Below are 72,089 nucleotides of genomic sequence, written 5' to 3'. Positions count from 1 at the left end.
CCACAACAAGTTATGATTCAGCCCTATTTTGCACAATTACCCCTCCTTCACTAGAGTCTGCAAGACGAACTCCTAAACTAGCCAATAGGTGAACTTCCTTGGCCACTGACCTTTGATATGCCTCTAAGTGAGACAAACTACCCATAGATTTTCGGCTAAGAGCATCTACCACAACATTGGCCTTTCCCGGGTGATACAGGATATCGATGTCTTAATCTTTGAGTAACTCAAGCCATCTCCTCTGCCTCAGATTCAATTCCTTCTTCTTGAAAATATATTGAAGGCTCTTATGGTCCGTGAATATTGATACATGGACCCCATATAAATAATGACGCCAAATTTACAATGCAAATACCGCCGCCGCAAGTTCTAAGTCATTTGTTGGATAGTTCTTTTCATGATTCTTGAGTTGCCTAGAAGCATAAGCTATCACATTGCCATGTTGAATTAATACACACCCAAGCCCGATTATTGAAGCATCATAATATACCACAAATCCATCTGCACCCTCTGGTAAGGTCAACACCTGTGTCGTAGTCAATCTTTCTTTCAATTCCTGGAAACTCTTTTCATATGCATCTGACCATTGGAACTTAATTGCCTTCTGCATCAATTTAGTCAACTGAGAGGCAAGGGTTGGGAACCCTTCCACAAATTTCTATAATACCCCGCTAAGCCTAAGAAATTACGAATCTCTATTGGAGTTGTAGGCCTAGGCCAATTCCTCACAGCCGCAATCTTTTGAGGATCAACAATAAATTCACTGGAGACTATATGACCCAATAATGTAACAAATTCAAACCAAAATTCACATTTCGAAAATTTTGCATATAACTCGTGAGGGTTTGTAGAACTACCCTAAGATGATCAGCATGGTCCTCCCGACTCCGCGAATAAACAAGAATATCATCAATAAACACTATCACAAAAGAGTCGAGGAAAGTTTTGAAAACCCGATTCATAATATCCATGAAAGCTGCTGGGGCATTTGTTAGCCCAAAAGACATTACCAAAAATTCAAAGTGCCCATATCGGGTTCTAAAATTTGTTTTTGGAACATCCTGCTCCCTGATCTTCAATTGGTGATATCCGAATCTTAAATCAATCTTGGAGAAGTACCTAGCACCTTGCAATTGGTCAAACAAGTCATCTATCCCTGGCAGTGGGTACTTATTCTTGGTTGTGACCTTGTTAAGCTGCCGATAGTCAATACGCATTCTCAGTGACCCATCTTTCTTTCTTACAAAAGTACCGGTGCGCCCTAAGGCGACACACTCGGCCGGATAAAACCCTTTTCGAACAAATCTCTCAATTGTTCCTTCAGCTACTTCAATTCTTCCGGTGGCATTCTGAAGGGTGGAATAGATATAGGATGCATGTCTGTCATCACATCAATCCCAAAATCAATCTCCATGTCTGGTGGGATCCTAGGCAGTTCATCCGTAAAGACTCCTGGAAATTCATTCACAACAGGCACAGACTGAAGTCTAGGTGCCTCGGCATCGGTGTTCGTAACCTGGACAAAATGGTAAATACACCCCATGTTGATCATTTTCACGGACTTAAGGTAAGAAATAAGCCTACCCTTCGGCACTACATCATGAACCTTCCGCTCAATAACTGGCTCCTTTGGAAATTCGAACCTAACAGTCCTGGTTCGATAATCAAACTTGGCAAAACAAGAATAAAGCCAATACATCCCCATTATCACAAGAAATCAATCTTTACCAATTCACTAAGATCGGCCACGGTGTCCCGACCACACAATGTGACAACACAATCCCTATAAACCCACGGGGCCAAAATAGACTCATCAACCGGAGTGGATACAGAGAACAGCTCATGAAGTTGTTTCGGTTCTATCCCAAATTCCATGGCAACATAAGGAGTGACATATTACAAAGTGGAATCGGGATCAATAAGAGCATATACATCATGGGATTGGACAGACAATATACCCGTGACAACATCTAGAGAAGCCTCTGAATCTCGATGCCTCCGCATAGCATAAAATCTGTTGGGTCCTCCCTGATTTTGTGCACCTCCCCTAGTTGTACCACGCCCTGCGGGTGCTACGGTGCCTTGAGCTAGAGGTGTTGTGGATGTAGTTGCTATAGAATTAGCTGGTTGTGCCGCACCTCTGCCTATATTTCGGCGGGACGAGCGGCAATCCCTCTGAATGTGACCCCTCACACCGTGCCCATAGCATACAAGTAGGTCCATGAAGCAGGACCCAAAATGAAACCTCCCACACTTAGGTGATGGGAGCCTCCGCTGCAGAAACCTTATGTCGGGCCGACCATGCTGGTGGGGTCCCCTGTTGCCCTGAGTGGGTCTAGATGACAGTGCACTCATTGAAGACTGAGCGAATGATTGAGATGGTCCTGAAAACCCTCCACTGAATGTCAACCTACCACCACCACCACCGGAAGAACCAGCAAAGTTGCCGGCGGACCGGGCCTTGCTGCTACTCTAACGCTCCATTCTATTCTTCAATTTATGGGTCTCTATGGCTTGAGCAAATGCCACCATCTAACCATAGTTCATATGGGAATTTAAGGCAGCAGTAGAGGCCTCATTGATAACCAAGGGGCTTAGGCCCTGTACAAACTGGCGCACTCTAGGCTCCACAGTGGGCAACATGTGAATAGCATACCTGGACAGGCGCGCAAACTCCATATGATACTCCCACACATTCATACTACCCTGCTCCAGGCTTTCAAACTTAGCGGCACGAGCTGCCTTAGTTTCGGCAGGCAAGAAATAATCCATAAAAGGCATTGGTGACCTCACCCCACCTTGCTGGAGGGCTACCCTCCTCGCGGGATTCCTCCCACAACTCAAACTAAGAATAGGCCACCCTTTTCAGGCGGTAGGAGGCCATCTCCACTCCCTCCATCTCTATAGAATGCATAAACTGGAGAGTTTTGTGTATCTCATCAATAAAGTCCCGGGGGTCCTCCTCGGGATCAGTACCCGTAAACATTGGAGAATCTAACTGAAGAAACTTGTTCACCCTGGAACTAGCAGATTCCCCTAGATGACTGGAAGAAGTAGGCCCCACACTCGATCTCTGGGACTGAGAAGCCACTATCTGTGTCAACATCTGTATGGCTCCCCTAAGATCAACATCAGACATACCAAAATCAGAAGCTGGAGCAGGAGGTGGAACTGGAATATTAGTTGGAGGAACCATTGCACCTTCAGTAGGTGTAGGGACAGGTCCGGTCTGATCAGCTATGGTAGAATCAGGTAGTGTAGTAACTGGTGGAATATATTCACTCCTCGGGTGCTCACCCTATCACGCCTCATCCTCGAGAAGCGCGAGCAGCGCTCAACTGAGTGAACCCGGCCGAGCAAGCCTGTTAGATACTTTCTACCCAATTAACCCATGATCAAGAGAAGACGTAATTTCATTAATTATACAGTAGGAGTCTCATTCAGACAATCCTAAATCATTTCATTAGTCATTGCTCCTTTAAGCCTCAGAATACACATTTCTTATAGTTCAAGTGGAACGAAAGATCAAACACAACATAATTTGTTTAACATTCCCAACACCCTTATACAACCCACATAGTGTCTACGGAGCCTCTAAAGATACAAAGGAGAGTAAAGATGGTGCCGGAAACAAGGCCCCGGCTATACCTCAAAAATGACCATAAGATAAACAAAAGGTACAATACATGACCACCGAATGAAATGGGGCTCACCGAGTCCGCTGAGAAGAGGATGCAACACTATCTGTGATCCGCACTGTCTACTATATAACCACCTGCATCCATTTAAAGATGCAGCGCCCCCGACAAAAGGGACTTTAGTACAGTCGAATAACACTAGTATATATAGCTAAACACCAACTCAATAGAATGAATAATAATACAAGCAAAACAGTCAAGAATTCAAATAATAGTAAAACAACAAGTTAAGGAGCATATACATTTTCAAGACAATTTCCATATTACTAGGTTGGGTGACATTTAGCACCACTATCCCACAATCCACAATACCCCCGTATTCTTACGCGGAGTCAGATCTCGGCCCGATCGGCTAGGCCGCCTACTCCGAAGCATTACCATAATTTCACTATAACCTTCCAACACAGTACCACCATATACGCGGCATGGCATCCGATCACAGCCCGATCATCTAGGCTATCTCATTGTACACATTACCATAATATTATTCACAATACCACTGTGTTCTCACACGGAGTCCGATCTCGGCCCGATCGGCTAGGCCGTCTCATTTGAGACATTACCTTTTTCAGTTAATCATCTAACATTGTACTCATTTCATGTACTTTCGATTCATTGACACTAGTGATTATGATAACAAATTCATTCTTGGCACTTGGCAGTATTTTCATAGTTCCAGACCCCTTTTCCACATTCAAAGTCATTATCAAAATCACGTGTGAGCAATTTGGGAATCATAGGCACATAGAGGCTTTTCATACAACTTGGAATAACAACCTTTATTCCGATCTTGACATGAAGTCTTAACATTTCCAATACATATTTCACATTTTTAAACACATCCTCAATGACAAGATAACATGATGAAGAATTGCCAATTCTATAATGAACTTACATCCTTCAACACAAATACGTTAGGAATTGCCAATTCTATAATGATCAAGGGCTTACTTTACTCCAATTACATGAACACCATGGGATTCGATTCTAAGAAGAAGGGGGTTTAGCCAACATACCTCAATTGAGCTTCTTATAACTCTAAGATGTTTCGAAATATTGGCAATTTCAGTCTATTTAAGCAATATACAAAATTGAGCCAAAAATTAGGAAGATGAACATGGTTTAAGATTATTTGAGCATACTATCAAAAACTAGGTGTGCATCAATGTTGTAAGGCTCTTTTGTGGAAGTTCCATCATTTCCCAACCCACTCTCTACCATTATTAGCTCACAATCTTCCCACGTACTACAAGGATACATGCATGCAAGGTAAGCACTCCCATCCCCATGAATTACCTCGCTAATGGGCCATTCTAGTTACATTTTGAAATTAAAAGTTTGGGTGATAGAATCTTACCTCTTAGGAAGAAGACCTAGGTGCCTCTCTTGATAATCTTCATGGTTTAAGTGAGAATTGAAGAACAATTTGATGAAGATCACTTCTCCCTCTAGGACCCTCTCTCTCACTCTAGAAATATAAGAAAATATGCTCAAAATGGTCCATGGGGTGTGTTGTCATGGAATAGGGTCGGGTTTAAAAACCCCAAAAATGAAGCTCCGGAACAAGGTCTGCGATCGCATAACCGATATGCAGACCGCATATCGGTCGAATAATCGGAGACCAAAATAGCCAAAATAACTGTCCGAGTCTACCTTCACTATGCGGTCGGATAATACACCGTAGAACAATCATGCGGTCGCATAGTCGATTGCATAAATGCAACCAGAATAACCTAATAACTGCCTCACTCTGCGGCTATTATGCGCTCCATAGAGTTATTTTGCGATCGCATAATGGACCTGCCAAACATTTTCCTTTACTTTCCGATGCATTGTTCAACCCAAAAAGTCCAAACCCAACAGTCCGAATTCTATAATACACATCACAAAAAATCAATTCGGCGCCACAAAACATTATTAACATTATTTTGCAAAATTTTACGGGGCCTTACACACCCGCATCATCAAATATTGGATCAATTGTCACTCCTGGGGTGACATTGGCTCTTTGGCCAGTTCTTGCCTTCTTCTTAGGTTCCATGTACTGAAATTTAAAGCAAAGCACGAGTTAAAGGAGGAACAATCTTTCAACCAGCTTTATCGCACGATCAAGAACATGAAAGAAGGGTATTATTCCTAGATGCCCAAGTAGCATCCTAATTATAGATGTGGTCAACAACACACCGATAAGAAGGACCCTGCTAGACACGGCTCCGAGACATCCTAGGACACTTTAAAACCTTAGGCTCTGATACCAACTTTGTCACGCCCCAAAACCGGGGAGCGCGACCGGCTCTCGAACGAGTGAACCCGGCCTAGCAAGCCTATTAGATTTCCTTCTACCTAAACTCATCCACGAACAAATAAGATACACATTTTGTTAATTAGACAATAGGATGTTCATGTCTACAATACCAATTCATTACCAGTAGTTCCATCATTTTAAGGTCTTAAATAGAACAAGTAATACAATATAGTTTGACTTTCCCAGCACCAATACACAACCCACACTTACGTCTACGGAGCCTCTAAAATACCAAAGAGTACAATGATAGTGCCAGCAACAAGGCTCCGGCTATACCTCATAATACGATTACACATACGAAACAAAAGATGTACAACCTCAGAATGAGATAGGGCTCACCAAGTCAGCTGGGAAGAATGAGCACTACTTTCACTAGTCGATAACCTTTGTTGTGGAACCACCTGCATCCATTAAAGATGCAGCGCCTGCGGCAAAAGGGACGTTAGTAGATGTCGAATAAAATACAAGGAGAACTATCAAGAATTAATGAAAGGCTTCAAATAATAGTAAAACCACAAGTCAAGGATCATATACATTTTCAAGACAATTTCCATATTACTAGGTTGGGGGACCTTTAGCACCACTATCCCACAATCCACAATACCCCTGTATTCTTACACGGAGTCCGATCTCGGCCCGATCGGCTAGGCTGCCTCCTCCGAGGCATTACCACAATTTCATCATAACCTTTCATGACAGTACCACCATATGTGCGGCATGGCGTCCGATCACGGCCCGATCGGCTAGGCCATCTCATTGGAGACATTACCAGAATTTCATTCACATTACCACCATGTTCTTACACGGAGTTCGATCTCGGCCGGATTGGCTAGGCCATCTTATTTGAGACATTACCTTTTTTAGTCAATCATCTAACATCATACTTTTTTATGTACTTTCGATTCATTGACACTAGTGATTATGATAACAAATTCATTCTTGGCACTTGGCCGTATTTCATACTTTCATACCCCTTTTCCACATTCAAAGTCATTATCAAAATCACGTGTGAGCAATTTGGGAATCATAGGCACATAGAGGCTTTTCATACAATTTGGCATAACAACCTTTATTCCGATCTTGACATGAAGTCTTAATATTTCCAACACATATTCCACATTTTAAACACATCCTCCATGACAAGATAACATGATGAAGAATTTAGAATAAACATTGAACTTACATCCTTCAACACAAATACGTTAGGAATCACCATTTCTATAATGATCAAGGGCCTACTTTACTTCAATTACATGAACACCATGGGATTCGATTGTAAGAAGAAGGGGGTTTAACCAACATACCTCGATTGAGCTTCTTAAAACTCTAAGATGTTCTGGAATATTAGCAACTTCAATCTATTTAATCAATATATAAATTTGAGCAAAAAATTAGGAAGATGAACATGGTTTTAGCTCATTTGAGCATACTATCAAACACTAGGTGTGCGTCAATGTTGTAAGGCTCTTTTGTGGAAGATTCCATCATTTCCCAACCCACTTCCTACCATTATTAGCTCACAATCTTCCCACATACTACAAGGATACATGCATGCAAGGTAAGCACTCCCATCACCATGAATTACCTCGCTAATGGGCCATTCTAGTTACATTTTGAAATTAAGAGTTTGGGTGACTCTCTTGTAATCTTCATGATTTAAGTGAGAATTGAAGAACAATTTGATGAAGATCACTTCTCCCTCTAGGACCCTCTCTCTCACTCTAGAAATATAAGAAAATATGCTCAAAATGGTCCATGGGATGTGTTTTAACGGAATATGGTCGGGTTTAAAAACCCCAAAAATGAAGCTCCGGAACAAGGTCTGCGATCGCATAACCGAAATGCGGACCGCATATCGGTCGCATAATCGAAGACCAAAAGTGCCAAAAAATTGTCTGAGTCTTCGGTCACTATGCAGCCCGCATAACTGTTATGCAGTCGCATAATGCACCACAGAACAGTTATGCGGTCGCATAGTCGACTGCATAATTGCTCCCATACTGACCCAATAAATGCCTGACTCTGCGGCAATTATGCGCTTCATAGAGTGATTATGCGATCGCATAATGGACCGCAGAAACGCGTAATTCTGCCAAACATTTTCCTTTACTTTCGGATACATTGTTCAACCCAAAAATTCCAAACACAAAAGTCCGAATTCTATAATACACATCACGTAAAACCAATTCGGCACCACGAAACATTATTAACATTATTTTACAAAATTTTACGGTGCCTAACACACCCGCATCATCAAATGTAGGATCAACTGTCACTCTTGCAGTGACATTGGCTCTTTTGCTAGTTCTTGCCTTCTTCTAAGGTGCCATGTACTGAAATCTAAAGCAAAGCACGAGTTAAAGGGGGAACAATCTTTCAACTAGCTTTATCGTACGATCAAGAACATGAAAGAAGGGTATTATTCCTAAATGCTTAAGTAGCATCCTAATTATAGATGTGGTCGACAACAAACCGATAAGAAGGAACCTGCTAGACACGTCTCTGAGACATCCTAGGACACTTTAAAACCTTAGGCTCTGATACCAAGTTTGTCATGCCCCAAAACCGAGGAGCGCGACCGGCTCTCGACCGAGTGAACCTGGCCGAGAAATCCTATTAGATTTCCTTCTACCTAAACTCATCCATGAACAAATAGGATACGCATCTTTGTTAATTAGACAATAGGATGTTCATGTCTACAATACCAATTCATTACCAATAGTTCCATCATTTTAAGGTCTTAAATAGAACAAGTAATACAACATAGTTTGACTTTCCCAGCACCAATACACAACCCACACTTATGTCTACGGAGCCTCTAAAATACCAAAGAGTACAACGATAGTGCCAGCAACAAGGCTCCAGCTATACCTCATAATATGATTACACATACGAAACAAAAGATGCACAACCTCGGAATGAGATAGGGCTCACCAAGTAAGCTGGGAAGAATGAGTACCACTTTCACTAGAAGATAACCTCCACTGTGGAACCACCTGCACCCATTAAAGATGCAGCGCCCCCGGCAGAAGGACATTAGTACATGTCAAATAATAATACAAGGAGAATAGTTAATAATTCAATAAGGGCTTTAAATAATAGTAAAACCACAAGTTAAGGATCATACACATTTTCAAGACAATTTCCAAATTACTAGGTTGGGTGACCTTTAGCACCACTATCCCACAATCCACAATACCCCCGTATTCTTACACGGAGTCCGATCTTGGTCCGATTGGCTAGGCCGCCTCCTCCGAGACATTACCACTATTTCATCATAACCTTCCATCACCGTACGACCACATGTGTGCCATGGCGTCCGATCACGACCTGATCGGCTAGGCCATATCATTGGAGATATTACCACAATTTCATTCACAATACCACTGTATTTTTACACGGAGTCCGATCTCGGCCGGATTGGCTAGGCCATCTTATTTGAGACATTACCTTTTTAAGTCAATCATCTAACATCGTACTTCTTTCATGTACTTTCGATTCATTGACACTAGTGATTATGATAACAAATTCATTCTTGGCACTTGGCCGTATTTCATAGTTCCAGACCCCTTTTACACATTCAAAGTTATTATCAAAATCACGCGTGAGCAATTTGGGAATCATAGGCATATAAAGGCTTTTCATACAATTTGGCATAACAACCTTTTTTCCGATCTTGACATGACGTCGTAACATTTCCAACACATATTCCACATATTCAAACACATCCTCCATGACAAGATAACATGATGAAGAATTTAGAATAAACATTGAACTTACATCCATCAACAGAAATACGTTAGGATTCGCCATTTCTATAATGATCTGGTGCCTACTTTACTCCAATTACATGAACACCATGGGATTCGATTGTGAGAAGAAGGGGGTTTAGCCAACATACATCAATTGAGCTTCCTAAAACTCTAAGATATCCAGAATATTAGAAACTTCAATCTATTTAAGCAATATACAAAATTGATCCAAAAATTAGGAAGATGAACATGGTTTTAGCTCATTTGAGCATACTATCAAACACTAGGTGTGCATCAATGTTCTAAGGCTCTTTTGTGGAAGATTCCATCATTTCCCAACCCACTCTCTACCATTATTAGCTCACAATCTTCCCACATACTATAAGGATACATGCATGCAAGGTAAGCACTCCCATCCACATGAATTACCTCCCTAATGGCCCATTCTAGTTACATTTTTAAATTAAGAGTTTGGTTGTTATAAACTTACCTCTTAGGAAGAAGACCTAGGTGCCTCTATTGATAATGTTCATGATTTTAAGTGACAATTGAAGAGCAATGTGATGAAGAACACTTCTCCCTCTAGGACCCTCTCTCTCACTCTAGAAATATCAGAAAATATGCTCAAAATGGTCCATGGGGTGTGTTTTAACAGAATAGGGTCGGTTTTAAAAACCCCAAAAATGAAGCTCCGGAACAAGGTCTACGATAGCATAACCGAAATGCGGACCGCATATCGGTCGCATAATCGGAGACCAAAAAAGCCAAAAAACTGTCCGAGTCTGCGGTCACTATGCAGCCTGCATAACTGTTATGCAGTCGCATAATGCACCACAGAACAGTTATGCGGCCGCATAGTCGACTGCATAATGGCTCCCAGACTGACCCAATAACCGCCTCACTCTGCAGCTATCATGCGCTCCGTAGAGTGATTCTGCGATCGCATAATGGACCGCAAAAATGCGTAATTCTACCAAACATTTTCCTTTACTTTCTGATACATTGTTCAACCCAAAATGTCCAAACAAAAAAGTCCGAATTCTATAATACACATCACGTAAAACCAATTCGGTACCACGAAACATTATTAACATTATTTTGCAAAATTTTACGGTGCCTAACACACCCGCATCATCAAATGTAGGATCAACTGTCACTCCTGCGGTGACATTGGCTCTTTTGCCAGTTCATGCCTTCTTCTAAGGTGCCATGTACTGAAATTTAAAGCAAAGCACGAGTTAAAGGGGGAACAATCTTTCAACTAGCTTTATCATACGATCAAGAACATGAAAGAAGTGTATTATTCCTAAATGCCCAAGTAGCATCCTAATTATAGATGTGGTCGACAACACACCGAAAAGAAGGACCCTGCTAGACACGGCTCCGAGACATCCTAGGACACTTTAAAACCTTAGGCTCTGATACCAAGTTTGTCACGCCCCAAAATCGAGGAGCGCGACCGGCTCTCGACCGAGTGAACCTGGCCTAGAAAGCCTATTTGATTTCCTTCTACCTAAACTCATCCATGAACAATTATGATACGCATCTTCGTTAATTAGTCAATAGGATGTTCATGTCTACAATACGAATTCATTACCAATAGTTCCATCATTTTAAGGTCTTAAATAGAACAAGTAATACAACATAGTTTGACTTTCCCAGCACCAATACACAACCCACACTTATGTCTACGGAGCCTCTAAAATACCAAAGAGTACAATGATAGTGCCAGCAACAAGGCTCCAGCTATACCTCATAATACGATATCACATACGAAACAAAAGATGCACAACCCCAGAAAGAGATATGGCTCACCACGTCGGCCGAGATGAATGAGCACCGTTTTCACTGGTCGATAACCTCCGCTGTGGAACCACCTGCATCCATTAAAGATGCAGCGCCCACGGAAAAAGGGACGTTAGTACATGTCGAATACTAATACAAGGAGAATAGTCAAGTATTCAATAATGGCTTCAAATAATAGTAGAACCACAAATTAAGGATCATATACAATTTCAAGAAAATTTCCATATTACTAGGTTGGGTGACCTTTAGCACCACTATCCCACAATTCCATCATCCCACAACCCATTCTTTACCAATTTAGCAACAATCTTCCTACACCCTTTGATAACACATGCATGCAAGATAAACCACTCTCATGCCCAAAAATGTATCTTAATAATTACCCATTTCTTGACAAAATTCGAAATTGAGGGTTAGGGTGTAGAATCTTACCTCTAGGATGAAGACCTAGTGAGTTTCCCTTCTTAATCTTCCAAAAATTGAGAAATAATTGAAGAACAGTTATTTAGGAACACCTTCCCACTCTAGGGCACTCTCTCTCACTCTAAAATGACAGATTTTATCTTAAACATGGTCCAGAGCGTGTATTTAACGAAGTAGGGTCGAGTGTTAAAAACCCAAAAATGATGCTCCGGAACAAGGTCTGCGATTGCATATGCGATCGCATTATCGATATACGGGCCGCATATCGGCCGCATAATTGGTGTCCAAAGGTGGCAAAAATATTCCTCGGTCTGCGGTCACTATGTGGCCCGCAGGCCTGTTCTGCGGTCGCATAATAAATGGCAAAACAGTTCTGCGGTCGCATAAGCGACCACAAAATGGCATTTAAACTGCCCCTCTCCTACCTCTCTCTGCGGCCATTATGCAGTCCTGCAGAGTGCTTCTGCGGTCGCATAATGGACCGCAAAAATGCATTTCTCTGCCAATTTGTTTTTTCCTTTATCCCTCAGTGCATTGTTCAATCCAAAAAGTCCGAGCCACGGCTTGCAAGATTCCCGCGAAGAATTTATACAATCCTCTAACACGTAAGCCCAATCCGGCACCACGAAACATTATATTTCTTTTTGCAAAATTTTACGAGGCCTTACATGTAAGCATAGAGATAACATAAGGGAAGAAATTGAAAAGAACCACAATGTTCATATATGGAAAATAACTGATAAACCAAGGAAGAACAAAACAACAAGAAGTGTTCCCACCAAATAGTTATTTGCAACATGAGATAAACAGCAAGAATCACAATGAGGTACCGCCTCGTATAAAATAAGAGTCACAACCGAGGCACCGCCTCGTATATAATAAGAATCGCAACCAAGGTGCCGCCTCGTATTCAGATTTCTCCATTTCAATCACAATCTTTCCTTGTACCACCCTGCGAGCCTTACATATAAATACATTTGAAAATATATTTTTCCCGAAATAGCTACACGCACTTTAGCCCACCTTATGATGCCATGTGGCTTCACGTAATTTCTTTACAAGCAACACGCAAATAAGTCCCACCTTATTTCGCCGCATGCACATTAACCCTTATCCTTATACCGCTGCATGTGCGTCAATATCACATCACAATAACAACTCGCACCACAAATGCCCCTATGTCACAACTTGCCAATAATCAACAATATCAATGTTTTCACAGCAATAACCCATGGCCCCACCACAACGTGTATAGGAATATCAACAATAACAATGAATGTAAATTCTCAACAATAAAGATGTCTCGATAACTAACACTTCTCCTCAACGTGATAACGGCTTTCAAAACTTCAACACCAATAACTCAACAATGATAAAGATAATGTGTAACCACATACTAAATAAGAACAACTCACCATAAAAGAGATAACATATATCGATGACTTCAAATAAGGATAATAAACCATGAAAGATATAACATGTAACAATGACTTCAAGCAATGATAATCAACAATGAAAGAGATAACACATAACAATAACTTTATATAAAGATAAATCGACAATGAAAGTGATAAAATGTAACGGTTAAAGAGGCAACAAGTGCCAAATATCAAGTAAGATGTGAACAAGTGTTAACAAAATCATTTAAAGTATGTACGGGTAGACTAATACAAGTAAGAATAGGTTGACTATGAGAATTTAGAACATGACATGACAGTTCAATTAAAGCATGGAAAGAGTCTAAGTAGCCTAAGCTGGTCAAATACCACATATAACACGTGTACTCACTCGTCAGCTTGCATACACTGCTTTCACAATGCACAATTACACAATCAATCCAAAATCCTACAGGGTAGTTCTCCCATACAAAATTAGGCAAGATACGTACCTCAACTAGGCCAATTCAACCCTCGGAAATAGCTTTTCCCCTAAAACTCGTCTCCACACGGCTCAAATCTAACCAAAATCAACTTAATATCACCAAACAATGCAATGGAAATCAATTACAATAGATAAATCTATGATATTTGTATTTTTCCCAAAATGTAAACAAAAGTCAACGCGGGGTTCTTTCGGTCAAAACCCGGGTCCAATAGTAGATTCCGACTACCCATGACCCCAAGAGTTCGTATATGTGGCTATTTTCAAAATTCGAATCCAAATCGACTCTCAAAACTCAAATTCTTATTTTCAAAAACTTGAGCGAGTTTCATAAATTTTCACTTTGAGTCACATGATTTTGATGTTAAAATATAAGATATATTGATGGAATATAGTTGGAAATAGATTAGAATCAATTACACAAAGTTTGTACATCAAAATGCCCTCTCCAAATCGCCTCCTACCGAGTCTAGGGTTCTAAAATGAGAGAATATGAAATGAAATCCCGACTTCCAGCCCTTTTAATCATCTGCTGATATAGCAATTGCGAAGTATTCCTCGCAAATACGGCCACTCTCTATCCCATGAGGAGGTCGCAATTGCGACTCTCGCTTGGCACTTGCGAAGCCTGTATCCATCGCAAGTGCGACTATTTTATCACAAATGCGAACTACCCCTCTACCAGAGCAACTTCGCAATTGTGAGCCAGGTTATACAATTGCGATACATGAGGCTCCCCTTCTAAGCTCGTAATTGCGAACCTGGTATTTGTAAATGAGACACTAGAGGCACCAAACACCAGATATTTCATTTTCAATTAAAACCCTTCTGAAACATGTCCAAAACTCATCCGAGCCCTCGGGGCTCCAAACCAAAGATCGACACAAGTCTAAGGACATCATAAGAATTTGCTCGCGTGAGCAAAACACAAAAATAACATCTAAAAGTTTGGCCAAACAAAAATCAACCTACGGATTTCCAAAACAAATTCTGGACATACGCCCAAGTCTTAAATCACGCTATGAAGCTATCACGACCATCAAAACACCGTTTCGGCGTCGTTTTCACAAAAGTCAATATTTGATCGAAATTTTTAACATAGGCTTCTAAGTCATAAATCAAAGGGTCTAAATCAACCCGAAATCTTCCCGGAACGAAACTAACCAACCTCGTAAGTCATAAAATTATAAACATACAAATGTGTTGCATAAAAAGGGGAAAATGAGAACAATTACACAAAATGACCTGTCAGGTCATTATAGCACCATGCATTTACTTTACTCTTACGACATGTGATTCAGGTGTTTGGGATACTAAAAGTAATATGATAATGCTCTTGTCTCTGTGTGTGCTTGTAGCTAACTTCTTTTGAGCATACCTATCATGTCACATTACTCACAGTGAATCATATAATTATGTTTGGATTGTGGTTATAATAGTGTGATAGGCAGTCTTACGATCCTTTGGTATTCTGTATTAGCTGTTATTAGAAAATGTATATACTCTTATGATGTGGTATCACTGTGGTATGAGGATCTACATTGAGTGCCTAATTAGTACCTAAACTTGTAGAGAAGAATTAGTGTGAGTAGTTAGGGGTATTTGGGAGTAGAGTTTAGTTTTTGTTTGAGCTACTCTCCTTGAAACAAGCACTGCCTTGAGCCTCGAGACCCTTGGGAACTTTGATGTGCCAGGGATCCAAAGTGTACCTTAGTCATGAATGGAACTCTACCCTTATCCTCTAATCTATTGATATTTACTAATCCTTTTAGGTTTAGTGTTTAATGAAAACAAAGGCTTTCATTTTGAATTACTTTACCATATGTGACTCCACTAGTTTTCATATTTTAGATTGCTATTGATTTTTATAATTAGTCTTAAGCCCATACTAGTTTATATCGTTTGTAATTATGTGCATAGAGTAATTTATCTAATGACCTTCTTCTTCTTTCTTGAACATGTATTACAATTAGGCCTGCCAAGGTCTCAAAGAACTCAGGCCCAAGTCCTGTACCTGCGCACATTAGAGACTGAAGTTACTGCTGCATGTTCTCACTACTTGCTGGGCGTGCTTCTTTTCAGGCCCAAAGCAGAGACCATTCTCTTCCATTACTGCTTTTTTAAAGTTTACTGTCCTTATTACCCACATGTATATAACACATATCATATTTTGATTGAATGTTGTTTTATATCTTTGAATTGTGTTTAATCTAGGCAATCCCTTAAAACATAGGATTAAAAGAAGTGTTAGACTTAGTAGTAGATAGTTATAATTTATTAATCGTATAAACGATTAATTTCTTAATCTTTACTAATAATGTTTTATGATGTATTTTGAAACAAAAAAAACTTTAGCACAAATGCTGGCACAACAGTCTTCTCTTTCAGAAACATAATCTAAAAAACCAATGTTTTTTTCAGACAGTTTTCTTCGAAATGAATATGAGGTTTGAGAACTAATTTCTAAGGTATGCCTAAAGACTATTTCCTTAAACAAGCTTCACTTTACAAAGATTATATTAATGGTCACATCTTTTTTAAAGACAAAGTATTTTATAACTTAGCCATATCTCACAAAGTTTTATAAATACAAACATTATATACATACTTTGAACTCTTTTAATCATACATATGCAAACATTTTCTTGAAAGTATTTTTATAAACCTATATCCGTTTTAAAACTACATATCCTCTTTTCAAGTAATGAGTTCTAAATTAGATATACAATATGCCGTATTTTAGCACTAGTTAAGCAGAGTATAGACAACTAATCTTTTAAACCTAGTTTAAGTCCTATGGAGCTACCTTAGGTAGATTTTAAGGGGTGCCTAACACCTTCCACTTAGAAGAATAAGAGCCTTTACCCAAAATCTCACCGGTTAGCAGACTAATAGAGAAATGATCTTAATAATTAAATAGGTACCCTAGTATACCTTTAATTATTAGGCGGCAACTCTCATCAATAGGGAAACCACTAGTTGAATATTGTTTTGACTGGTGCAAAATTAGGTGCATCAACATGGCGACTCTGCTGGGGAATTCACACTTAGGTTCTAATCTTAGAAGACTTATACTAGACTTGGAATTTAGGATTGTTTGTACACTGCTTTAACTGTGTTTAATTAGCAATTATATGCTTACCTGCCTTACTTACTTCTTATGTACTTATCTACTTATTTTTAAATGTTATTGCTAACATCACTATCTGTTACAACTTTATATATATTGTCATCACACTCTTTTCTATCGAGTCTTGGTCGTACACTATTACACACAATGGCACGCGAGGGTTGTCTTTTACACCCCTTCGAACCTTCTCTCAAAATTCTTTAGTTTCAGAGAATGGCTTTGTCAGGTCAACTGACATAACTTCTCACAGTATTCAATCCAATTCAAAAGTAAGAAACAATCTACTCTAGCAAGCATAGGTCATATTGCATAAACATTAGGTGAGTCGGTCCTTGGTATAAACACACAATTAGGAAAGCTTCCCTAATGTCAATGGGTCATGCACCCAACGACATCACTTTTGTGGAAAGATTAACCGATCATGACGAGACACTTAAGATCCGAAGGAAACACTTATCAAACCCTTTTCCCTACCTTACATAGAAATGGAATTAACCAAAACATCCCTGTGATCAATATGGTGATGGGAGCACCACACAAGTTGAAGCAATGGTGGAAGAATATACGATGGGAACATGGAGATGGAATCAGGACACACCTAGGAGCACTGACTGCCTCGCTAAGCATTCGAGCTGACAAAGTGCTTACCCGCTTCCTAATAGAGTTCTAGGACCCGGCCAAAGTAGTTTCCAAGTTTGCTGATTGTGAGTTGGTGAATACGTTGGAAGAAGTTACCAGTATCACAGAACTGCCTTTTACAGGGAGGAGGCCGATACTACCAGTCATCATGCCCGGCTATAGTTTTCTTGATGCTTCGGATCTAGCAAACAGTTGGGGTTTAAGATACATTAAAGATGGATGGGTAAGCCTGGACCAATTTTTCGACAGGTTCGGACATCGTGAAAGCTGTGAATAGTACTTGGGAGAATTGTAGTGTGATCAGGTAATATGGGAAAGTCTACTACCCATAACCTTCTCTTTGGAGCTGTTAGGACTACTGGTTTTCCCTCAAGGAAGAGGACAGATCAATATCAACTTGTTGCCTGTGGTTTTGGTAACATTCTGAGGCAACCTCCAAGACACTTTGGTACCCATGGTGTTAGCACGGATTCTCATAACATTGTCTGCATGTTCCCGGGGGTATGATTTCTTATAGGTTTGCAACCTACTACTTCAAATCTGGGCCACGGAGCACTTCGTTATGGGAGAGGCCATTGTTGACTACTTTGTGGGCATTAACAACATTATTCGAAGTCACAATGAGAGAATGAGGCATTGGGTCTCTCCGCACGGACAGGAATAATAGAGAGAGATGTTGACCAACTTATGTGGAGAATGGATCAATTGGAAGCTATCATGGCTGGGCAGAAGAGCCCTTCTAAGGACTCCCCAGAACCATTTTATCGAGTTGATAGGACTTGAGGGCAACCGGCCATACTAACCCCTACGATTTCTCATGTATTTTGAATTGATTCAGGATGTACCTCTCTATACGAGGATGAAACGGTATGAAGATGAATACAATTGGTAGATCCTAATTCCAAGGATAAGGAGGCTCCGGGAGGAGTGGAATGATCTTGTCACAATGCCAATGGGTCAGAATTTGTGGTGCACTCTAGAATCTTATTTTTGTATCAATTAAGAAGATGAGCTAGACCGACCAAGTAGGGAAGGAATAGCCTGGCTGGAGGATGCAGTGGCGGCTTTGCAAATCTATCATGAGATATTGCCACACCACCTTGTCACTACCTCAATGCACCGCCAAGTGGTCCCGGGGTAAATTGATCACATGCTTCCACCAATCGAGGATGATGACTGAGTAGTTGAATGTATACAGATTGAGTCTAAGATAGAACCAAAGGAAGATCCAGAGGAAGAACTCGAGTTCAATGATTATGAAGAAGAATTTGAAGAAGACCCGGAGGAAGAACCAGAAGAAGAAGAAGAAATGGGGAATGATTCCGGGGATGGTTACTAGAAGTTGGTTGATTTAACCCCTTTCCCGCTTTGCATCTTTATCCCGAACATTCTCATTTCCCCGAGGGAAAGTTTGTTTGAGCACATGTAATTATATGAATGTTGGAAGTAATGATGTAACTTCTGCTCTAACCTATTACAATCCAAATGCTATCAATGAAACCCAAAATTTGCTTCGGATCTGAATGTGTCAAATCTAATTGTTTGTCAAATATTCGTGACGTAGACCTACCTCCTGCAAAGAGAGGTCCCTCAAATTCTAGGAAAACATGCTTGCCTGAATATGTGAACTAACTACTCTGTGTACCTATGACTTGTGCAAATACTGAAATTGACTTCTGTTCTTTTTCTTTTCTTTTTCTCTTTTTGTATTACTTTACTTTATTCGCCAAAATAAAAGATCGTTTGTGTCTTCCCAAATCTGGAGGAACCATCGTACAACTAAGACACAAAGGAAAGATGTTTGCGACAGATAACCCGATCGAACACGCTCTAGTAATAGTTGATAGCCTAGGGCGATCGGGAGAGAAGGATGATACGAGGAATGAGGAACATGTGCACAGGATGGCCTAAGAGATGGAATCATTGAGGAAGGAAGTACAACACATTCGAGAATTGGAACATCCGGTCGTGACGACACTCCCACAACTACCCCATTTTCCATCTCTAGATTCAATCCTCGACCACTTTCTTTCCACTACTCCCCAAGTTAGCAATACCCCGACTTCAGCCCCGACCACCAAGATTATACCTCTAGCAATCCGTGCAAACCCACCAAAACCTCCCATACACACTCATTACATACCAAATTATGTTTAAACACTACAATACCCACTGGTTGCTACCAACGTAGTTCCTGCCCCTCCTCGTGATGGTGTCTCCCTCCCACTAACCAAAACTAGCACATACCCGTGGCCCATACCGCTACACATGAGCGATATGTTCCTCCCGTATATTCCATTTCAGAATGCACCTTTGCAGCGCCCATCACGGTAAGGATGCCTTATGAAGCCAATCAATATGCTGAAATAGAAAGAGAAACTAAGTATAAGGAGGAGGAATCGGTGTCCGAGCAATTACTACTATTGAGAAAATAAATGAACAACCTTCAGGTAGCTCGAGGGAGAGAAAGTCTAGACTCTAAGGATCTGTGTATCCACCTTGATATGGACATGCTGATAGGGTACAAGCCTCCGAAGTCTGATATCTTTGATGGGACAGGTGATTACCGTGCACACTTAAGAGCCTACTACAATAAGCTAGTTTGAGTAGGAAGTAAAAAACATTAAGGATGAAACTGTTCATAAGGAGTTTGACAGGGGAAGCACTTGCTTGGTACACTCACCAAGATCCCTCAAATTGGAGGGAGTGGAAGGATATGGAAGAAGATTTCATGAATCGCTTCCGCTTCAACATGGAAATTACCCCTGATAGGTTTGTACTGGTAAACTTGTAGAAGAAACCGTTTGAATCATTCCAAGAGTATGCACGTCGATGGAGGTCAGAGGTACCATCCCGTTAGACGATAAAGTTATGTAAGGTACAATATATGGCTGCATTGCAATCAGCTAGCAAGGAAATCCAACAAAAATCAATAGGCAACGGAAAGAAAAAAAGGAAGAGGTATCAACAATCATTCAATATTACCAGTCCAATCCACACCATGGAAACACCTCTTACTCTCGAAACACCCATTCCCTGCACCCATATACTTATCCCCCAGTAGACAACACACAACCATAATACAATCCCCAACCTCAATATAACACACCCCGGGCCCATAAAAATCCAAATCTACCACGACTATATGCTCAAGTTCAAACCACCACTCATCAAAACCGACCCACCTATGCACCCCGACCTCGCCCAAATTCTGAAGAAAGAGGTCCTAGAAACTACACCCAGATTGCTGAACCTTTGTCGAAACTGTTTGGAAGACTGAGGAGAGCCAATTTGATACAGAAGGAAGGGTTTCTGAGTATCCCTCAAAGTACTTTGATGCAATGACACGATGAGTCTACCACTCAAACGTACCGGGGCATGATACTTAGGATTGCTTCAAATTGAAAAAGAAAATTTTATCACTGATAAAAAATGGAGCTATTTAGTGCACCCCAGCTCTTCCCAATGTGAACCTCAACCCGCTGCCAAATCACAAAAATCAAAGAGCTAATATGATCACTCTGGATGAAGAATATGACTTAAAAGGAGCCATCGTCACAATAGGAAACACTGAGCTTCTTAGGGTACCACCTCGAAGGACCCCAATGATCAAAGTACAGTTAAAACCTGTAGTGATGGTACAGACTTACCAGCAATAGTCCACTCCTGCTATCAAGGAAGAAGAGGATCGGGAATACAAGACTGTCCCATGGACATATCAATAGAAAGGGAAAGCCAAGATGTCAGATTCTGCAGTTGCTCATAGAATGACCAGGTCATGGTGGTGTTATGCTCCTCGGGATATAAACCAAGGGAATTATGGAAGGGAACAAATTTAGAGAAGGAATATAATAGATCCGGACGCTGCAGAATCCTAGAAGAGGATGTCAACCAAAGAATACACCATGGAGGAATAATTAAAGAAAACCCCAGCATAAATATCAATCATGGATTTGGTGATGAGTTCTGACAGTCACAAAGATGCCCTGATGAAAGTGTTAAGTGGGGTAAGCGTGCCGAGCAACACCACCAGCGAGGAACTGGCAGCAACCATTTGGAAGATGGTCGAAGCAAATATGATCACTTTCCAAAGAGATAAACTTCCTATAAAGGGCGTGGGTCACAACAAAGCTTTACACATCACCGTCAAATGTGGAGATAAGGTGGTGTCCCGAGTACCCGTTGATGGATGGTCAAGAGTCAATATCTACCCACTCTCTACCTGACGAGAGTTGGGTATTCATCTGACGGAGGTAAAAGAAGTTCATGTGAGGGTAAGAGATTTCGACGGGTCACAGAAGGACGTCATTGGAAAATTTATTTGGCTCCGCAAAATGGACCAATTGAGTTTCCCATACTATTCCAAGTGATGGATATTTCATCTTCATACAACTTGTTGCTAGGAAGGGGCAGTCCCAACTATCCTACACTAGTGCATGAAGTTCTAGTGGGGTTTCCAAGAGATTGTAATCCGTAGCGAATGGAGCCAATCAACTTATCTGGAACATGTAGTTCCGTTCATAGAGGGATTAGACTGTGCCGCTTTCCATGCAGCTAAGATCATGTTGACCATGGAAATAGAAGAGACCGAGAGAAATTTGGGAATGCAATCACCATACAGATCAAATATGGCCATGAGAGAAATGATGAACTACGAATACAGACCACGGACTGGGCTATGAGATCGATCAGACGGGATAACAGAACCGATTGAGCCAAGTGGGTAGAAATGTAGAGCCGACATAGGGTATCAACCTCCTACTGGGAAGAGTTGTACTTGTAGCTTCGGGAAGAAGGCTTTTATGCCAGAGCGTGTTTCGGGTACGGGTCAGAGCTCAACACCAGAGGACGCTATTGTCGATGGAATGGGAAGGATGTTGGTCACCATGATCGAGGAATGTTGTGACAAGGTTGATATCAAGACATCAATCATTTGGAATGCCAAACTAGGAGAGAACTTGTAGAATTGGACCGCAAGCCCGTCTTTGGTTCGCCGAGAGTCTTGATAGTGTGGAATTGTAAAACCTTTGAGAAAAGTGCACAGTCAACTGAGGCTTGAACCGTGCATGTACCTTTTTGTCATTTGCCTCTTTGAATGCTTAAACATTCTTCTTTTGATGAAATAAAAAGAAATGATTTCATAAAATTATTTGCAAATTTATTTATCGCTTCATTTATACTTAGTTTTTATTTTCAGTAATCAAAATGATAAAAACCTGCATTCCACGATTATTACATGTAACAAAACCTTTGGGAAAAGCGATCTAGATTACAAAGAATACGATGAAAGCATGATGCTAGATAACCACCTGCAAGAGATCAAATAGCAGGAAAGCCAGAAAATGCCTAACCTTGAAGAGACTGAAGTTCTCAACCTGGGAAACGAAGACGACGTGAAGGAAACCAATATCAGCATCCATATGGAAATAGATCAGAAAGAAGAATTGGTCGAGAACCTCTGATAGTATATCGTTTTAATCACATGGTCGTATGATGACATGCTTGGGTTAGTATGATGACATGCCTAGGTTAGGCACTAACATCGTTTTTCATCGATTGCCTACCAATCCCACTAGACCGCCAGTCAAACAAAACCTATAAATTTTAAGCCAGACATCAGTTTGAGGATAAAAGAAGATGTAACTAAAAAGATAGAGGCGAACATATTGAGGGTCACCAATTAACCCGCATGGTTGGCAAATATCGTCCCGGTACCAAATAAGGACGGGAAGATCATAGTTTGTGTGGATTGAGATCTTAACAAGGCAAGCCAAAAGGACGATTTTCCTTTACCGAACATTCACATCCTCATTAACATTGCGCAAATCATGAGCTGCAGTCATTCATGAATTCTTTCGCGGGGTACTATCAGATCACGATGCATGAAGAAGATGTAGAAAAGACTGCATTCACTATGCCTTGGGGAGTTTACTACTATAGAGTCATGCCATTAGGCCTAAAAAATGCTTGCACTACTTACATGAAGGCCGTGAAAACCCTTTTTCTCAATATGATTCAAAAATAGATCGAGGTGTATGTGGATGGCATCATCATCAAGTCTCGAAAGAGTTCAGAACATTTGGAAGACCTGAAGAAGTTTTTCGAACGCTTGCGGAGGTATAGTTTAAAATTAAATACTGCAAAATGCGCATTCGAATTTCCAGCTGAAAAACTGTTTGGTTTCATCGTAAGCAGGAAAGGGATAAAGTTGGATCCTTCAAAGATCAAAGCCATTCAAGAGTTTCCACCGCCCAAGAGCAAAAAGGGTGTGATGAGTTTCCTTGGTAGGCTGAATTACATCAGCCGTTTCATAGCCCAGTCAATAGTAATTTGTGAACCTATCTTCATGCATCTGAAGAAGGATGCTGCTACAAAATGGATAGAAGAGTGTCAGAAAGCCTTCAACAAAATTACTTGTCAAATTCATCGGTGTTGGTTCCTCCCGAGCCCGGGAAGCAAGTGTTGTTATACCTATCGGTCTTGGATAATGCATTTGGATGTGTGTTGGGTCAATACGATGAGACCGGAAGAAAGGAGCAGGTCATCTATTACTTAAGCAAGATGTTCACGCCATGCGAGGCCAGAAATTGAGTGATTACTTGTTAGCATACACCACACATTTAATATCCCGTTTTGACCCGCTCAAGTATATCTTTCAAAAGCCGATGTCTACAGGAAAACTAGCCAAATGGTAGATTCTTCTCAGTTAATTTGACATTGTGTACATAACCCAGTAGGCTATCAAAGGACAAGCCTTAGCCGACCACCTTGCAGAGAATCCAGTGGACAAGGATTATAAGCGCTCACTACGTACTTCCCAAATGAGAAGGTGTTGTTCGTAGGAGATGATATTGTAGAGTCATACCCAGGGTGGAGAATGTTCTTCAATGCAACGGCAAATTTCAAGGAAGTGGGAATTGGGGCAGTCCTAATTTCAGAATCAGGACAGCATTACCCGGCATCAGCAAAGATAAGGTTCCCTTGCACTAATAATATGGCAGAGTAGGAAGCATGCATCCTCAGGATCATGATGGCAGTCGACATGAATATCAAAGAGCTTTTGATCAGAGGGGACTCTCATCTATTGATACATTTAGTTCAAGCAGAATGGACTACCAAGAACGTCAAGATCATTCCATACCTGAAATGTGTAAAGGATCCATGCAAGAAGTTCACAAAGATCGAGTTCGGGCACATTCCCAGGATCCATAACAAGTTTGCCGATGCTCTTGCAACCTTATCATCCATGATTTAGCATCTAGATAAGAATTATATCGAACCTATTGAGATAGAGATCGGGGATAAATACACGTAGTGTTTCATGTAGACAATGAGCCAATGGTAGGCCATGGTACCAGGATATCAAAAGATTCCTTGGGTCTATTATGATGTGTAGATGCTGCCGAAGCAACCAGATTGCTAGAAGAAATACATGTAGGAACATGCGGACCCCACATGAATGGCTTCACCTTAGCCAAGAATATTTTAAGAGCTTGATAATTTTGGATGACCATGGAAAGCGATAGTATCCGCTATGTGCAGATGTGTCACCAGTGCTAGATCCATAGGGATTTCATCTGGGTTCCGCCTAATGAGTTAAATATAATTGGTTCTCCTTCGCCGTTTGATGCTTGGGGCACGAACATGATTGGACCTATAGAGACCGTTGTACCAAATAGGCACCATTTCATCTTGGCAGCAATTTATTACTTCATCAAATGGGTCGAAACTTCTACGTACAAGGCCGTAACAAAGAAAGTTGTGGCAGATATCATCCGTAAAAATATAGTTTGCCTATTTGGGATACCTGAGTCAATCATCACTGAAAATGCGGCTAACCTCAATGCGGCTAACTAGATCAGGAGGCTGCAGAATTGTTCACCATAACTCTATAGCCTACAGACCGCAAATGAATGGAAGAGTTGAAGCGGCCAAGAAAAACATCAAAAGGATTATGCGAATGAATGTGGACAATCATAGGTGTATAGGGTAAAATCAGTCCATATTAAATAATCGAATGACAGAGTGGCACATGGAACGGGGGCATACGGAAGACGAAGCGAGTGGAAACCAAGACCAAGGACAACAACTTTGGTTGGCAACAGGAAGGCCCCGAAGGGAACATTATCAACGGGATCAAACAATTATTTGTCACCAGATGACATTCAATGAAAAATATTCCTCAGTATTAAATACACATCCATTACAGAGAATATTGGCATTCATGACTGACACGACCCAAACCGCAGGGTCGCGACGGGCACCCGGAGCCTTACCCAACCGAGTACCAACGTAAAATATCTTTCTTATCACACCATCATGGGTAAGTGGGCCAGAAGGGTCGTCATGAGATAACTAGAATAAAACATAAGGGAATACTAGATAGAGGATGACCCAAGATGGTATACAAACTCATAAATATGACATACGGGCCTCTATGACAGAAATGATCATTTGTACACTCAAAAAATAGGTCGACAAGGACATATAATCATCCATATACATGACATATATCTACAAGCCTCTAAGAGTACATAAACATCATAAAGGCCAGGACAGGGTCCTGTCATACCAATCTATATATGTACAAAGCTTACTGATCAAATAGGCAACTCTGAAGCAAGTGAAGTGCACCAACACCTTCCGCTGAGCAGATAGCCAACTAGGAGGACCGGAACCTATCTAACGGGACCTACAGGCATGAAACGTAGCGTCCCCATGCAAAAGGAACAATAGTACAAATAAACTACTGAGTATGTAAGGCATGAAAGAAGTATATAAAAGACATGAAAGAAACATGGAGTAAGGAACTTAACAATTATAATGTCATGCATATGCATATAAATGTCATATCATGCACAGGTATATGCGTACATAGCGTCATCAAGCCTCGGAGGGCATCCCATCATATCATCTCGGCCTCTATGGGCGAAATTATCAACATACACCAACTGATCAGGTGGTGGTGCGTATATAAAGTCGTAACCTTTCTCCATACCCCATGTACATATAATATACACATATATAATACCATCTGGTCATGGGTCATGTATAAGTGAATGCAATGCATAATAAAGTAAGTCAATAAGATATCTCGAAATGTCATGATATCATTATGCCTTCAAATAAACTTTATCAACTTACGTATTTTTTGAGACCCATGAGCAGACGATATAATAATAGGACACATGGGGAATCAAGAACACAGGCTACCCTAGTACTTCTAAGAATAAAGTCACTTGTGAAAGTTGTGTGTTTGCTCGTTTCGTTGTATCATATGGATCATGCCTAAATGAAAGAAAGGATAGCCTTAGCATACCTTAACTCTGTTGAGTCCTTAATAACTTCCAAGCAATTCTTCAAAGAACTCAACTCAATCTACCATAGCATAAGGATATTCAAAATCAGTGCCAAGTAAAGGCTAAGTCCGCAACTAAAACTAGTAGCTCGTTTATGTAAATTTTCGAAGCATCTCCCCTCTAACCTTACATGATCAAGTCCATCAACCAACACAAACCCATACAACCTTCACCTATACACGTTTAGCACATGTACACTAATCAAGCTACACAACAACAAGTGCATAAACATCACCAACGAAACTACTATGTAACACGACAAAGGGCAAGCTTTTATTGAATTCCTTTTGAACCCTTTTACCCCAAAGTCATTCATTCATTAACTTAACAGCATAGCCCACATGATATAAAGTTCAATGGGAGGACTTCTAATCTCCTATTCATCTCCTAATTCACCCTCAAACATCCCAACAATCTAACAACAATAACAAGTACAACTTTCTATAATAACTACATCACAAGAGAGTCATTATGAAGGGTTTCCAACCATTTATAGTTTATGGAAACAACCTTTCCAAAACAGTCAATTAAAAGCAATAATATCTCAAACTATTTCAAGTCTCCTCTTGTAATATTTTGCTCAAATAATGCAACCAACACACAAACAACTTCAATCACATGTAGTAGGATATTATACTCACCTTAGATAGTAGAAACAACATGAAATTTCAGCCAATCAAAGCCCACAACTCTCCTCAATGACACCACAACACTATAGGTGTTGTATTCTCTTTATGAATTAACTTTTGGTGTTCAAGTTGATGTGTAAACAAAGTTCTTCTTGAAAATCTAATATATATGAAGGAGGTAATTATTATTAACTTAATCAACTAGAACAACACAAAACATAAGGTTACTTCACTTGAAGAATCCTCCAAAATAGCCACAAGATGAGGACTACGATCTAGCAAGCACCACAGGATCTCTAGCGTTGGATTCATGTTTTTCTCTTTGGTATTCACTCTAGAATCATGGAGATTAATTTGAGAGTGTTTTGGGAGAGTATAGGGTCTTTTTGGGTCGAAAAAACACCCCAAATGAGCCTTGACCTGATCATTAAAGGCTGGAGAAAAACTATACTATACCGATCCACCTAAGGATAGTACTATACATCAGTAACAATATTTCATAGCATCCCATTGTGACTCATCTTATGGGGGTATTCTAATCCCGTGTAATTCATGAAATTCCTTTTCTTTAAATCATTACTCAGTCAAAGGCCTAAGCTTCATCCTCTTATCTATCACAATTACACCCTTATTCCACTATGAGGGAAGCATTCCATCTCTTCTAAATGCATCTAGTCTTAGACTCCTCCAAGTTCATTCAGGCTATAATGAGGTTTCTAAAACATAAGAAAACCATCAACTCTCTTGATTTGATGGGCTTAATCTCAAGGCCTTACCTATTTTTGTCACCTTCTCACTCACACTTTCTTATCCTTACTCCTATCTACCTAAAACCTTGTCGCTATACCATATTTTGGCTTGTGACCTGCACCTATCTATTTATAATACTCGCAACTTTCCTTTAACTTGCTAGAACTATAGATTTCCTTTCGTGTCTTCTCATTTGTCTTTATACCTAAGCACTTACTCTGAAACTCATATGATCTCGAATATCACCTTTGATTTTTTTTTCCCGTTCATTAGCCACGATAGGTGCCACTTTCTTATGGAGTGCATACAATGTTGTAGTGAGACTGTTGTTACAAGACCATTTCTTCTTCATGTCACTATGCTTAGGTCGAAGCCTTCTTCCTTGTTTCTTCAGCAAGTTTTTCTTTGTACTACTTAAGGGAGACTCTCTGACTCGTGTAAAGCTGCAAGCTTATTGCATCGAATACCCGAAGGAAGTTTTGATGTTCTTACTCGCCTAAAATTATCCTTACTTACTTACCTCCACGCTATTGTGCTCGTATAATTGCTTCTGAACTGAAATTTTGAATCTCTCCCTAATGGCACTCTTTTTTATTTTCGTAACACGTATACGACACCTTTAACTACCCCAACACCTATCTGAATATTTCTCATGTATGACGATGTCATATATGTGAGACTAAATTCCCTATATTGGGGTTCAGTACATGTATCTTGCACTATCTATTGATTTATCTATATCCTCTTGTCTAGCTATAACTAGACTCTTCTTGAATCAACTACTAACTATTGTTGGTCCATCCTCATATCTATATTCCGTGTAATCTGTCTTGGGTTATTTCCTTTATCTTAACTTACCTCTCGCATTGGCGCCTTATGTATCCAGTGTTCATTCGCACTTATTTATCAATAACATCATGGGCGAGAATCCTTACTGCCTCTCCCGGGCATCGCGCTTGCATAATGTTCTGGAGTCGTAACGTATCTGCATAATCTAAATAAGTGCAATCTCATTCCTTTCGCTTTTTACCACATTCTTCCGTTACTATTTCGTAGTTACCTAAACCATATAGCTCCTACTTAATACCATATCACACCATCTTCCCCCTTCATCATCTTTTGCTTCTTTTCACATCTTCACTGGCTTTTACTCCCCTTGCTGTAACCCTTCTGTACCAAGGATAATGAAATTTCTTACTCACAAGGGTGACACCTAGTGTAACTGGCACACTTAGTCTCTTAAGCTTAACTCTATCCATAGTGTTCGCTTTAGTGAAGTGTCTTCCTGAATTCCCTTTAAAGGTTATTCTTATGTTGTCCATTCTATTATCGCTGCAACGTGATCTCTGAAATTCTCACGATGTCGACTATTATTAAATCATTTGGTCCCTAATTCATGTTGAGTTTATCTAATTCACCAGACCATAATGATTTCAATTACTCCGGGGTCTAACTTTTCCTTTTGGTAATCATGTTGGAGTCACCAACTTATTTCTCGAAATGAAGTTATGACTTCATGGCTTATACCCTTTTATTAATTCAAGGAATTTATCCTCTTGTCTTTCCCTTCACTTGACTATAGACTCTGTCATTACTGTTATCACCCATTTATCACATCTTACTCATAATGCTTCATTTACTCTCTTCTTATTCTCCGACTAATATTGTTATCTATCACTTTATTATGAAAACTTCAAGAAAACATGCTTTCACTTTTAGCTCCCCTTGCTTCATCTCACTGGCTCTTCAGGATGCCTAACATTTTCTCTTTTTTTTTACTAGGGACGGGAGTCATACTAAGGTAAATATTTATCCCTTCTAGGATTCCACTGCCTATCTTCTAAATTTTTTGAATATTCTAGTATTCATATCTGACTGTACTATTCTAGAGTTCACAATCTTTTTGTCTCACAAGGAGATTTATTATAGCATTTGCACTATCCTTCGGAAATGTTAGCTAATGATAACAATCCATCCAGCATTTTGGGTTACTCTAACCCAAAATGGATCCTTATATCCCATTCTTCTCTTAAACAATATTTTTTAGCTCCCATAGGGCATAACTAAGATGGGTGTGGCCAGTTGTATATATCTCTATTACTGTTGAAAGTAACTCAAAATGCATATATTTATTTGTCTTAATTGTGAATATGGATAATCTTCAATAACTGGGTACCTCGTACCCTTCTTCACCTTGCTTCTTTTGCTTGTTGAAACTTGTATTTACCTTCTGATTTTCTTATGGGTGGATAGATATTCATACCTTAGGGTTCCTTATCAAGAAGCTTACACATCTTAGTATACACATGAGCTGCTAAAGACCTCACATTTTCTAATCATAAGCACGATACAAAATCGAGTTCCTCTGACTCAACTCTTCCACAACCACATTCATCTCTCACCAACAATCTTTCTGGATGTAGGTATCGTTGTATTACAAATAAAATAAAATTTAGGTGTGTGAATTCTTACCGTTGAGCTATACCAAACGATCTAGAGTAACAAGAAAGAGTGATAGTAATAAATGCCCCATAAACAAGACTATACTAGACACGGCTTGTAGACTCCGTAGAACAGAACATCTCTGATACCACTTTTGTCAGGACCCAAATCACAGGGCCGCGACGTTAACCCGGTGCCTTACTAAACCGAGTACCAATGTAACATATCTTTATTATCATACCATTATGGGTAGGTGGGCCAGAAGGATTGTCATGAGATAACTAGAATAAAACATTAGGGAATACTAGACATAGGATGACCTAACTTAGTATACAATCTCATACATGTGACATACGGGCTTATACGATCGAAATGTTAATTTGTACACTCAAAGCATAGGCCGGCAAGGCTATACAACCATCCATATACATGACATATGTCTACAAGAATCTAAGAGTACATAAACATCATAAAGGCCGGGATAGGGCCCCGCCATACCAATCTATACATGTCCAAAACTTACTGACCAAATAGGCAACACCGGAGCAAGTGTAGTGCACCAACACCTTCTGTTGAGTTGATAGCCTTCTAGGATGACTGTCAACTTGTCTATTGAGTTCTGCGGGCATGAAACACAGCATCCCCAGGAAAAAGAGACGTCAGTACAAATAAAGTACCGAGTATGTAAGGTATGAAAGGTTGTATATAAAAGACATAAAAGAAACACGGAGTAAAGAACTCAAGCCGTAAGTCTAAATAGCTACGTGAATCATGAAATATTTAAAATGTAATGCATATGAGTATAAATACCATATCAAGCATAGGTATATGCATACATAACGTTATCATGCCTCTGTGGGCATCCCATCATATGATCTCGGCGTCTGTGGGCGAAATCATCAACATATACCAGCTGATCAGGTGGTGGTGCATATATAATGCCGTAACCTTTCTCCATAGCCCATGTACATATAATATACATATATATAATGCCATCTGGTCATGGGTCATGTATAAGTGAATGCAATGCATAATGAAGTAAGTCAATAAGATCTCTCGAAATGTCATAATATCATTATGCCTTCAAATAAACTTTATCAACTTACGTATTTTTTGGGACCCATGAGCAGACGATATAATAATAGGACACATGGGGAATCAAGAACACCGGCTACCCTAGTACTTCTAAGAATAGAGTCACTTGTGAAAGTTGTGTGTTTGCTCGTTTCGTTGTATCATATGGATCATGCCTAAATGAAAGAAAGGATAGCCTTAACATACCTTAACTATGTTGAGTCCTTAATAACTTCCAGGCAATTCTTCAAAGAACTCAACTCAATGTACCATAGCATAAGGAGATTCAAAATCAGTGCCAAGTAAAGGCTAAGTCCGCAACTAAAACTCGTAGCTCGTTTATGTAAATTTGGGCAGCATCTCCCCTATAACCTTACTTAATCAAGTCCATCAACCAACACAAACCCGTACAACCTTTACCTATACACGTTTAGCATAAGTACAGTAATCAAGCTACACAACGACAAGTGCATAAACATCACCAACGAAACTACTATTTAACACGACAAACGGCAAGCTTTTATTGAATTCCTTTTGAACCCTTTAACCCCAAAGTCATTCATTCATTAACTTAACAACATAGCCAACATGATATAAAGTTCAATTGAAGGACTTCTAATCTCCTATTCATCTCCTAATTCACCCTCAAACATCCCAACAATCTAACAACAACAACAAGTACAACTTTCTATAATAACTACATCACAAGAGAGTCATTATGAAGGGTTTCCAACCATTTATAGTTTATGGAAACAACCTTTCCAAAACAGTCAATTAAAAGCAATAATATCTCAAACTATTTCAAGTCTCCTCTTGTAATATTTTGCTCAAATAATGCAACCAACACACAAACAACTTCAAGCACATGTAGTAGGATATTATACTCACCTTAGATAGTAGAAACAACATGAAATTTCAGCCAATCAAAGCCCACAACTCTCCTCAATGACACCACAACACTATAGGTGTTGTATTCTCTTTATGAATTAACTTTTGGTGTTCAAGTTGATGTGTAAACAAAGTTCTTCTTGAAAATCTAATATATATGAAGGAGGTAATTATTATTAACTTAATCAACTAGAACAACACAAAACATAAGGTTACTTCACTTGAAGAATCCTCCAAAATAGCCACAAGATGAAGGACTACGATCTAGCAAGCACCATATGATCTCTAGCGTTGGATTCATGTTTTTCTCTTTGGTATTCACTCTAGAATCATCGAGACTAATTTGAGAGTGTTTTGGGAGAGTATAGGGTCTGTTTGGGTCAAAACAACACCCCAAATGAGCCTTGACCCAATCATTAAAGGCTGGAGAATAACTATACTATACTGATCCACCTAGGGACAATACTATACTTCAATAACCATATTTTATAGCATCCCATTATGACTCATCTTATGGGGGTATTCTAATCCCGTGTAATTCATGAAATACCTTTTCTTTAAATACTTACTCAATCAAAGGCCTAAGCGTCATCATCTTATCTATCACAATTACACCCTTATTCTACTACCAGGGAAGCATTCCATCTCTTCTAAATGCATCTGGTCTTAGACTCCTCCAAGTTCATTCAGGCTATAATGAGGTTTCTAAAACTTAAGGAAACCATCAACTCTCTTGATTTGATGGGCTTAATCTCAAGGCCTTACCTATTTTTGTCACCTTCTCACTCACACTTTCTTATCCTTACTCCTATCTACCTAAAACCTTGTCGCTATACAATATTTTGGCATGTGACCTGCACATAACTATTTATACTACTCGCAACCTTCCTTTAACTTGCTAGCACTATAGATTTCCTTTCGTGTCTTCTCACCTGTCTTTAAACCTAAGCACTTACTTTTCCTGGTCGTTCTGCCACTTGCTGCATGGATACTTGGCTTATCTTAGTGCCCACGGATACTGAAATTCTCAACAAGTCATATGATCTCGAATATCACGTTTGATATTTTTTTTCCCGTTCATTAGCCACGATAGGTGCCACTTTCTTATGGAGTGCATACAATATTGTAGTGAGACTGTTGTTACAAGACCATTTCTTCTTCATGTCACTATGCTTAGGTCGAAGCCTTCTTCCTTATTTCTTCGGCAAGTTTTTCTTTGTAGTACTTAGGGGAGACTCTCTGACTCGTGTAATGTTGCAAGCTTATTACATCGAATACCCGAAAGAATTTTTGATGTTCTTACTCGCCTAAAATTATCCTTACTTACTTACCTTCACGCTATTATGCTCGTATAATTGCTTCTGAACTGAAATGTTGAATCTCTCCCTAGTGGCACTCTCTTTTATTTCTGTAACACGTATACGACACCTTTAACTACCCCCACGCCTATCTGAATATTTCTCAAGTATGACGATGTCATATCTGTGAGACTGAACTCCCTATATTGGGGTTCACTACATGTATCTTGCACAGTCTGTTGATTTATCTATATCCTCTTGTCTAGCCATAACTAGACTCTTCTTGAATCAACTACTAACTACTCGTTGTTTCCATTCTCATATCTATATTCCATGTAATCTGTCTTGGGTTATTTCCTTTGTCTTAACTTACCTCTCGCACTGGCGCCTTATGTATCCAGTGTTCATTCGCACTTATTTATCAATTACATCATGGGCGGGGACCCTTACTGCCTCTCCCGGGCATCGCGCTTGCGTAATGTTCTGGAGTCATAACATATCTGCATAATCTAAATAAATGCAATCTCATTCCTTTCGCTTTTTTACCACATTCTTCCGTTACTATTTCGTAGTTACCACATTCACTTGAAGAATACTCCGAAACAGCCACAAGATGAAGGACTGCGATCTAGCAAGCACCACAGGATCTCTAGCGTTGGATTCATATTTTTCTCTTTCGTATTCAAAACAGGGTCTGGTTGAGTAAAAAAAATAACCCCAAATGATCCTTTACCCGATCGTTAAAGGTTGGAGAATCACCCACCGCCTAAGTGGGTCCCATGGGAGCTGCTTACGCAGTCTCGTAAAAATACAAATATCTCTCTACTCTGATGTCGTATCGACGAATGGTTTAATGCGTTGGAAACCAGACTCATAGTGCTTCAATTTTGTATTTATATAATCCCTTAAATCCAACCGCATTGGGAGAATAGAGCAGCTACATTTGACCTAATTTTCAGTATATTATGAATGTAACTTGTGATGACCTTTGCCAACTTTTGTTCCACGACTTGCTTGACTCCAAAAAGTAATACAAGACTATCATAAGACTAAAATAACTCATAACATAGACTTATTATCATGTTAAGCCCCCTTGTCTCTCCCCAAAAGTATATGTTATACCTTTCCCCGCTTGTCGACTTTCAACGAAACTTATTTTCTTCAATTCGTTTAGCTCCTAAGCCTTCCAACACTCTCGGTTCTTAAAGATTTGTAACTTCCAAGTTAACTTGATTAACTTACCTTATGAACTTTAAAATATTATATCATTTCTGAGCTCACATCAATTGACTTACGATGTACTCTCACGTACGAAAACTTGGGGTGTAACAATGACCAGCTGTTACACATTCTTAAATGGCCCCATTGTAAGGCCCCGTAAAATTGTTTTTCCTAAAAACCCGGTTTTCATGATGCCAAAGTAGGCGTAAAGGTTATAATAGTATAAATTCTTCGCGACAAGCTTGCGAGCCATGGTTCGGACTTTTTGGATTGAAAAGTGAAATAGAAGTTGAAGGAAAATGTTAGGCAGAAGTATGCATTTTTGTGGTCCATTCTACAGCCGCAAAACCACTCTACGGACCGCTTAACCATTTTGCGGGCCGCATTCTTGTCGCATATCCCGCCTTGGGATTTTTCAAAGAGAGGTTTTGCGGTGCACTGTGTGACCATAGAACCATTCTGCGGTGCATTGTGCGACCGCAGAACATGACTGCGGGCCGCATAGTGACCGCAGACCATGTCAGTTTCTTTCCAACTCCGGCATCCATTTTCACGGTCATTTCACGGACCGCATAACCACTATGTGGTCGTATATGCGACCGCAAAACCTATTCTGGAGCTTTAATTTTAGGGTTTTTAAACCCGAAACTATTCTGTTAAAACACATCCCATAGACCATTTTGATCATATTTTCTGATATTTTTAGAGTGAGAGAGAGGGTCCTAGAGGGAGAAGTGATCTTCATCACATTGCTCTTCAATTTTCACTTAAAATCTTGAAGATTATCAAGAGAGGCACCTAGGTCTTCTTCCTAAGAGGTAAGTTTATAACAACCAAACTCTTAATTTAAAAATGTAACTAGAATGGGCCATTAGTAAGGTAATTCATGGGGATGGGAGTGCTTACCTTGCATGCATGTATCCTTGTAGTATGTGGGAAGCTTGTGAGCTAAAAATGATAGAGAATGGGTTGGGGAATGGTGGAATCTTCCACAAAAAGGGCCTTAAAATATTGATGCACACCTAGTGTTTGATAATATGCTCAAATGAGATAGAATCATGACCATCTTCCTAATTTTTGTCCAACTTGTTATATTTCTAAAATAGATTGAAGTTGCTAAGAATTCCGAATCATTTTAGAGTTTGAGAAGCTCAATTGAGGTATGTTGGCTAAACCCCCTCCTTCTTAGAATCGAAACCCACGGTGTTCATGTAATTGGAGTAAGTCCCTGATTATTATTGAATTGGTTATTCCTAATGTGGTTGTGTTGAAGGGTGTTTGTTCAATGTTTATTCTAAATGCTTCATCATGTCATCTTTCCATTTGAGAATATGTTCAAAATGTGGAATATGTGTTAGGAATGTTAAAATTTCATGTCAAGACCGCAATAAATGTTGTTATGCCAAATTGTATGAAAAGCCTCTATGTGCCTAAGATTTCACCAATTGCTCATATGTGAATTAATGGCTTGCATGGGAAATCCTATTGAGGTTGATAATGATAATGATATTTGAATGTGGAAAAAGGGACCGGAACTATAAAATACGGCCAAGTGCCAAGAATGACTTTGTAATTGTGATCACTAGTACCAATGAACTTAAAGTATATGAAAGGAGTGTGATGTGAGATGATTGACTGAAAAATGTAATGTCTCAAATGAGATGGCCTAGCCGATCGGGCCGGGATCGCACTCCGTATAAGAACACGGTGGTATTGTGGATGGAATTGTGAAAATGGTTGATGTCTCAAATGAGATGGCCTAGCCGATCGGGCAGTGATCGGACACCATGCCGCACACTTGGTGGTACTGTACTGGAAATTGTAATTAAATTGTGGTAATGTCTCAAATGAGATGGCCTAGACGATCGGGCCGAGATCGGACTCCGTGTAAGAATACGGAGGTATTGTGAATTGTGGAATATCGGTACTAAAGATTACCCAACCTAATAATATGGAAATTGTCTTGAAAATGTATATTATCCTTAACTTGTTGTTTTACTATTATATGAAGCCCTTATTGAATTCCTGACTGCTCCTCTTGTATTATTATTCATTCTATTGGGTTGGTGTTTAGCTTTACATACTAGTGCTATTCGACCGTATTGACGTCCCTTTTGCCGGGGGCGCAACATCTTTAAATGGATGGAGGTGGTTACACAGCAGACAGTGTTTCATCCTCTTCTCAGCGAACTCTGTGATCCCTATTTCATTTCGGGTTCATTGACAAGTCGGTATTTTACCCACTTATCTACTCTTGATACTTAGGCTTTTGTATGACTTTGTTGAGAAATCAAGGCATTTATTGAGGCTTATTGGCATATTTTAGGTATCAAGTGATTTAGGAGTGGTGGTGAAGAAACCATGTGGAAACAAGTCAAAAAGAAGCTAAAATGCAAACAAAATACTGCCCAGTGAATTACCCTTCGCGAACGCGAAGGGTTAGACACGAACACGGAACATCATGACAACAAACCTTTGCAAACGCGAATTTCTGTACACGAACGCAAAGAAGGAGGAAGGCAACCTTCGCGAACGCGATTCCGTAGGAAACAATACATCGCGAACGCATGGCAAGTTTTGCTAATGTGATGAAGAAGCTGGTCGACTGTTCTAAAATGCTCTACGCGAACGCATGATGTAGTCTGTGATCGCAATACTTTACAGATTTACTCTTCGCGATCGCGATTCACAAATCTTGGCAGAACTCTGGGCAGTTTGGCAGTTTTGGAATTTCACGATTTTTGACCCGAAACCACAAATACACGACCTAGCTCATTTTGGGTGATATCATCGAACAATCATATCTTGGAACATCTCTGGCTTATTTTCAGTCCATACACTAGAGAGAACAAGTGTTGGAAGCTAGGGTTCTTGCACACACACTTGGGTCTTAAAGATTTGAAGCTTTTGGTTGAGAATTTCTTACTCCTTTATGCTCATTTCGTCATTTCCGTGCTTTGTATTGTATATCTAAGTGTGTAGTATTTATTTCCAACACTTTAATCTTGTTTATGGAAATATTCATATTTAAAGTGTGGATTAAATACTTTGTTGTGCTTATGTATTGAACAATTTTTTATTTATTATGAAGCGAGTTGTTGTTTTGTTTAATTATTCTTTTTCTTAAATGTTTCCAAAGGGATTAGCTAACCCTAGGACTCGCCCATTCACTTCAGATTAATTTGAAAAAAAATAATTCGGGGTTGGGATAGGAATGATTCTACCTAGGGATAGGAATGAACTACTTGTAGCCATATTCGGGTGTTCTTCATCTCTTATTTGTTTTAGGGATAATTCAATTAGAAAGTCTTGTTAGTCTTCTAGAGAAGCTAATATAGAATTATTATCCGAGGCTAATAAATAATAAACTCGTTCATATTTATAAAATTGTGAAATATTGGATCGTTACTTGAGTATAAATCCCGAGGCACCCATGCTTGTAGCCATTGATCATTTTACTTGCTTTCTAGGTTAGTTTGCATTTTTGCATTTAGATATAATATTTTCTCAACAACCATTCTAAGTGTTTGGCATTGCATAATAAGTGATAATTCTCTTACATTCCTAATCGCCTATATATTGTTCTCTGTGGAATTTGACCCCGACTCATAGTTGGGTAAATTATATTGCATGTGACCGTGTCCATTTACTCTTTAGTAGTGAAATTGGACGTCATCAAATTTGGCGCCGTTGCCGGGGAACAATTTGGCGTAATTTAGGTTGTTTGAGAAATAAGCGTAAGTGCTTTGGTCCAAACTTGTGAATATTTGTGTAATTATCTTTCTTACCTTGGTCTATTTTTTCTTGTTTATTTTCTTAGTTTTGAAAAAAAAAATAAAAAATGGCATCATTTAATGAAAATTGATCGGATGGTAGTTGTTCATACTTTGATGACCCTTGTCCTTATTGTGGAGGACCACACTCGTGGCATAATTATTTAAATTCACCCGGGGGTGGATTGTGCCCACAATCTCAAACCCACGAATGGAGTATTTGTGATAAGTGTGGTCGTCAAAATGGTCATTGGGATGATTGTGCTTATTTGTCCTTCCTTTCCCCAAGCCCCCGCTTTGATGATTCTACTTTTTGTGATCAAAATTATAGGGATATGGAGGTGGAAGAAATTGAGCATGGTCAAAATGGAGAATTGAAGCTCATGTTAGAATGCCTACTTGAAGGAGGAAACAAAGAACAAAATGCCTTGAAAGGTTAAACTTAAAAATGGGAGAAATGCTTGAAGCTTTAGAGGTCCAAAAAGCCTCGGAAGTGAATGATAGCCAAGAAACTTCCTTAGATGTGGAAGCCGAAAATCCTTCCTTGGCACTTGATCAAAACCAAGAAGAACGCTCAAATACTCAAAATGAGAAAATGATGCTCATGTTGGAGGCCATTCTTGAAAATGAGAAGAAGCAAAGCTTGGCACTTGAGGAATTGAAACAAGTCTTGAATCAAAATGATGATCGCATCCACACCTTGAAAAATCAAATGAAAATATTGGTTGAGGCTCACTATGCCCACCAACTTGAGAGTGTGGAAAGAGACCAAGAAGAGTCCGACATCGAGGAAGAAAGTGAGCTTTATTTTGAGGAATCAAGTATTGAACTTCTGCCAACCGACTCCATGAGTGTTAATGATGCCAAGAAAAATATGGAATTAGAGTCAACTGGTGTAAGGGAAAATATGGTTGAAGTCGACTCTAGTTCAGGGGAAAAAGAGAATGTCAAAATCCGGGAAGATTTGCAATTTGAAGGCTTGAGGTTGCATTCCAAGCATTTTTCAACCTTGGAATTTCATGGTGCTATGGGAATTGAGCCGTGCGAATCCATACGGAAGTGAAAAGAAGGAAAACAAGAGGCATAAATTATGAAATTTGCATATTCAAAAAGGCAAAATGACATTCCTCACATAAAAGCCAAGAAACGCAAGATGATGAAATTAAAGTTTGGCTTGACCATTTACTTACCACCACCCCCCGTTGCTCGTGGTCACAAGCTTGATTCCAAGTTAGGTGCCCAATTCATATCGTCTAAGTGGCGAGAAAAGTGTTAAAGTTGACCCGCTTCGTGCCACGACGTTAAATGCGGCGCTTGGTGGGAGGTAACCCATCATTTTCAAAAAACATTTTCTGTCATTTTTGAAATTTTCTTCTTAGAATGGCTTAGTGTTACACCCTATATTTTTGTACGTAAAAATGCGTCGTAAGCAAACTAATGTAGGACAAAAAATGAGATAATATTTAAAAGTATATAAAGTAAGTTAATCATGTTACCTATGAGGTTACAAATATTGAAGATCATGAACAACAATTACAAAGAGGGTTGGACAGTTCACAAGCTAAAGCAATTGTATAAAACAATGTTTCGTCGAAAGTCGACAAGTTGGGAATGTTATAACATGTACCTTTGGGGTGAGACTAGGGTGATTAACATGATAAGGAGATTATGTTATGATTTATGTTAGTCGTATGATATCCGTGTGTTATGTTTTAATGTCAAGCGAGTTGTGGAACAAAAGTCGATGAAAGTCATCACAAGTTACACTCATATGTTTTACTGAAACTTTGGGTCAAATGTAACTGCAATTTTCTCCCAATATACTTAGATTTATGGGGTGTTCCACCCATCAAATTAAAGATCTATGAGTCTATTTTCCAATGCATTAAACCGTTTGTCAATACGACATCGGAGTAGTGAGATATGGGCATTTTTGAGATACTGCGCAAGCTGCTAGGTGACAAGTAGGTGTGTCACCTACTTGCTTAAATGAAAGCCCAAAAATGGGCCATTTCGGGTCGTCCAAATAGGCCTTTTAAAGGCCTATTTTATTCATATATTAGACTTAAAATAGAGCATAATAACCAGACATAAGCTCTGCAAAGAATCCTCCCAAAAATTTCCCACAAACCCTAATTGATTTTCTCTCCCTTTCAAGTTCTAATTGGAGGTAAAACCTAGAGTTTGAAGAACCAAGATAGGAGCTGAGTTATCCAACAAATAAGGTGCGTTTACTGCTCTCTTTCATCCAGTTTTTCTTCTATAAATTCATGGTAAGTTGTTCTATACTTGTGAGAACTAACGGGACGGTGATCGGAAGCCGTGAATTCGAGTTATTCACTTGTAGCAGACTGTTTTGTGGACTGTTTTGTGTTGTTGTTGGGCTGCGTGTTTTACTACTATTTTGTGGAGTTTTGGAGGAGGAAGGGGGTGTAGAAACACCATATAAATGTAGGGTGGTTGGCTGGTCGTTCGTCATAACATTTTCGGGTCGTTTGACACTACTACGGTGGTCGTTTTGTGTACGAAGAGATTGGGGTGTGTTGGGCTGTTTTGTAGTATTTGATGGTGTATATAGGGCTGGAAAATGATGTATATATGTTGTTATTGTTCTGTTCTTGTATTGTTGGTGTTATCTTGAATTTGGAGGAAGGGCATATTATAGGGGAGATGCTGCCCGTTTTAATACAAAATAGGTTTGTCGTTCGTTGTGCGATAGTTGTACCTTTCGTAACTTAACGATAGTATTATTATCATTCTTGTAGATTAAGGTGTGAAGAGGTGAGTTCAACTTGGTGATTGGAAAGATTGTGATAAGGTATGTTAAGGCTAAGCCTTCCTTCATTTTGGCATGATCTCGTAGCTACATGTGTTAGTAATGAGACAAAAAGAGAAGTTCATATTCATGAATTTATTCACACTATTCTAGTCTCATAAGTTACAATATTATTCCTTATCGAGACTCTATATTCAATTTTAGTATTGTCTTCTTCCAGTCAAGAGAGCAGCAAGCCTATATATACAGTATTACAGTATTTTCATTACCATCGAGCTATAATCGATGGGCAGGCCCTTATTGGGCAACCTCTGATCAGATGGAAAGTTATATACCGAGCCTACTGTGGCCGAGCGCCTATGAGCGAGACCAGCATGGTCGAGATACATAGCCTAGTATGGCCAAGCGCCTATGAGCGAGCCTACTATGGCAGAGCAGTTATATATACCGAGCCTTATAAGGCCGTACAATTATTTTACTTACTATATTGAAGGAGTTGAGTCAGTATCAGCAGGTAAGTATATCTCCAGATCATCTTTGACTCCCAGTTACTTCCAGTTATTATATTATCAGTTCAGTTTCGATTTTCAGTTATGTTATTGCCTTACATACTCGGTACATTATTTCGTACTGACGTCCCTTTTCCGGGGACGCTGCATTTCATGCATGCAGGTTCAGATAGACAGACGAGTAGATCTCCTCAGTAGGTGTTTCCCGAGTTCAGCCTGATCGGTAAGCTCCACGTCTTTCGGAGTTGCCAGGTCTAGAGTGTTGTGTACATCTTATGTATATCTGTATATATGTTATGGGTAGGTCGGGGCCCTGTTCCGATCATAGTACATCTATCAGTAGAGGCTTGTAGACATATCCTGTTGGTTAGTGCAGTATGTTGGGTTTGTAGGCCTGGTATGTATAATTTGGTGGTTTGTCAGCTGTAGTAGCTATGACGGCCTTTTCAGCCTAGCTTTATATTGATGTTTAGTTAGCGCTAGTTTCCATTCAGTTTTATATTTTGCTTCGCAAATTGTCTTGCAAGGTGGCCCCATGGCCAAAGTATGACATTATGTGTTCAGAGTCCCTTAGTCGCAATTTGGTACGCCAGGTTAGGTGAGGCACCAGGTGCTTGTATCGCTCCTAGGTTCGGGGCGTGACAAACTTGGTATCAGAGCAGTTCTGTCCTAGGGAGTCTACAAGCCGTGTCTAGTAGGGTCTTGTTTATAGATGTGTTGTGCACCACATTATATAAGCAGGGCACTACAGGGCATTTAGGAGTTGGTTACCCTTCTTTGAAATCTAAATCGTGCTACAGAACTGAGTTATAGGAAATTTGAATTAAACTTATGTGTTGGTGTTTGCATGCACAGATGACGGTGACTAGGAAGACTACGGCTAGCCAGAGGAGAGATACAGCAGTAGGTGAGGGGACCAGCAGGGTACCCCCAGTAGATGGGGCCCAGTCTGAGGCTCAAGGTGAGACCCCTACTCAGCCATTACCGGCTCCTCCACCAACTACGGAGATTCCTAGGGAAACCGCACATCCAGTTCCCCCTCCACTTCCATCAGATCAGGACTTGAGGAGTGCGGTGCATTTGTTGACACAGTTGGTAGCTACCCAGCAACAGGCTAGGGCATCAGCTAGTGCAGGAACTTCTGAGGGGTCTGGGAGTTCAAGGGTCCGAGAGTTTATTGCTTTGAGTCCCCCAGAGTTCACGGGGACAGATCAGAGGGAGGACCCACAGGATTTCATAGATCAGCTTCACAGGATCTTTCGTGTTATGCATGCCACGGAGAAAGAGGCAGTTGAGCTAGCAGCTTTTCGACTCCGAGATATAGCCATCCTTTGGTATGAGGGATGGGAGAGGTCCAGGGGACGTGATACACCTCCAGCTATTTGGGAGAATTTTTCAGATGCTTTCCTTGACCAGGCAGCAAAATAGTAGCTTCGCCATTTTTTATCCTAAGGCCTTTTGATCTCTTTCTTTGGCCTAAATACCTCCTAATACAATGCTTTAAGTGTCCATACTGGTATTTGACGTGTTTAATCCTTTTGTAGGTACTTTGAGCTCTAAAATGGATTCGGAAACAAATGAAGATGTTCAAGAATATGTCGAACAAGTTGCCGAAGATGAGTACTTTGATCGGGACATATTCTCATCATTAAGATGTTCCCACCGCTAAGACAAACAATTGTTTAGAAGTATGATTAAAGAAAGAGGAATTCTCTTGACCGACCTTGAAAGTCGATGGCCCGAGTTCCATGGAAGATTAATATCGACTGGATGGGTTTGCTTTGCGAAAGAGCCAAGAACAGCCAATCATGAAGTGATAAGAGAATTTTACGCAAATGCTGTATAGACCGACTTCAAGAATGATTTGGTTGTTACTATCAGGGGCAAACAAGGCCGCTTTGATCCATAGTTGATAAATGCATATTAAAATCTTCCCAATGTTGAAAACTAGGTGTACCGGGATAGAGCTAAAAACTTGGGCTCATAATGATTTGTAGACCATTTGCACGGTGGAAAGATGCCGAAATGAATTAGAAATCACACAAGAATCGAGTCTTCTAAATTAACTGTCGAGGCCAAAACTTGGCTTTCCATTATCTGTGCTCGAGTCATGCCTTCACGTAATGAGACCGAGGTGACACTTGAGAAGGCAAGGGTGATTTGCGCAATCATAGAGGGCAGACCAATGAATCCGGGATAGCTTATTATTGATGAGATAGCAGAGGTTGTTGCAGAGAGGACTAAGAGTTTATTCTTCCCATCCCTGATCACTCATTTATGTTATGAGGCTGGGGTGGAGAAGAGGCCTACAGAGAAAGAAAAGAACCTAGAGAAGCTCATTCATCGATTGATGAGAAAGGGAGCAGTGAATGCACAGAAGAAAAGAAAGATTGATGTAGCATCTCCCTTATTTGGCCAGTGTCCTGACACCATCACTGAGATACCCTATTCTGCCATAGATGCCACATAGCCTTGTACTGATATTGTACTACAAGATCAAGGACCTCTCACACTCGGGTATATATATATCCCGGTCTATAGAATGGAGACACAGGTCCGCCAGCTTATAGCTGGTCTCTTTTCTGTACCGTCTGGAGAGAGCACATCTGCATGTCCAGCTGGCCAAGGAAAGGGTCCAACTTTGTCAGATCTTGCTAAGGAGCAGCATGCCATTAAAGCCAAATTGGGTAAGATTGAGCGGAGGCAGCGAAAGCAAAAAGAACATGAAAAGAAGAAAAGCAAGTTCTTGACAAAGATGATAAACACCTTGAGGAAGTTTTGTGGATCAGAGGACGGCGACGAGGATGACTTGGAGCTCTTAGTTCCCAGCACCTCCAGCTCGGAGTGATGTCATTCAGGGAGCGCCTCTTTCATTTTAGCTTGTTTTGTTTAGTTGCATTGGGGAGAATGAAATACTTTCGGTTAGGGGTGGCTCATATATGATGGATGTATGTGGAGCATGATCATTTTTGTGAACTCGTGTAGATTGGTTGACATTTGTAGTTTATTAGTAATATTTTGCAGTTTAATTGTAGCATGTTAGCATTAGCATTTTCTTGTCAGTTTTTATTTTTCATAGTAGTATTAATGAAAATCCTTGGTTTTTCTTTATACCGTTGTTCTTTTCCATGGAATTAATTTGTTGAACCGGGTGACTTTTCCCTATAACAGATGGTGTGACGACTTTCTTAAGGGAATTATTCTTGTTTAGTTTTTGTGGAGACTTTTGGATTATTTGGTACTAGTAAATTAGTCTTGTGAATGTGAAGTGTGAATTAAGAATACCCCTCTGATTTATGTGATAACATTTTGGCTCTTTTGGTGAGTCTTTGTCCCCAAGTTGGCATGATATTGCTCTAGATGCTCTTATTAAGAAGTGATGTTGATCTGTCTTGATTAGTTCATGTGTCATGTGTGTTAGTTTTTGTTATAAATAATTCTTGTGTGTACTTCTATCATCTAGAACTTGCCATGTTGGTCTTTCAATGTTAATGTTAATTATGTTTGGTTAGAGGGATGACCTTAGGCATTCTTTGTAATCATTGAAAAAGCCTCTTTAGCCTTCCAAGCCTACCATTGCATAAATATTATCACTAGTTTACCCCATTTGATCCTTTAACTTTTTCTTTGGCCACCTCATTACAAACCTTTATCCTTTTGTGAAATAATCCCCTCTTTTAAACCTGTCCCTCCTTGAATATTGAGAATGAGGCTAAAAGCCTAAGTTGGGGGTGTTGGTGTCAAGTTGGAAATTGGTAAGGTTGTACATTGAGGGTAGAAACATATACCTAAAAGTTGTTCATATGAAGTTACTCAAGCTCCAAAGAAAATAGTATAAAAAATATATATAAAAAAAAAGAAAAAAAAGGAGAGAATAATATGCATATATATATAAATATGGAGTCTTGAGAAGATTATAGAGGTACTTTAAGGTGGTTCTATGTTGGTAACTAGATGCCAATAAGGGCGATGTGTTTTAAAAAGAAACAAAGTGGAAAAAAAAAGACAAATGTGAGTAGTGTTCAAGGAGGGTGTAGTCCCTTGTATCCCAAATGCTTATCCTACCTTTCCCTAAACCTACATTACAAGCTTAAAAAATCCTTATGGGATCTCCAACCGAATGTTCTTGAATAGGCGGCTAATTAGAATAAGGGCAAGCTTATGACATGATATTTTGTAAAACTTGAAATTCTTTGTTGAGAGTGAGTGTCTTTGTGCATTTATCCCTTGTGTTGTTATTGTAAATATGGTGATTTTGGGATTTTTTCTTTCTTGTGAGGGCACATGAACTAGGATGGATTGGTGACATTGATGTATCCCGAAATGAGTAAATTGAGCGTATGTAGTAGACTAGTGCTTTTGAGTCACTTCGTGAGGCTTTTTGTTGTCACTTGATCATTTTGAAATTCCTTTGAATTTCTTGAAGTTCTTTCTAAATGAGGGAGTTATTTGGTTAAGATCCACATACTTGATCCTACTTATTAGTACCAACCAAAGTCACTAGATTGTGTTTAGTTTGAACATTTTTGACTTGAAATGATGTTGGGTATGCCATTGAGCTTAATTTTTGATTTTATTGAAGGATGTTCTTAGTTTCTGAATTGCTTGAGGAAAAGCAATAGCTTAAGTTTGGGGGTTTGATAAATTGGTATTTTACCCACTTATATCCTCTTGATACTTAGGCTTTTGTATGACTTTGTTGAGAAATTAAGGCATTTATTGAGGCTTATTGGAACATTTCAGGTATCAAGTGATTTAAGAGTGGTGGTGAAGAAACTATGTGAAAACAAGTCAAAACGAAGCTAAAATGCAAACAAAATACTGCCCAGTGAATTATCCTTCGCGAACGCGGAACATCAGGACAACAAACCTTCGCGAACGCGATATTCTGTACGCAAACGCAAACAGGGAGAAAGGCAACCTTCGCGAATGCGAAGGTATAATCGCGAACGTGATTTTGGGGGAAACAATACATCGTGAACGTAGGCCAAGTTCTGTGAACGCGATGAAGAAGCGGGTCAACTGCTCTGAAATGCTCTATGCGAATGCATGATGCAGTCTGCGATCGCAATACTTCACAAAATTGCGATCGCGATTCACCAATCTTGGCAGAACTCTGGGCAGTTCTGAAATTTCACGATTTTTGACCCCAAACCACAAATACACGACCTAGCTAATTTTGGGGGATATCATCGAACAATCTTATCTCGGAACATCTGTGGCTTATTTTCAGTCCGTATACTAGAGAGAACAAGTTTTGGAAGCTAGGGTTCTTGCACACACACTTGGGTCTTGAAGTTTTGAAGCTTTTTGTTGAGAATTTCTTATTCATTTATGCTCATTTCTTCATTTCCTTGCTTTGTATTGTATATCTAAGTGTGTAGTATTTATTTCCAACACTTGAATCTTGTTTATAGAAGTATTCATATTTAAAGTGTGGATTAGATATCTTGTTGTGCTTATATATTGAACGATTTTTATTTATTATGAAGGGAGTTGTTTTTTCTTTAATTATTCTTGTTCTTAAATGTTTTCAAAGGGATTAGCTAACCCTAGGACTCGCCCATTCATTTTGGATTAATTTTGAAAAAATAATAATTCGGGGTTGGGAAAGATTAATTAACAAGAACTTGAGGCGTTAACCCTCACTTTATAGATTCTACCTAGGAATAGGAATGAACTACTTGTAGCTATATTCGGGTGTGCTTAATCTCTTAATTGTTTTAGGGATAATTCAATTAGGAAGTCTTGTTAGTCTTTGAGAGAAGCTAATATAGAATTATTATCCGAGGCTAATAAATAATAAACTCAATCATATTTATAAAATTGTGAAATATATTAGATCGTTACTTGAGTGTAAATCCCGATGCACCCATGCTTGTAGCCATTGATCATTTTACTTGCTTTCTAGGTTAGTTTATATTTTTGCATTTAGCTATAATAGTTTCTCAATAACCATTCTAAGTGTTTGGCTATGCATAATAAGTGATAATTCTCTTACATTCCTAATCGCCTATATATTTTTCTTTGAGGGATTCGACCCCGACTCATAGTTGGGTAAATTATATGGATGCGACCATGTCCATTTACTTTTTAGTAGTATATTTGGACGTCATCAGTCATCTATTGTACCTTTTGTTTATATTGTGGTCACTTTTTAGGTATAGCCGGGGCCTTATTGCCGGCACCATCTTGACTCTCTTTTGTATCTTTAGAGGATCCGTAGATGCTATGTGGGTTGTACATGGGTACTAGAAAGGTCAAGCGGATTATGTTGTATTTTGGATTTTTGTTCCACTAAATCACAAAATGTATGCCGTTTTGAAACTTAACAGGAAGTAGCAAAATGGAATGGTTTGGTAATGTCTATGCATATGGTCCTTCTACTGGTTAGCTAATAAAAACATGCCTTCTCTCGGTTGAGCGCCGGTTGAGCCTCCCGAGGTTGGGGCGTGACATCCATTTATTGTCATTTAAGTAGGGCTTGATCGTAGGACCTTGTTCCCTAGGTATAGCTATAAATAGTGACTTCAACAACCATTTGAAGACACGAAAATTCTGACAAACTTATGCTACACATTATTCCAAGCTAAATAATACTTTATTTTTGTCTAACGTTATTATTATTGCTGCCTTCGAAAGACTTGCTCCCGGAACCAAGTTTTCTGCCATTTTATCTCGATCTCAATGCTAAGTCTTGTGTTTTGTCTAATTTGTTTATCATTTTGCGATCAAATCGGTTCACTTCTCTACAAACCACGCTATAAAATTCAACTGTACCATTTTATGGGTAAACAGTTTGGCGCCCACCGTGGGGATAAGACAGTTGCGTAATTGAGTTGATCCTTGCATTTATTACTAATCTGTTTGATTCGTTGTTTCCTAGCAAAAATCATAAAAGATGGCAGCTAACGATTTCAATATCGTTGAGGCACAAGTAAACCTGCCTCAACGCGAGGATTCGATCGGTGACCCCTACAATGAGGAGGACATAGCAACGCCGGTTCATGGCGGGCTATATCTCAGACATGTATGGGAGTTGAATCCTGATGATGCCGAGGTCGAGTACGTTGCGAAAATGGTGAGGATCTTGAGAGAACAACAAAAGGCCATAATGGGCCATCTCGCGACAATGACATGACAAAATTAAGACAAGCATTGCCCGTGCTTCCAACAACGCGATTGGAAAAGGCCCAATTCCGCCCGGTGCTCCCGCAAATAAAATAGTGCAAAGGGTTGATAACAACACCCCGATGGGTGAGGTCAGCTTCGATGGGGGCGGAGGTATCGGCAGCGGATCTGGTAACAACAAAAGTAATGGTCCTTTCAAAACCGAGCTCATGCGGTTTTTGTGAGAATTAAACACTCAAATGGACTAAATTCCGGGTGCACCACCAGTGCTGAAGGGCCCAAACTCAAAGAAATACACCCAGGTTCCGTTCAAACCGAGTGCAACACCCGAATTAATTATACAGTGGTTCAAAATGCCAGATGTATCAAATTATGATAGGACTTCGGACCCTTAGGAGCACATCACCACCTATACAATGGTGGTTTAAAAAAATAACTTGGATCCGCACGAGATTGTGTCGGTCCTGCTGAAGAATTTCATAGAAACCCTCATGAAGGGGGCCCTGACATAGTACTCACTCTTACCCGAACACTCAATAGATTCCTTTGAGATGCTCGTGGACTATTTCATCAAGGCCCATGCCGTGGCTAGGAAGGTCTAGGTTTGGAAGGTGGACAAATTCAGGATTTCAAAAGGAGAGTCTGAGTTGCTTGTAAGGCCCCGTAAACCAAGAATTTCAATTTTAATGGTTCCAAGGTAAACTAATATGCCACGACATGGATTTTTGGATAGTGCAATGCATCGTGGAGTTGGTAGAAGAATTTGCAGAAAACGACAATTCTGTGGTCTATTATACTATAGCGGATCTGTTCCGCTGACCACAGAATGAATCAGAAGCAACTCAAATTTGAAAACCATTTTGTGTCAACTCTTCTGGACGCATATCCACCCTGCTACCACGAAATTGTATCGCGAAATTGACCAAACCCCACCCAGAAATCGAAAACCATTTTGGGGCCATTCTGCTGGCCGCATATCCATTATGCTACCGCAAAATTGCATCGCGGAATTGACATACCATTTTGTGGCCATTTTTCTTGCCACAAATCTATTATGCTACCACGGAATTGCATCACATAATTGACATAAATTGATGTTTTAGAGTGAGCGAATCAATTTAGAGAGGGAGGGAGAACCTCTATCAAACTATACTCTCCAATGCTTGCTCAAACCTTGGGAATTCAAGAGGAAAACTCATAAGACTTTCTACTTACAAGGTAACACTTCATCCTTAGCTTTAATTCAATGTTTAATAATGGGTTTAAGTAGTATTTTATCATTGTGGGGATTGTGGGACAGTAACGGAAAGCCATAATCCCTTAATCTCGAATTTAGGAGTATGTGAAGACTAGGAAATGTGATTTTGGTGGGATTGAAGCAAATGGTTGGGCATGCATGTGACTAATAATGGTTGATGGGTGTTGTATGGATATTATATATTGGTGAGGGTAGAGGATTTTGTATTATGGGACATTGTAATCGATTCGCGTATTAGGTGTTTGATGAAATGTTAGAATGGGCTAAATCTAACAACACATTCCTAACAATGGTTAAATTTTGATATGTTTCTATAGATTGAGGTTGGTAGGAGTGTGGGACATTGTAGTAACTCTAAGGAAAGCATAATTGAGGTATGTTGGCTAAACGCCCTTTCTAGAATCAGAATCCGTGAGTTCCTCGTATGTTCCAAATATGGTTTGATCAATCTCCTTTCCTACAATTTTAACTTACTTCCGATGACAGATTTGACTAAAAGCTAATGTACGCAAGTCATGTTCAAATTTCCCTTACCATATTATGCTCCCCTTAGTGAGAAAATATTCAAATATGGCTGTTTTAACTAATGCATATGATTTAAATCCATGTTTCAATTTTAAATCACCATGCTCTCCTTTGTAAGTATTTTCAATGTGTTTTGAGTTCTTGCATACTCATGAGTTGGAACTGTGTATTTCCCTTTGGGAAAAGTATTCCAAGAATTAAATGGTGTATTACTCGTTTATGATTTTAACTTGTGCTTCGATTGCCACTCATTTTGCTTCATTCTTTGGAAAGAAATCCGTTGTGTTTAAAGCCTTCATTACTAATGAACTTAAAGACATGATTCCCATAAAATTCTATATGTTGATGTTTATGATAATGATCCTTGAAAGTAATGAAATGGAATTGTGAAAGATGAAATACGGCCATCGTGCCATGAATGAAGTATGACCAAGAGAGCCAATGAATTAATGATATTGTGAGTGGTTAAAAGTACTAATGAAGCTATATATGGTATGAATGGTTATGAGGTGAATACATTTATATTTTTATTTCCATGGTATACAAAAAAAATCTTTTTGGGAGTATCATCAGCTAGTCGAGGAAGGGCTGGTTGTTACGGCCGACACCCGAAACTAGACGTGTCAGTGTAGGAGTTGAGTGAGATTATTCCTCTTAATTGGGATAAGATTGATGTGTTGAGATTATTCCCCTTAATTGGGATGAGATTGTAGCTGACTTTAGATTGGATTAGATGTCGATTCACATGGCTATGCGGGAAGATAACCTAGCCTATTGGGTGGTGATCAGACGCCTTGCCACGTGCATGGTGGTTCCTCCTTCTTACTATCATATTTTATTCGCATCATCATGTCAATCCACATTGATTCATGGAGAGATGACTCAACCGATCGAGTTTGTGATCGGACTTCATCCCTCGTGTATGGTGTGATGATCGGAGGCTAATGATCTTCTAACAAAAAATGTTAATTTCTTATGTCGAGGGCGCTGCATCTTTAATTGATGCAGGTCATTCCTCAACATGCAGCATTGATCCTCGTTAGCAGTTACCCTCTACTCACCAAATTTGGTGAGCCATATTCTATCCTGGGCCTTATGTCACTTAGTATTGTACGTTGTGTTTTGAGGTATAGCCAGAGCCTTGTCACCGACACTTCAATACTACTCTTTTGACACACTTAGAGGCTCCGTAGACATGTTGTGGGTGGTGTTCGATTTGGGGTAATGAATTAGAAATGCTTGTATTTGTCAAACATGTTTTTCCCTTGTAACTATGAACTTGTAATAATTTGGAAATTGTAAATGAAGCTTCTATATGTAATGGATAAATGATGTGGTACACTTTACTCTTACCATATCTGTTTCTTGTTACTAAGTCTTAAATTGTTCATGGGTAAGGTTGGGTAAAAGACATCAACTAGGCTTGCTTGACTGGGATGTCTTGGTCGAGTGCCAGTCGCGGTCCCTATGGTCGGGGCGTGACAAGCTTGGTATTATAGTCAAAGATTTTAAAGTGTCCTTGGATGTCTCAGAGCCGTGTCTAGTAGAGTCCTTCTAATCGTTGTGTTGTGGACCACATCTATAATTAGGAGGCTACTTGGACATATAGGATTGTCACCCATCTTTGATATTCTAGATCGTGCGATAGAGCTCAAGATAGGAAGCTAATTTCCCCAACATGTATCTTGTTCCGAATGGTAGAATATTCATGTGTGAGGAGGGAGTGACCCCGTTATTGAATCTGGGGGAGATTGCACAAGAGTTAGTTGGGAGATTGGGTCGAGCCGTGGAGGGATTGGAAGCACTAGGTTGTAGGGGAAATGCCCGTGTTGCCCTTTAATGTCAGCCCGCCACTGAATCATGTGGCGCGAGCACCTAGGAAACGAACGAGGTTTGTTTGTACCAAAAAACAAGAATGTTCGATTTGTATGAAGCGCCACTTGGGGACATGTTGGATGACTCTTGAAATAGGTTATGGGTGTGGAAAGAGGGGCATAAGAAAAACAAATGCCCTATATTGTTACTCCCGCCATGGGAGCCTGGGGGAAGGATAGGGGGGATGCTTATGATATATGTAAAAGGGTAAATATCTGGTCAGTGGGGCGAGTCAGCTTAGGGGACCTCATCCTCATAGCGAGAAGTGTAGGAGATGTCATTCGGCGACATGCCACTATTGTACCAATGCATGTTATGGTTGTGCAGGCAAGGGGCATCAGTTAAGGCACTGCACCAGAAACCCAAAGTCGCCGAGTAAGTAACTCATTACTACATCATTATGAACACCATGTAATTTTCCTTTTCGTATATGTACATCTATATTGAAGAGCCAACATAAATATGGTCTTAACAAGACACTGAAACACAAAACATTGCATGCACTAATTTTTGAACGAGATGCATTATTCGTGAAGCCACTTTACCACAATTCTCTTACATACAACCTCTTGAGGAATTGAGTTCTATAATGATTTCCTTGAATTGAGTTATAACCCTAGGTTAATACTTCCCACTTATTTCCCAAATTCTCAACAAAGGACTATACCTCATGAATTTTTTATAGAACCTTCTGATTCAAATGGATAACATCTGCTCACTTGTGCACGCACCATCATAATATTTACCTACATGACATCCAGTTGAATGTAAAGCAGCCTAGTGTTGGGATCTTTCTTTAGCCACCCTCTCTCTCTCTCTCTCTCTCTCTCTCTCTCTCTCTCTCTCTCTCTCTCTCTCTCTCTCTTATGTATGCGGCTCATACGGTTTAAGCAATCACTTTACTCCCTTTGTGAACATTATCATGAAACCTTTTCACTGTCTAGTAACATAAGAGCATATCTCAGCACCTATCATATGTTTACATGTAAATCGAAAGTGTCACTGGTCCGCACAAGGTTTCTTTTAAATTTGAGATCCTCATAAATTTGACATAAGAAGATCTTTTGTTTGCCTATCTCAGTGTAACTTCTAGTCCACCTAGATCATTTCTTAGTAAGTAACTTACCTCGTTCCTAGTATTGTAGTTGTCCATGACGTGTCCTGATATTGCAGCTTGAGAGTTATTATAGCAAAACCATGTCTAGCTTATAACAAGTGTTAATTCTCTCTTTACACCCCCTGCAACATGTTTTGACTGTGTTCCTGTTACATCTCGCATTTTCGTACGTTAAAGTTTTGTCTTCAGTCAATTGACGTAGACTCGAGGGTGTGATTTTCTTGAGGTTATAAGCATTTATGCTATTTATAACAAGCAATACGTAAGTGCCATGAAAGATAAAGGGTAAACGAATCAAAGAAAATGAGTTTCGTTGAAGGTTGTTGATTTGGGATAAAATACGGTACGAGCCATAATACCCGGTATTTATGGACTAGTGTCATACAAGGTACTGCATGACCATGATATTAAGGTGTACAAGGTATGTTAAAAGTGAGTAGTATTTTAAGTAAGTTGAGATAATTTTTATTATGTGGATAATTGGTTAATTATTGGATAGTGGGATATTACCTAATTAATTAGGGAATTTTTGGATAAGGTTAATTCCACTACGTGGAAGCCCCCCCCCCCCCCCAAAAATTAAGTTACTCATAAATCTAGTTGAAAGGTGGCAAACTAATATGTTAAACACAAGACAGACACTACATTCTTCTACGTGTAAAGACATACTTAGAAGCTTGGAATTTTGCCTTCATTTGGCCTTCAGATGTTCAAGTAAGTAATCTTATAATGTTCTTCCTATTAAAAACATTAAAAAACAGACGATGGAATATATGAAGAGAATTTATAACATTTTCCTACTTCAACACCAAATAACCCACGATGGAGCACCTCATTTCATAGCATCTTAAACAACATGAGATTTTGCGATTCTAAGGGAGTACGGTGCAACCTTTTCCAAGAATATCATACGGATATTTCCCTACTCCAGGTATGTTAAGGCTAAGCACTTCCTTCATTTTGGTATGATCTCGTAATTACATGTGTTTGATAATGAGGCATAAAAAGAAGTTCATACTCCTAAATTTATATACATTATCATAGTCTCATAAATTACAGTATTCTCCTTATCAGGGCTTCATATTTAATTGAGTATTGTCTTCATCCAGTCAAGAGAGCGGAGAGCCTATATATACGATATTACAGTATTTTCATTACCATAGAGCTATAATCGACTAGCAGGCCCCTATTCGGCAACCTCTGTTCAGATGGTAAGTTATATACCAAACCTATTGTGGCCGAGCGCCTATGAGTAAGCCTAGAATGGCCGAGATACAGAGCCTAGTATGGCCGAGCGCCTATGAGAAAGCCTACTACGGTAGAGCAGTAGTATATATACCGATCCTTATAGTGTCGGACAACTATTTTACGTACTATATTAATAGACTTGAGTCAGTATTAGTAGGTAAGTATGTCTTCAGATTATCTTTAACTCCCAGTTACTTTCAGTTATTATATTATCAGTTTAGTATCAGCTTTAAGTAAATTTTATTGCCTTACATAATTGGTACATTGTTTTGTACTGACGTCCCTTTCTCTGGGGATGCTGCATTTCATGCGTGCAAGTTCAAACAGATAGGCGGGTAGACCTCCTCAGTAGGTGTTGCCCAAATTTAGCTTTATCGATAAGCTCCTCGTTCTTTGAAGTTGTCGGGTCTAGGAGTTTCGTGTACATCTTGTGTATATATGTATATAGGTTATGAGTAGGTTGGGGCCCTGTTCCGTTCACGGTACATCCATCAGTAGAGGCTTGTAGACATAACCTATCAGTTAGTGCAGTATGTTGGGCTTGTAGGCCTTGTATGTATATTTTGTTGGTTTGTCAACTGTAGTAGTCATGACGGCCTTGCCAACCCAGATTTATATTGATGTTTAGTCAGCTTTGGTATCCATTCAGTTTTATATTTTGCTTCACAAATTATCTTGCAATGTGGCCCGTGGCCAAAGTATGATATTATATGTTCCGATTCCAGTAGTCGCAAGTTGGTATGCAAGGATAGGTGAGGCACCGGGTACCGGTCTCGCTCCCCAGGTTCGGGGCGTGACAAAAGTGGTATCATTCCTTGTCTACTCTTTTCTTTCCAGTATTTTGATTATGATTATTTTTTAGTATTCTATTTTCGTGTCACAGCAATTAGGAATTGAGAATCTATATCTTTAGATCAAAGAAGGGTCACCCGGTACCGGTCTCGCTCCCCAGGTTCGGGGCGTGACAAAAGTGATATCAGAGCCAGGTTCTGTCCTAGGGAGTCTAAGAGCCGTGTCGAGTAAGGTCTTGTTCATAGATGTGTTGTGCACCACATTATATAAGAAGGTAACTACAGGGCATTTAAAATTTGGTTACCCTTCTTTCAAATCTAAATCATGCTATAGAACTGATTTATAGGAAATTTGAGTTAAACTTACGTGTTGGCAATTGCATGCACAGATGACGATGACTAGGAAGACTACGGCTAGTCAGAGGAGAGATACAACAGTAGGTGAGGGGACCAGCAGGGTACCCTCAGTAGATGGGGCTCAATCGGAGGCCCAGGGAGATACCCCTACCCAACCATTACCGGCTCCTTCACCAGGTGAGGAGATTCCTAGGGAGATCGCACATCCAGTTCCCCCTCCGCTTCCATCGGATCAGGGATTGAGGAGTGCGGTGCATTAGTTGACACATTTGGTAGCTACCCAGTAACAGGCTAGGGCATCTGCTAGTGCAGGATCTTTCGAGGGGTCTGGAAGTTCAAGGGTCCGAGGGTTTATTGCTTTGAGTCCCTAGAGTTCACGGGGACAGATTAGAGGGAGGACCCGCAGAATTTCATAGACCAGCTCCACGGGATCTTTTGGGTTATGCATGCCACAGAGAAAGAGGCAGTTGAGCTAGTAGCTTTTTAACTCCGAGATATAGCCATCCTTTGGTACGAAAGATGGGAGAGGTCTAGGGGACATGATGCACCTCTAGCTATTTAGGATAATTTTTCGGACGCATTCCCTGACCAGTACTTCCCATGGGAGATCCGACAGGCTCGAGTCGATTAGTTTTTAGCCCTCAAGCAGGGAAATATGAGTGTTCGAGAATATAGTCTCCATTTTGACTCATTGGCTAGATATGCACCATCCATAGTTGCTTCTATGCGGGACAGGATTCACAGGTTTAAAGCAGGATTGGCCCCAGAGTTGACTGAGGCATGTGCCACCACTACATTACAGGATAGTATGGATATCTCCTAGATTCAGGCATTCGCCCAAAATATAGAAAGGGGTAGGCGTCGGCAGCAGGGTACAGAGAGGACTAAGTCAGGACAACGTAAGAGGATGAGACTTTCCATGTCTCAGGAGCAGTCTCAAGGTAGTTGTAGGCCCCAGTACTTAGAATGGCCACCTATGCCTTCGCCGCCCCAGTCACAGGGTTACATGTATAACCGCTATACTTAGTCAGGACCAGGTGAAAGCTCCCGGGCGTCGGGTTTGTAGCCACAGTGAGGTTCAGGGTAGACATGGCCATTTCCGCCACCGTGTGATATCTGTGGTAGAGGACACTTGGGCCAATGTCGAGCTTGTTCCGGTGCTGATTATACATGTGGACATCCGGGGCATATGATGCAAGATTGCCCAAATAGAGATTCTGGGGGTATGGCATAACCAGTGAATTCAGCAACAGGATCATTTATGTCCGTGCATCCTTTAGGGCGCGAGTCTCAGTCTTCGACTGGTAGAGGTCGAGGCAGAGGTAGAGGTTTCAGTTAAAGTGGTAACTAGAATCGTAGCTAAGCTTTAGCAGGTCGACAAGACCAGGAGTCTTCACCAGACGTTGTGACAGGTATGTTGAGCATTTGCTCTCAAGATGCTTATGCCTTCATAGACTCTGGATCTACATTATCGTGTATTACCCCATTTGTCGCGGGGAAGTTTTGAATAATGCCTGAAATACTAAGTGATCTTTTTGCGGTATCTACACCAGTCGGAGAATCGATTATTGCTAAACATGTTTACTGAGGTTGTACGGTTATAGTTTGTGGTCGTCAGACCTCAACCGACCTAGTTGAGCTAGAGATGTTGGATTTTGATGCTATCATGGGCATGGACTGGTTAGAAGCTTGCTATGCCACAGTTGATTGTCGAGCAAAGACAGCCAGATTTCATTTTTCGGGCGAGCTAGTCCTTAAATGGGTAGGTAATACAATGACACATTATCATATTGTGCGAGTTAGAGATACAGATGCTGAGATTCCTACACTTCAATCTATTCCAGTAGTCAAAGAGTACGCAGATGAATTTCCAAATGAACTTCCAGGTATTCCTCCAGAGCGAGAGATTGATTTTGGCATCGATTTGCTTCCGGGAATGGCACCTGCCGAATTGAAAAAGTTAAAGGAGCAGTTAAAAGATTTGCTGGAGAAAGGTTTTATCAGGCCCAGTACCTCACCTTGGGGTGCACCGGTACTATTTGTGTGGATGAAAGATGGCTCGCAGAGGATGTGTATCGATTATAGGCAACTAAACAAGGTAACTATTAAGAACAAGTATCCACTTCCAATGATAGATGACTTGTCTGATCAGTTGTACGGAGCTAGATGCTTTTTAAAGATAGATTTAAGGTCGGGGTACCACCAGATCAGAGTTCGGGAGAAAGATATTCCCAGGACATCCTTCAGGACCCGATATGGCCACTTCGAGTTCCTTGTCATGTCCTTCGGGTTGACGAATGCACCTGCCGTATTTATGGACTTGATGAATAGCCTATTCCAGCCTTTTTTATATTTTGGTTTATTCACGTTCAAAGGATGAGCATGCGGACCACCTACGAGCAGTACTCCAAACCCTCCGTGATAGTAAATTGTATGCTAAGTTTTCTAAATGTGTGTTTCGGTTCAAGTCTGTAGCATTCTTGTGACACATTGTATCTGATGGAGGTATAAAGGTAGACACTCCAAAGATTGAGGCTGTGAAATCCTGGCCTAGACCTACCACTCCGACAGAGGTTCATAGCTTTCGAGGCTTAGCAGGATACTACCAGAGGTTTGTAGAGGGTTTTTCTTCTCTTTCGGCACCATTAACGAAGTTGACGCAGAAAGAAACTAAGTTTCAGTGGACGGAGGCTTGCGAGTAGAGTTTCAAGGAGCTTAAGAACAGGTTGACCTCAGCGCCAGTTCTAGCACTTCCAGAGGGTCCAGATGGGTATGCCATGTATTGTGATGCCTCAGATGTCAGGTTAGGATGTGTCCTGATGTAACATAGGAAAGTAATTGTGTATGCTTCAAGGCAGTTAAGGAAGCACGAGGGGAATTATCCGACCCACGACCTTGAGTTAGCTGCGGTTGTCCATGCACTTAAAATATGGCTGTATAATTTATTTGGTGTTCATGTTGATGTATTCATAGATCATAAAAGCCTGCAATATATCTTCAAGCAGAAAGAGTTGAATTCATGACAGAGGCGATGACTTGATTTATTGAAATGTTACGATGATAACATTATCTACCATCTAGGGAAAGCTAATTTTGTAGCAGATGATTTAAGTCGCCGATCTATGGGTATTTTAGCACATGTTGAGGCCAAGAAAATACAATTAACTAGAGAGATTCATCAATTGGCTTGTTTGGGGGTTCGGTTAGTAGACTCTAGTTATGGTAGAGTCATACTCCAATATACTGCAAAATCATCTTTCATAGCTGAAGTAAAGGAGTGGCAGTAGGATGACCCAGAGTTGGTCGAGTTGAGAGAGCGAGTTTCGCAGTAGAAGAAGATGTTGTTAGAGCTCAAGGGAGATGGGGTTCTCAGATACAGTGGTTGTTTGTGTGTTCCAGATGTAGCAGGGCTACGGGACAGGATTATGTCAGAGGCACATTATTCGTGGTACTTCATTCATCCTGGGTCCACGAAGATGTATCATGATATTAAGGATGTGTACTGGTGGAACGATATGAAGAAGAACATTTTTAAGTTTGTACCTCAGTATCCTAGTTGCCAACAGGTTAAGGTAGAGCACCATAAGCCCGGAGGGCTAATGCAGACATTAGAGATCCCGACGTTGAAATGAGAGGCGATAAACATGGACTTTATCACGAGTTTACCTCGTTCTCTTCGTAAGTTCGATTTCATATGGGTGATAGTCGATAGGCTCACGAAATGAGCTCATTTCCTACCGGTCAGATCTACATATACAACAAAAGACTATACAAGGTTATATATTAAGGAGATAGTGCGGCTACATGGAGTACCAATATCTATTATATCTGACTGTGGGGCCCATTTTATAGCACATTTTTGGAGGTCATTTCAGAGAGGTCCAGGGACTCAGGTGTATCTCAACACAGCTTTTCATCCACAGACTGATGGACAAGCTGAGCGCATAATTCATACGCTCGAGGATATGTTACGAGCATGTGTGTTGGATTTTAAAAGTAGTTGGGATGTACATTTACCTCTTATCGAGTTTGCATATAATAACAGTTACCACTCCAGTATCCAGATGGCTCCGTACAAGGCTTTGTATGGGCATAAGTCCAGATCTCCTGTAGGGTGGTTTGATGTTGCAGAATCTAGGATACATGGGCCAGACTTGGTTCAGCAAGCCGTAGAGAAAGTAAAGCTTATATGGGAGCGACTGTTGACAGGCTAGAGTCATCAGAAGTCATATTCTGATGTGTGGCGACGAGACTTAGAGTTCGGGGTTAATGACTGGGTATTCTTAAATGTGTCACCTATGAAGGGCGTGATGAGGTTTGGTAATAAAGGCAAGCTTAGTCCACGGTATATTGGGCCTTATAGGATCATTCGGAGAGTGGGCCAAGTAGCTTATTAGTTAGAATTGCCCTCGGAATTGGAGTCTGTCCATCCGATTTTTCACGTATCTATGTTACGGAAGTGCATTGGCGATCCTACCCGAGTGGTGCCCACAGATGATGTACAGATTACAGAGGACTTGTCATAGAGGAAATTCTGGTTGCCATCCTAGACCGACAAATTTGCAAGCTATGGAATAAGGAGGTAGCATCCGTGAAGGTTTTATGGAGAAGCAAAAATGTGGAAGAGATGATGTGGGAAGCGGAGGAAGAATTGAAGTCTAAATACCCCCACCTATTTCAAACTGAAGATATGGCTCGAGGGGGGATACCTCAGCACAGCTCTATTTAGGCCAGTAGGTCATCAGGTAAGTTCTTATTTTTGACTTTCAGAATTTATAATGGACAGATGTGTGAAGCCAAGTACTACTAATTATAGACATTGGCCATGTGTGGTATGTATAGTATGTTTTCTAGTTGCGTACATGTTAGTTTTAGTCTAGTGCATGGAGGAGACTCTGGCAAAATTTATAACAAGCAATAAGCAAGTGTCGTGAAAGATAAAGGGTAAACGAATCAAAGAAAATGTGTTTCGTTGAAGGTTGTTTATTTGGGATAAAATACGGTAAGAGCCATAATACCTGGTATTTATGGACTAGTGCTATACAATGTACTACATGACCATGATAGTAAGGTGTACAAGGTATGTTAAAAGTGAGTAGTATTTTAAGTAAGTTGAGATAGTTATTATTATGTGGATAATTTGTTAATTATTGGGTAGTGGGATATTACCTAATTAATTAGGGAATTATTGGATAAGGTTAATTCAACTACGTGGAAGCCCCCTCCCCCCCCCCCAAATTAAGTGACTCATAAATCTAGTTGAAAGGTGGCAAACTAATATGTTAAACAAAAGACACTACATTCTTCTACGTGTAAAGACATACTTAGAAGCTTGGCATTTTGGCATCATTTGTACTTTAGATGTTCAAATAAGTAATCTTATAATATTCTTCCTGTTACAAACATTACAAAACAAACGTTAGAATATATGAAGAGAATTCATAACATTTTCCTACTATAACACCAAATAACCCACGATGGAGCACTTGATTTTATAGCATCTTAAGCAACGTGAGATTTTGCGATTCTAAGGGTGTATGGTGCAACTTTTCCCAAGAATATCATACCAATTTTTCCCTACTCCGGGTATGTTAAGGATAAGCACTTCCTTCATTTTGGCATGATCTCGTAATTACATGTGTTTGATAATGAGGCATAAAGAGAAGTTCATACTCCCGAATTTATATACATTATCCTAGTCTCATAAATTACAGTATTCTCCTTATCGGGACTTCATATTTTATTGAGTATTGTCTTCTTCCAGTCAAGAGAGTAGAGAGCCTATATAAACAGTATTAAAGTATTTTCATTACCAATGAGCTATAATCGATGGGCAACCTCTGATCAGATGGTAAGTTATATACCGAGCTTACTGTTGTTGAGCGCCTATGAGCAAGCCCAAAATGGCCGAGATACAGAGCCTAGTATGGCCGAGCACCTATGAGCGAGCCTACTACGGCAGAGCAGTTGTATATATACCGAGCATTATTGGGCCGGACATCTATTTTACTTACTATATTGATAGAGTTGAGCCAGTACTAATGTCCCTTTTGCTGGGGGAGTTGCATCTTTAATGGATGCAGGTGGTTCTACAGCAAGTGTCATTGATCAGTGATATCAGTACACTCTTTTAAGCTAATTTGGTGAGCCCCACTTCATTTCGGGGTCATGTATTTGTTTCTCATGTACTGTGTTTTGAGGTATAGCCGGGGCCTTGTTGTCGGCATTTCCATATTGCTCTTCTATTGTACTTAGAGGCTGCGTAGACAGGTTGTGGGTTGTGGTTAATGTTGGGGAATTGAACTAGAAATGTTGGTATTTAAAAATTATGTTTTTCATTAATTCTATAAACTCGTAATATTTTGGAAATTATGAATGAAGCTGCTAATGGGAATAAAAAGGAAGCTATTAATAAAATATTTTCAGTGTTTTATTAATGGAGTACATCTCCTCTTTATTCATAGATGAGTTTGGGTAGACGAAAATCTAACATGCTTGCTTGGTCGGGTTCTCTCGGTTGAGCGCCGGTCGCGCTCCCCGAGTTTGGGGCATGACAGAGTTGGATTGTGAGAGGTACCTAATTGTCATCATTGTTGGACAAGTTCGGAAATTGAGATTGCCTCCGTCAAGTGCTATGGAGAAACCTATGAGTCGAGGAGGTCACCCGGGACACCGAGGGTGTTGTTGATAGAAAATATTGTCACTTGTTTATAGCCAAATGGTTGTGGTTCGAAATGTACTTTCCATGTGTTATGATTTAAACATGTACAAATTCATGTCAATATATAACTTTTGGTAATGTAATGCTTGTAATGTTGAGATTTGTGTTATTATTATATTGTGATGATTTGTTGAGTTATGGATGTGTTTTTAGGAGTTGTTTTGTAATTCTCTGGCAGGTGGATAGGCCCAAAGGCAAGGGAAACTCTGTCGAAATTTTGGGAAAATTCAGGGAGTTAGTCAAATAAAAGGCTTGGGAGTGTGAATTAAGAGTTGATTTACATTGGATATCAATGCAGACTTTGAACCTCATTAGAGGACGAATGATACTAAGCTGGGGAGCATGTAAGGCCCCGTAAAAGTTCGCCAAGAATTTAAGATTTTATGGTGCCAAAGTAAGCTAATGTGCCACAACATGGATTTTTTAATTGTGCAATGCATCGTGGAGTTGGTAGAAGAATTTGCTGAAAATGACAATTATGTGGTCCATTATGCTATAGTGGATCTTTTCCACTAGCCACAGAATCACAACGGAATGAATCAGAAGCAACTCTAATTTGAAAACCATTTTGTGGCCATTCCGTTGGCTGCATACCCACTCTGTTATCGCGAAATTGCATCGCGGAATTGACCAGACCCAATCCAGAATTTGAAAACCATTTTATGGTCATTCTGCTGGCCGCATATCCTTTCTGCAACCATGAAATTGCATCACGCAATTGACATACAATTTTGTGGCCATTCTTCTGGCCATATATTTGTTCTGCTACCACTGAATTGTACCACATAATTGACATCGAGGGGTTATTTTTGGAATTTGTCTTATCTGACTCTATTTATATATGACCTTAGGTGGTCATTTAAGAAGCTATAACTTCATGTTGTATAGTGGGGGTATCAATTTATAGAGGGAGGGAAAAGCTCGATCAAATTATACTCTCCAATTCTTGCTCAAACCATGGGAATTCAAGAGGGAAACTCACAAGACCTTCTACATAAAAGGTAAGACTTCATCCTTAGCTTTAATGCAATGTTTAATAATGATTTTAAGTATTTTCTTATCATGGTGGGGATTGTGGCGTGGTGACCGGAAGCCATAAGCCCTCAATCTCGAATTTGGGAGTATGTGAAGACTAGGAAATGTGATTTTGGTGGGTTTGAAGCAAATGGGTGGGCATGCATGTGACCAATGATGGTTGATGGGTGTTGTATTGATATTCTATATTGGTTGGCTGCTTGAAAAATCATTGTGAGGGTAGAGGAATTTCTATTATGGGACCTTGTAATCGATTTTGCATATTAGGTGTTCGATGAAATTTTAGAATAGGCTAAATCTAAGAACACCTTCCTAACTATCCATTTCATGAATAAAATGTGACCAATTAAACAACCAAGAAAACCACTTGTTGCAAATAAGATCTTGTTGTTGCATCAAAAGAGATAAATGTTGACTAAACCCTTTGTCTATTTGGCTCTTTCCTTTAATAAGAACAATATAAATGTTACACTTTCATGATGAAATACCGGGAATATTTTGTACTAGAGTCCCCCAGGAAATTAAGCCAATGATCGACTGTCCCTGCCCATTCTAACGGGGCATTCTATTCCTTCGAGTCCAATAGCTCTAAATGTGCCTATTCCTTTGACACCTTTCCATGGATACAGGGGAAAAATGGCATATTCCGCATCAACCTAAGCCCGCTTATTCTGACTAAGTGATCCATTGGCGAAAAGAAGGTCTTCCTCCTTCTTGCTTGAAGGTCTATCAAATAAGCATTCTATTCCGAAAAGGCTTAGGGCTAGGCTAAACCTCCCTCAAAGCCATGAAGTCCTTGAGCTCTTATTCTAAGAACTGGTGATATTCCCTTAACTACAGATTCAATAGAACCGGTTATGAACACCCAAAACAACAGGAAAGAGAGGTTCGAGCCATCATTTACGACTTATCGGTATTGGTCGGATCGATTTCCAAAGGTTCCGGATGAGTTTATGCAAAACTAGTCACTTGACGTTGGTTTACTAGAGACATCAACATATTATTTTAGCTCGTTGGAAACAAAATCCTTTTCCTCAGGATCCTATTAAATAGAAATAGAGAAAGAAATAACTAGAAAGGTTGTTAGAATTCCCCTCTTCTAGAAGGATTATCTACAAAGATATTCGTTTTATCTGGAAAACAAAAGAAACATGCGATTTTGTTTCATATCTAAGAGCCCTTTCTACATTTTTTTCTATTACATTACGAAATAACAAATTGAGTTCGTATAGGAATTTTGGATGATGCTAGTGAAATATCCCTTATGGCTATATTTTCTGTTACTCCACGCATTTCATAAAGTATTCGACCCAGTTTAACAACAGCTACCCAAAGTCTTATGTCCTCCGAGTCGCGCGGCGTTTTCACCGAAACAACTTCTTGCGCAATTCATGCCTTTCTATTTTGATGACGAGAAATTGTTTCTTTATTTTCATATAAAATTGTTCTCTTGACTTTTTATCAATATGAGGTGATCGTAACACAGTATATAAGACTCATGATTCAGGAAATCCAATCTTCCAGGAAATAAAAGATTCGATGATCTAATCAAATAACAGTACTATGGTTCGAGAGAAAGTAACAGTAACTACTCAGCCACTACAATGGAAATGTGTTGAATCAAGAACATACAGGAAACTCCTTTATTATGGACGCTTTATTCTTTCTCTACTTATGAAAGGCCAAGCCGACACAATAGGCATTGCGATGCGAAGAGCTTTATTTGGAGATATATGAGGAACATGTATCTCACCTGTAAAACCAGAGAAAGTCCCCCATGAATATTCTACCATAATGGGCATTCAAGAATTAGTACATGAAATTTTAATGAATTTGAAAGAAATTGTATTAAGAAGTAATCTATATGGAACTTCCGACGCGTCCTATCGATCTGGGAGCAACCCTGTCTTTTTCTTTGTACTATTTTAAGTTTATAAAGAATAAGCTCTAGAAGCGGATAGGCCGTGGTGGTGCTCAAACACCAAGTGGGGCTGGGAAGGGAAATTGCTAGTTCTCTTTATATTCTCATTGAAGAAAAGCGAATTTAAGACTCTTTTCTTGAATATTATTCAAAAATAATTCAGATTGCCCAGTATTCCACCAATTAGTAACCCAAGATTTCAGACATTTATCAACTGAGAAAGAAATCCATCAGGGCAAAAATACTATAGATGCAAGATAGAAAAGAAGAGTGAATGATTTCTTTTTTGCCATTTTTTCATCTATGAAAAAACACAGTTGTTAAAGTTAAAAGAACTCTATTTTTTGACTTTTAAAAAAGAATAATTATCCGATCAAGGGCTAACCCACGCATAGAGAAGGAAGAAGCTATCTCAAATATCCTTCATACAGATGACATTTATCTTTCCCATGACTATTTAGTGTGTCTCAACAACCGTGTCGGATAGAAGGAAGAGGGCTCTTTTCACCCTTCTTTTTTTTCTTTCAGAAATAGAATAGAATAAAGAATGAGAGAGTCTATATCCTATATCAATCATACGATCACTCTATGAATAGAGCAATTCTCTGTCTTGACAGGAGAATCCAGGCTATTCAGGAAGAATCGCAGCAATTCCCTAATCCTAACGAAGTAGTTCCTCCGAAAATAGAAACAATTAATGGTAGAGCGGAAATTTCTTATGATAATTCCTTTGAGTCTCATTCTTGTGAATGTACTCCCCAGGAGGGATACTTAACGCGTTAGCTACATCACTGCATGGGCCGATACGCACAACGCCTAGTATCTATCGTTTATGGCTAGGACTACTAGGGTATCTAATCCCATTTGCTCCCCTAGGTTTCGTCTCTCAGTGTTAGTGTCGGCCCAGTGGAGTGCTTTTGCCGTTGGTGTTCTTTCTGATCTCTACGAATTTCACCGCTCCACCAGAAATTCCATATGCCCCTACCGTACTCCAGCTTGGTAGTTTCCACCGCATGTCCAGGGTTGAGCCTTGGGATTTAACAGCAGACATAAAAAGCCACCTACAGACGCTTTATTCCCAATCATTCTGGATAACTCTTGCGTGCTCTGTATTACCACGGCTGCTGGCATAGAGTTAGCCGGTGCTTATTCCCTATATACCATCATTGCTTCTTCTTCGGGAAAAGAAGTTCACGACCTATAGGCCTTCTACCCCCACACGACATTGCTCCGTCAGGCTTTCGCTCATTGCGGAAAATTCCCCACTACTGTCTCCCTTAAGAGTCTGGGCTGTGTCTCAGTCCTAGTGTGGCTGATCATCCTCTCGAACTAGCTACTGATCATCACCTTGGTAGGCTATTGCCTCGCCAACTAGATAATCAGATGCGAGCCACTGCTTGGGCGGATTCCTCCTTTTGCTCCTCAACCTACGGGGTATTAGTAGCCGTTTCCAGGTGTTGTTCCCCTCCCAAAGGCAGGTTCTTACACGTTACTCACCCGTCCTCAACAGGAAACACCACTTCCCATCCAACTTGCATGTGTTAAACATGTCGCCAGCATTCATCCTGAGCCAGTATCGAATTCTCCATGAGATTCACAGTTGCATTACTTATAGCTTCCTTGTTCGTAGACAAAGCGAATTCAGAATTGTCTTTCATTCCAAGGCATAACTTGTATCAATGCGCTTCGTATTCGCCCGGAGTTCACTCCCAAAAATATAGCCATCCCTGCCCCATCACGTCAGTCCCACAAGCCTCTTATCCAATCTCCTTGAACGACGGCGGGGGAGCAAATCCAAGTATAAAACCTCATATTGGGCTTAGGGATAATCAGGCTCGAACTGATGACTTCCACCACGTCAAGGTGACACTCTACCGCTGAGTTATATCACTTCCTGCCGCATCAAGAAATAGAACCGACTAATCCTAAGTCAAAGGGTCGAGAAACTCAATGCCACGATTCTTGAACAACTTGGAGTTGGGCCTTTTTTTCGAACTATTACGGATATAAAAATAATGGTCTAAATCGGATTCAATTGTTAACTGCCCTTGTCGGAAATAGGATTGACTACAGATTCCGAAGGAACTAGAGTTACATCTCTTTCCATTGAAGAGTTGTTATGCGTTTCCACGCCACTTTGAGAGCCCGAAAAATGGACAAATTCCTTTTTTTAGGAATGCATACAAGATTCGTCACTACAAAAAGGATAATGGTAACCCTACCATTAACTACTTCATTTATGGATTTCATAGTAATAGAAATACATGCCCAAACTACATTTGGATCGACATGAGAGTCCAACTACATTGCCAGAATCCATGTTGTATATTTAAAATAGGTTGACCTCCTTGCTTCTCTCATGGTACACTCCTCTTCCCGCCGAGCCCTTTTCTACTCGGTCCACAGAGACAAAATGTATGACTGGTGCCAACAATTCATTAGACTCGCTAAGTCGGGATCACTAACTAATACTAATCTAATATAATAATCTAATTTATCTAATATAATAGAAAATACTAATATAATAGAAAAGAATTGTCTTGTATGTATACTTTCCCTGGTTCCATTGCTACCGCGGGCTTTATGCAATCGATCGGATTAGATAGATATCCCTTCAATGAAAGCCATGATCTTTCAAAAAATGGATTCCTATTCAAAGAGTGCATAATTGCATGGATAAGCTCACACTAACCAGTCAATTTGGGATCCAAATTCAAGATTTTCCTTGGGAAGTATCGGGAAGGATTTGGAATGGAATAATATCGACTCATACATAAGAAAAGGTTCTCTATTGATTCAAACACTGTACCTAACCTATGGGATAGGGATCGAGGAAGGGGAAAAACCGAAGATTTCATATGGTACGTTAATCAATCTGATTAATTTCGTACCTTTCGTTCAATGAGAGAATGGGTCAAATTCTACAGGATCAAAGCTATGGGACTTAAGAAATAATATAAAAAAAAGAGATGGAAAATATTCATATTAAATAAATATGAAGTAGAAGAACCCAGATTCAAAATGAACAAATTCAAACTTGAAAGGGATCTTCCTTATTATTGAAGAATAATGGGCAAATGGATTGATCAAGAAAGATCTTTTGTTCTTCTTATATATAAGATTGTGATTTTATCCGCATATGTTTGGTACAGAGAATAATCTTATCCTTTGAGAATAATCAAAATGGACATTGTTCAATTGGAACATGAAAACATGACTAAATTGGTCATAGTTACTCTTCGGGCCGAAGTGGAAGATGTGGGGTATTCTCGAATGCGGAAAGGATCCAATGAATTCGAAAGAATTGAACGAGGATCTGTATGAGGTGAAAATCTCATGTACTGTTTTATAGAGTGGCAGTAAGGGTGACTTATCTGTCAAATTTTCCACTATCACCCCAAAAACACCATACTCTGCCTTACGTAAAGTTGGCAGTGTACGATTAACCTATAGATTTCAAATCACTGCTTATATACCCGGTATTGGCCATAATTTACAAGAACATTTTGCATTCTTAGTAAGAGGGGGAAGGGTTAAGGATTTACCCGGTGTGAGATATCACATTGTTCGAGGAACCCTAGATGTTGTCAGAGCAAAGGATCGTCTGCAAGGGCATTCTAGTGTGTTGTAGATTCTTATCCAAGACTTGTATCATTTGATGATGCTATGTGAATCTCTAGAAACTTTTGAAGTGTATGGATAACCCAATAACAAAAGTTTCAAAAGGGGGATGGAGCAGGCTACCATGAGACAAAAGATCTTCTTTCCAAAGAGATTCGATTCAAAACTCTTATATGGCCAAGGTTCAATATTGAAATAATTTCCTAGGTTTTCCCTGACTTTGTCCGTGTCAACAAACAATTCGAAATACTTCGAATTTTTTAGAATAGGTCCAAGTCAAATAGCAATGATTCGAAGCACTCCTTTTTACACTATTTCGGAAACCCAAAGTCTCAATCGTATGTATATATAAAATAAAGGATTTTCAATCCTAGAAGGAAAGGGAGGGAAACGGATACTCAATTTAAAGTGAGTAAACATAATTTCATACACGATCTCATAGATACATATAGAATTATGCGGAAAGTCGTATCCGATGAAAGTCTTATGTACGACTTGGAGGGAGATCTTTCATATATTTCGAGATCCACCCAACAATATGAGGTAAAAAAGTCAAAATAAATGATTTTAGCCCTTATAAAAAGAAAACTGTATCTTGAACCCCTTTCACGCTCATATCACGTCGAGGTACTGCAGATGAAACAAAAATAGCAAAATTCAATCCAATTTATCGTAATCGATTAGTTAACATGTTGGTTAACCATATTTTGAAACACGGGAAAAAATCATTGACTTATCAAATTATCTATCGAGCCATTAAAAAGATTCAACAAAAGACATAAACAAATCCACTATCTGTTTTACGTCAAGCAATACATGGAGTAACTCCCGATATAATGGTAAAAGAAAGACGTGTAGGTGGATCAACTCATTAAGTTCCCATTGAAATAGGATCCACACAAGGAAAAGCACTTGCCATTCGTTGGTTATTAGCGGCATCCTGAAAACGTCCGGGTCAAAATATGGCTTTCAAATTAAGTTCCGAATTAGTGGATGCTGCCAAAGGGAATGGCGATGCCATGCGCAAAAAAAAAAAGACTATCTTAGAATGGCAGAGGCAAATAGAGATTTTGCACATTTTCGTTAATCCAGGAGCAAGATCTATACATCTCGATCGAAAAAGAATCAAGAGAAAAAGAAAGAATCGGAATTGAGCGATAGATTTCTCGAAATAAACAAAAAGAAAATGAAAGATGAAACATAAATCATGGATCAACTAATCCCTCTCGGGGACTTTATTAAAGAGGAACCTCATGTAAATACCATGGAATAAGGTTTAATCTTATTCATGGAGATTCCGTAACTATTCCAAAAATGGAAAGTTTGACATAATTGCGAGTTTCTTTTGAAAATTGGAAGCAGTTACTAATTCATGACCTGACATGTACAAAATGATAATTATATTCTTGATTCTACGAGAATTTTAATGAAAGCCTTTCATTTGCTTCTATTCGATGGAAGTTTGATTTTCCCACAATGTATCCAATTTTTCTGCCTAATTCTTCTTCTGATGATCGATTCAACCGCTGATCAAAAAGATATACGTTGGTTATATTTCATCTCTTCAACAAGTTTAGTAATGAGCATAACGGCCCTATTGTTTTGATGGAGAGAAGAACCTATGATTAGGTTTTCCCGAAAATTTCCAAACGAACATTTTCAACGAAATCTTTCAATTCCTTATTTTACTATGTTCAACTCTATGTATTCCTCTATCCGTAGAGTACATTGAATGTACAGAAATGGCTATAATAGAGTTTCTCTTATTTGTATTAACAACTACTCTAAGGGGAATGTTTTTATGAGGTGCTAACGATTTAATAACTATATTTGTAGCCCTAGAATGTTTCAATTTATGCTCCTACCTATTATCTGGATATACCAAGAAAGATGTACGATCTAACGAGGCTACTATGAAATATTTACTCATGGTTGGGGCAAGCTCTTCTTTTCTGGTTCATGGTTTCTCTTGGCTCTATGGTTCATCCGGGGGAGAGATTGAGCTTCAAGAAATAGTAAATGGTCTTATCAATACACAAATGTATAACTCTCCGGGAATTTCAATTGCGCTCATATTCATTACTGTAGGAATTATGTTCAAGCTTTCCCCAGCCCTTCTCATCAATGGACTCCTGA

Source organism: Nicotiana tomentosiformis, chromosome 12, assembly GCF_000390325.3.
Source record: "Nicotiana tomentosiformis chromosome 12, ASM39032v3, whole genome shotgun sequence".
NCBI lineage: Eukaryota > Viridiplantae > Streptophyta > Magnoliopsida > Solanales > Solanaceae > Nicotiana > Nicotiana tomentosiformis.
Note: the sequence above shows the minus strand (reverse complement) of the source record.